Below are 72,089 nucleotides of genomic sequence, written 5' to 3'. Positions count from 1 at the left end.
TTGTGTTTTGATAATTGTTTTGGACACTGCTTTATCCGTCATTCATCCCCCTCTTATTATGGAAGAGCCGGTACATTTTAGAAAGAGATCTATGAACTCCTCCATAACAGATACAGCTAATTCATCTTACATCTTCCTAAGTATCTCAACATCGGTTTTGGAGTAGATATGGTAAAAACGTGAATGTGATTCAACATATCAGAACAGATATCTTCCATTCAACAGTCATATAGTAAACTGTCTGTGACTGTGAAACAGAGCTGAGTCATCTCCCCATATCGAGCTTTCATGAAATTATAATGGAAATCACACTAGTTTTGTACGGGTCCAAAATAAAATAGCCTGCATGTACGGGATGGTTAAGATAGATGGCAGCCCTTTTTAAGCAGCACTGTCACAAAGTGTGGATTAAAGATCTTGGTAGCCTCAAATGTAGGTTTAGCACAGATCTTCTTTAGTTTTCTTTTTAAGTTGACCAATTCTACATCATACTTCGAACAACATCTAAACTATATCAAATGTCCAATTTGTTAGGGATGGTTACAACTTCTTAAGACTGGAACGTGCTTTGTCCATACCGATTATTGGTTAGAGTTATAATCTTTCAGTTTTGCATTATTGACTTGAGGAAACCTCTTTTCGAAAGTATGGATACCCCACGTCTCAGACCTTTCGCTGTCACCAAGTGCATATCAAAGTCAGTGATGAGTTTCATGTTTACATTACCTATCTTCAGAATATGCAAACCTGGAAACGTATAATCTGATGGGTCTAAATGATAGTATTCTAGAGACATACTTGGAACATTTTCAAAGACATTGGCTAGAAGGAAAACATCTGTTTTCATATACAGATCATGATACTCCCCCATTGTGGTTAATTCATATGTTACCACACAGGTTTGGAATATTCATAGTCGCTGTTGGAGATGTGATTGTCAGTCTGTATGTTATAAAACTCATCCGAGGGATGTGGGATAGATCAAATGTAACCTCATCATCCGTAAAGTCGTATGGATACACTCTTTTTCTTAACAAACATTGAAGCTGGTCACAGTCAAACTCATGTTGGAGCTATTTGAATTTATCGCTGCCCACTGTTTTTTAAGTTTTCTACTAAAGTTTCGAGAGATGAATTGAAAAATTATCAACAGTCAATAAACCTGACACTACCAAAACTCAAAGAGATGAACTTCTCTATGCTGTTGGCAATACAGTTGATATGACATCTGTGCGCAATATCTAGCTAGTTCATGATATAGTGACTGCCATACGATTTTAGATTGTGGAATATTACTGGGATAAAGAAACTATTTTTTTAAAAGAATCCTTTCCTTTGAGAAAAATTGTAATCTTAAACTACATGCACGCGACCTATACGCACTACACGCACATCTCACACGTTTAACGGACGTCTTATAATCTCTATTACAAAGTCACAGACATAACACTTGTCTGGTGTTTTGCTTCAAAAATGAAAAGGCGAATTATTACATTTACATTAGGGGAGGTCATATCCTAGCTCGCACGGTCTCAATTATTTAACAATTATTTGCAATTAATAACACTTTCACAAACGTACAAACTGTACATTAGGGGAGGTCGAGGCATTGCTACTGCTAACGTATGTTTTGAAATACTCCACCACCCACCACCCACCATCCCACACTCCCCCCCAAAAAGACCACACCCACCAATTAATAACATTCCTTAATACGTCTCTTACAAGATCGAAATAATTTTGTACATCTAACTTTGAAAGGAAGAGAAGATGACAAATAGTAGTTGTGTCTTCATTTGGACCATCACAGTTACGGGAATCTGAATGTTTCAAAACGTTTCATTGTTTAGGTGAAATGTACCAATTTATTGTATTGAGAATATGTATCAACGGATTGTGAAGCAACTACTTTAGGACTGCCAACGCCAGTATTAACCGACTTATACAATTAAAGGGGCAGACCCTAGTTTCAACTCGTAAAAAACATTACATTAAGTTTAGTTAATCTACAAACCTGTAACACAGTTGGATAAAGTTACAACAGTGTGAACCAAGAGTCTTTGGTGTTAAACCGGAAACTATCCTTAAAAAATAGACTATAACTCAATTCAATAACCGCTACTTCTCAGACGTACGCGCGTTTTTAAATATATCAAAAATGCATTTTGTGGTATTAAAGACATCAGGGTGACCAAAAATACTTCGGTTCTACGAAAATAGATAATCTAAACAATAAAATATAAGTAAAGTTTGATTTCAGTGATCATAAACGGCTCTAAATAATAGTGGAAAATATAATGTAGTGTTTAAAAACTAGGGTCTGTCCCTTTAAAACAATATATGTGTCGACATAAGTAATACGATACATACTTAAGCAATCACTCTAGGACTACCAACGCCAGTACTAAAAAAAATTATACCATTAAAATAAAATACATACTCGGTTGATGCCAAGTGCTCTCACTTCCAAACGAGAGGAGGAGGCAGCAGAAGAAAACGAACATCAGCATGGCGGTAGGTCTTTAAGCAGAATGTGAGAGACAAGGCGAAGCTCAGTCAATATATAGCGTTTACTGTCATTTTGTTTTTACCATCTGGTGTTCGTGCTTCATCACCTGGGCGATGTGTTTTTAATTATTCGAAGTTGGCAAACAAACAAAAACAAAACTCAACAAAACCGCACCCGATAGATAGTGAGGATTTCAAATTGCATACTCATTAAAGTTTGTTCTGTCTCTCATCCTGTCATTTATGTTCGTGCTTATGACATAACCGTTCAGACAGCTTTCAGCAGTTCTCAGTCATTTACTTTGTACCATCTGGTGAATTATTCAAAGGATGCATAATGAGACTATCAAGTTGCATATTCACTGTAGTGATACAATTAGATAATATTGTCCTGTCTGTCATCCTGTAATTTATGTTCGTGCTTGTCATTGATGTCCAGGCAGCTTTCCACAGTTCTCAGTTATTTATGTTGTACAATCTGGTGAATTTTGTTAAACGATGCATAACGAGGCTATCAAATTGCATATTCAATGTAGTGATGACACCATTAGATAATTTTGCCCTGTCTCTCATCCTGTAATTTATGTTCGTGCTTGTCACTGATGTCCAGATAGCTTTCCACAGTTATGCCATGTTGTTGTACAATGTGGTGTTCATGCTTCATCACCAGCTGAAATGGACTGAATGGATGCACACTGAGGGTATCAAATTGCATACTCATTAAAGTGAGGTAATTTTGTCCCGTCTCTCATCCTGTGATTTATGTTCGTGCTTTTCATTGATGTCCAGGCAGCTTTCCGAAGTTCACAACGTCTGCAATGGATGATATCCAAACCGATTTTTTTTTACTAATTATACTATTTTTGTTTGTGTTTTGTTTGTTTGGGTGTTTTTTTTCTAACTCGTTTCTTTATTATTTTAATTTATCTGCACGACAAAACCGTTACCCCAATCAAAATCAATAAATCACATTAATATTTATCGGCCGCTTCCCAAGGTTTGTACGGTAATATGTTTGTGCCATCCCTCCCTCCCCCCCCCCTCTCTCTCTCTCTCTGTGTGTGTGTGTGTGTGAGAGAGAATGTCCTTGCTGCTTTTCGATGTCTCTGTGTGTGTGTGTGTGTGTGTGTGTGTGTATGTGTGTGTGTGTGTGTGTGTGTGTGTAATGGATCGACCCCGCTTTTGATCTTAACGTGAGGCGATCCACAATAACAGTGGTAAACCGCTCGTTCGATGCGCGGTTGGTTTGGAATCAATTCCCGCCGAAGGACTCATTAAAATATTTCTCGTTTCAACTAGTGCCCCACCTCTGGTGTAACAAAGGTTGTGGCATTTAATATCCTGTCTGTGGGGTGCTGTATATACTCGGAGAGTAGCCCACTGTGTGGCGGCAACATATTTGCTATTTTATTATCTCCGTGGTCCTTAACGAAAACTCTGACGCTATAAAATTACACTTAAATATTTTAGTGCGTTGTTCAATAAAACATTCCTGTTTTGGTGTACTGCTGCACAGTAGATTCATGCAAGTTATCGTCAGTTGAACACATAAAAAATCAAACGACAACAAACAAACACAACCGTTTCTTTTGAGGTGGAAGTATCTGTAATACACCATTCATTGGATATTGTTTTTGAATTGGAAACACAATTATTCGTTCTGCGATTTGTGTTCAATTAAAATAATGTTTGACTTGCATCGATCAGCATTGGTCGGCGATGTGTTACTGATTTGAGGAAAACTAGACTCAAGGTGCCGACAACGATTGTTTTCTCTTGGTATTTGGGGTGTCGTTAAACATCAATTCTATTCTATTCTATTGTCTTGGTAATTTTACCAGTGCCGCCATTATATAATGGTTTCCTTTACTTTTAGAATAATGAGCGGAAGGTAGCTCAGTTGTAAAGCACTCGACTGATATGCGGTCGGTCTAAGATCGATCCCAATCAGCTCTTATATGTGTTTGCAAGAGAGCATTTCACAGTGCCTCGAATGCAACTGGTGACATATGTGAGAGGACTTGTTGTCATAAAGTATTGTTTTATATGACCAATACATTCTTGTAATTTTATTCAAGCCAATGTTTGCTACCAAGTATTATCATGCTTGAAATGTATGTGAGGATGACAATATAAATACACTTACCAATTATGCGATTCTGGAGTTGTCAAGGATGCTGTCACGGGGATCCTATAATACCCGTAACTGGATGAAACACGATTATCCAAATATCTCTCCTAACTGTATATCTATTAGATCTCTCTGTATCGAGCAGTATTTACCCGAGTGGCTCGTCTAGGTATGATCAGAGATACGATCTTATATAAAGTATATATTATTATAGCACGTTAAGCTCACTAGAAAACACAACAAAAACACAATACACTTTGGAATCTGTATTAACCTACGCAGACCAATGTACTGTCGCAGTAGTTAATTAACAACAACAAATAATAACAACCCAGAACTGATCACTTAATTAGTTAATCTCTAGGTATCTAGTTTACACAATATGCTAATCACTTCACCATGACACAACACCCGCATGTGTGATAATTGAGAAACGCTTCCAGGAGAACTTAATTAATAAAGGAATTACAACTCCATTTCTAACTGGTTAATTTTTAATTAACCCTTACTACTCGTTCAGTAACGTGTGATAATTGAGAAACGCTGCCAGGGGAACTTAATTAATAAAGGAATTACAACTCCATTCCTAACTGGTTAATTTTTAATTAACCCTAACTACTCATTCAATAATCTTGTAATACAGACTTAATACTGGTACCTATCACAATAAAGACAATAACCTACAGTTTACCTAGGTCCTCTAGGATGACTGGATAAGCTTTATATATATATATAAATATATATATATATAAATATATAATATAAATATAAATATAAATATAAATATAAATATATATATATATATATCAGAAAGGTAAGACTACAGTATACTGCGTCAGATGACCGGCAGCACCGTCTAAATAATATTGGTATAATACAGTATTAAAATATTTAAAGTCACATCAATCACATCAAGGTTATACACAGAGCAGAAAATATATATTTACCAAAGTCCCGTCTGAACTAATATAGGTCGTTCAGTGGACGACGACCATTCCCCTGGATACTTCCAAATGTTCCTCCTCGATATATCTAAAATCCTAGCTACTTATTCAAAACTCTCAGAGACAGCGAATATCGCCTGGGGGCACAAGGCAGTACCTCACCTATCATCTGAATTTCCACAGCGACCAAGACGGCATATCTTTCTCTTAGATCGCCAGACTCAATGACGCCAAGTCGCCAAATCACGGTTGTAAAAACCGCACTCGCGGAGGTATTACGTAACTACTGGCCACATGGCTCCGCATCTGGGCTGGGTGTATATTAGAAGTACAGCTCGACGACCGTCGCGCAAAGGTATCACGTAACAAGTTTCCCACCTGGGCTAAGTGCATTTGGAACTGCACACGGCCTTCTAAAACAATATGTATCGCCACAGGCGAAAAGAAATTAAGAGCATGTACCGTCACAGATGCGAAGACTAACAGCTTGATCTCCACCTACCCGTGCCTGTGATTTATTTCAAGGGAAAGACCATGTAGTATGTAAATATGTGGTGTGTATATATGTTCACTGAGGCGTTACATGGGATATTATTTGATGTCATACACCCTAGAACTACGAAGACGAATATAGAAGGAAGGTTTTGTTCTATTGTATCTTTACTCAGGTATGATAGGGCCAAGATATTAACACAGCGTATTTTTTTCTCAGTTTTGTTTTACCAGAATGTAAATGAAGGAAGAGAAGTCTCAAGTTGATCTTGTAAGTTCTTGTATTTTACTTTCCAAACATAAAACATTATTAACAAATTAACAACATGGTCATACAGATAAAATACATATGTCAGAGCTCTTGGGTGAATGACACACAGGTCTCCCGATAGAGTTGACATTGCGACTGAGACCGCAAGGGTCTCCCCTTGGATCCCACATTCCCGGTCTATCTCCGGGTATCTATATTTTTCTGTCTCTTTCAGTTTTTTCTATTATAAGACTCGTCTAAAATGGTTACGTCTTAATGTTCCTTGGGTATTTATTTACCGTCAATAGCATTTCCCTAGGCAAGTACCCAAAGTAAGACCTCTTTGTGAATTGTGTCACATGATAAATTATAATAGTTAACTGCCGACATAAGAAGTAATACTTAATTGTTGGCAGACCGGGTATTAGCAGGAGGCAAGATGGGCGTCTTGAGTTCGAATCCAATCGCAGTCGGTGATGGTGTTGTCGTCTGTATAAACGCATACATGGTTTTTAGCTACATGAATGTCAAGCTTACATTTTAAATTTAATTTACTTGTTATTGATAATTAATAATAACAATTGATAGGTATTGAAATAAGTACATGTACATTTGAGTTATGGCCCTGTCACATTGTAGCGTATCGTACTAGCGTATGTCAGCGTATGAAAAATATCACTCATACGCTGGTATACGCTGACATACGCTAGGGGTACGTTAGGCATAGGTTGTATATGTTTGAAGCACGGTGGCATACGCTGGCATATGCTAGCATACGGCGAGTTAGAACATTACTTTTAAGCATGTTTAAAAAATATGTGCGTACTCCGACGTATGGTTTATACGCTAAACATACGTTAGACAGACGCTGAATACGCTAGAGGTGCGTGACTCCAAGGTCGAGTACGCTGATGGGACGCTGACATGACGCTGACATACGCTGGCATGAAGGTGTACTGTATAGCTAGCGTATTGATAGCGCATTGATAGCGCATGAGTAACGTACTTCTAACGTATGTCTGACGTATCAGCAACGTATATAGACATTTTGGCGTATGCCTGACGATTGAGTAACGTAATTAACGTACAACTAGCGTATGATTGGCGTCTGGCCAGCGTATACCCAGCGTATTGCCAGCGTTTTGAGAAAATGTATATATAGGTTCCCATTTCTAGTTCTTCTTCACTTCTTAGTGGACCTCGGACGAGAGATGATGGAGGTAGATCTTCTCCAACACCAGCATGATCTGATGAATTTGGCAGTTCACCACATCCAGATAACAGAAAAAGGAGGAGAAGAAGAAGAAGAAGACGTGAAGTCTGGGTGAGACCATGGATCGGCAGTCGACGGCAGTTTGGCCTCTTCGACCAGCTTCTGGTGGCGCTCCGAAACAAGGACCAAAGATCCTTCAAGAACTTCATGCGGATGCCCCCCGAGATGTTCGATGAGCTGCTAGCCAGAGTGGGTCCCAGGATCACCAAACAACACACTTGGTACAGGGAGCCCCTGGAGCCTGGACTGAAGCTTGCACTGACTTTACGCCACCTTGTCTCTGGGAGCAAATATTCAACCATGAAGTACGGATGGAGGGTCCCCCACAACACCCAGTCACTCATCGTCAGAGAGGTCTGCCAAGCCATCATCGATGAGTACATCCACGAGGTGATGAACTGCCCCACCACTCCTGAGGGATGGCGTACTATGTCTGACAAGTTCCTCCAGAAGTGGAACTTCCCCCATACATGTGGAGCACTAGATGGGAAGCACATTGCCTGCAAGTGTCCTCCAAAGAGTGGTTCCCAATGCAGGATCATGGGCATCACATGTAAAGTTTATCTAAAGTTGATCTTAGGAATGTTTTAAACAGCTGCTTGCAATAGCATATACCCTGGGTTTCCTTTTTTTTTTTTATTTTTATTTTTTTTTTTTTTTATTTTTTTATTACCCCATATCAAACAGACAATGTCAAGGTTGATATACCGTTTCACTTTTTTGTTCTCAAACCAGATTTGCAAAAAAAAAAAAAACAAAAACGCGTGAAGGTAAAAAACAACAACAACATTTTCACAATTTATGAATTTAAAAATTAAAAAAAAAAAAAATAATAATAATAATAATATATATATATATATATATATATATATATATATATATATATATATATATATATATATATATATATTTAAATCAACCAAACAAAAACTCATTGTTATAATTTATGAAACAACTTCTATAATCATCGATACACGTCCACATGAATTATGTTAATTATCAACTATTTCCGGATAAAATTATTAATATACACACATATTTTAACACACAATCTAGGTATCGTGTTTCCCTTGTGAACTTGTTTTTCCAAGTCTGCATATTAGATGCCATATTTGATAACATTTCTCTGTTTTTGACAGCTAGTTTGTATTATTTTCCATCTGATTATCAATCTGCTACAATAATGTGGCAGTACATATACAAGACAAAAAACATTAAGGGGACTTGACATGTACTTGGCGAACCCTTTAGACAAGGTCAACATTTTGGGGGCCAATTTGAATGGTGAGCAATATCATGGCCATCTTGGATTTTGAACATTATTTGATCGCTGTAGCCATCCTTAAATTGATGTAAATTGACACATATTTAAAAAAAAGTCTTCCAACATTTACATATGTAAGTGAGTGTTCGCATTTGAGCACATTAAAAAAAAAAATCTGTTTACACCATCAGATTCCTTGGGGAAAAAATCATTCTGAATAAACTTAAAACATAAAGTGAACACTTACATGTACCATAAAGAGACAAAATCTGAGACCTACTTCTGGGCAAGTGGAAAACACTGCACGATTATTAGAGAGGGACATCATATTTCCAGAAGCATGCTGGCATGATGGTCCACCTATGGTGTGATTCTGGATACGTGAAAATCTAATATTTAGTGGCAAATCTTTTATACCAAGCCGTTTTTCCCTAATGATGTTCTACCCATTAGCAGGGTAAGCATAAACACGTAATGAATGAAGTAATTGTTTTTAATTACCGAGTTGCAAGATATTGAAAATGGATACTATGATGATTTTCTGCGGGTTTTTGAAAGAACAAGCAAGATATTGAAAATGGATACTATGATGATTTTCTGCGGGTTTTTGAAAGAACATATTTAAATTAGAAACAGTCGCATTAATGTTTTAATTGATTTTTGTTTTTAGGATTGTATTTACTTACTATGTCAAACATTAAGATTTAAAAATAATGAAACAAACATTTCCTTTTTTCTTCAAAATTAAGATATATACCTATTTATTTGTAGCTATGCATTTTAAAGTAATGGGGTCCTCTCACGTGATATTTTTAAACATTGTATCCATCTTTAGCCATTTCACAATAGTGTTTAATAAGATACATGTAATAAGCTTTAAAATGAGCTATGGCATGGCCATGCTACCCTTAGGAGCAGCTGTTAGAAAAGAAAATTATATAAAAAAGTGTATATGTTTTTGGTTTTAACATGATTTTGTTTTCTTCTTTAGTATAAAAAATATTTTCATGATTCATTAAATTAAAACAATAGTTGCCATAAATTTAGAACGTTATTTAATCTTTAAAAAAAAGAGAAAAAAATATGAGTGTTTGTTTGGAACTATGGTTTTCGCACCAATTGTTTTTATTCAAGTCACATGGCATCATTTCCCTAACATTATGGCCACTTTGGGCCACCACACCAAGGTTTACAATAAACCACATAAAATAAGCTTTGAAATGAGCAACGAAGTGTTCATTGTGACTTTTTGGAGAAGTCAGAAAAGAAAATGAAAAAAGGTCAGACGTTTTTAAAATCTGTTTGGGTTTTTTGTTTTTGTTTTATCAATATACATACGTATATACATTTTAAAAATCCTAATTCAAATAATAGTGAATGAACATTTCCATTCTTACGCGTCATAAGTACCAATGGAGTTTATACAAACAATACTACAGGCGTATTAAAGCTAAACAAAATAAATTCAGTTATGTATTATTAAACTATGCATATAAATTTAATTATAAAAATTTACCGTGCTTACTTTTTGGTTCATGCAAGTATGAACCGAAAAAAAACGATGTGTACACTTTTGTATGAGAAATAAAAAGTGTATTATGCGAGCCTCTAGCGAGCATAATACATTATGTTTATTCCTAATATATGATACTGACGATGCCGAGACACACGAGGATAATAATATTGTTATCATATAATCTCAAACTTAATACAACATGTTTTTGTATACTGTATACCCAATTATAATTCCAGTCAGCCATTACCCGATATTCAAATGACGTAAAAATATGTGACGCGGTGTCTTTTTGAATGAAAATGACGTCAAGTAAAAATAAACTACTGCTTAACAGTTTTGTTGTTGTTGTTGGGTTTTTTTTCTGAACACTGGATGACTAAGAATGCAAACGTTAAATTGATTAAATTATGGAGTGTCACCCTATTACGTTTGCTTAAATATCAATAAACCTAGTGCCGTGACCTCGATTAATTTACAGCTAATTAAAAAAAAAAAAAAAAAAGTATGTGATCTAAAAAGATATCACATACTTTGATTGTACTGAAAATGTAAGATACATGTATTATATATGATATGATTATATGATATATGTATTATATATATATATATATATGTATTATATATATATATATCGAGGGGTTAGTGCCAGAACCACTTATCTCTTTCCACTTCAATCTGAGAAAACTGCACTGAAAACTTTGGAATGCACTTAAAAATCGGAAACTTAACTTTTGCTACTTATTTTGCTTTTAGATGCTAGCAGTTATTTGTTTTAGTATAAACCTTAAAAGTTTTGTCTGCTAATAATAATAAATCATGATGTAATTAGATGAAGAACTATTTAATTTATTCTGGTTCTTGGAACTTGAACACAAACAGCTCCAACCAGCATGCCAGAGCAAGCTATTTTATAAACAGTTTTTCTTACAGTCCAGCATATGTGACAACTTGTGTGAATCTCAAGTCAAGAATAATGTTATCTTGCAGTGAGTCCACGTGGCATACAGTCAACGTTTAATTTCGCAGCTCGGAGAGACCTAATTGGGTCGGTGTTGTTAATACTTTGAAAATGTACTGGCGGCAGGAAGTAATTGTAAACAATAACAAATTATCTTTGGATGGCAAACACTGGAAAGGGTCATGGGTGTTTCCGGATGTGTGCACAGTAACCTTATCCTACACTCAGATGGTAAATTGTACTCCCTGGTATTGTAGCAGGTTGTTAGAAGCTCTTAACAACTTTAGAAAAACAATTTGTCAAACAAAGCAAAGCCTTAAAACCAGTTATAACAGATATATTTGTTATACTAATTATTACATGAAATGTAAGCTATCATACCAGTTATAACAGATATATTTATTACACTAATTAAACACGAAATGTAAGCTATCAGAGTAAACTGCACCATATCTGTAGTGTTGAGGTACTGACTGAATTAAGTTAAGTTAATACGTTTAATGGATTTTGATACACAGTAATTTAACGATTCAAAATGAATACAGGGCCAGTAACTATATTCGGCATTTTTTTCTTAAAAGTTTCCATTCGTTGTAAAGTGTCTACGTTTTAACATGTTCTAAAACAAATGTTCTTTAACTTAATATTTAAACAGCAATTTAAGAGAATAAAATGACAAATATATTTACAATCAACGTGTAATGATTCCTAGCAGAATGCGCATTTTCGTAGGTTTTACAAAAATGCACAAAAAAACTCATTGTGTGTAAGATGTTTGCATGCAACATGGGTCAGATGTTACTGAAAACAATGTTTAGAAGTTATATGTGATTAAAACTTACTAAAATAATATGAGTATATTTTAAATATGCAAGTAATACCACAATTCTACTGTCAAACCGCAAGTAAGTTAATACGTAAAGGTTTTAATACCTGTAATTGAAAACCAAATGAATACCTGGGCCAATAATATATTCGGCATTTTCCTTTAAATTTTCACTCGTTCGTATCCGGGTAGTTTTGGATTGGGCAAAACAAAATTAGGACCTTCAACTTTTTGATTTAAACAGCAATTTTTATAATAAAATGACAAATATATTTACAATCAACGTGTAAAAGCAGCAGAATGCGCATTTTCGTAGGTTTTACCCAAATGCAAAAATCACCCCATAAAATGTGTAAAAGCAGTGTCCTCTATATCCACTACCCCCATATACAATCCTGGCTACCATAATATATATATATATATATATATATATATATATATATATATATATATATACACATATATGGCTAGTGAATTGTTAAAATCACCTATTCCATGTTCCATGTTTTTTTAAATCCTCAAACTCTAGGCGTTTGGTGCTTGTGGATAGTTGTGTATCAAGTTTTAACTGTTATTTTTGTTCCCCTAAGAATTCAATATGACGCAGGTGGGAATGTGTGTGTCCCGTGATGTGACTATGTGGATCTACAAAACAAAGCTGGATATGACACATCACAACTCGAAACGAATCCGGCAAGTGATATCTTGAAATCTGAGCTGGATTATTATCACATCCTAAGCCCGTGTCTTTCCGCAACGTTAATTTTCAATCTAGACCCTGGCAACCTGATCATATGTCCTCTCTGTGAGGTATTTCAACACTTGGTCTGTAAAATACCAAAGGAAAATTGTTACCGGCATAGTGGCTGCTCCAACAAAACAGCGACAATGTATCATTTATATGCATTTCCCCCATTGACCAGGTGTAAAACATATCTAAATACAATTTAATGCATTCGTCATCAGCACTGATCTAGTGCGTGATTAAGTATAATGTTTGTCTAATGCGCTCGTATAATGATATACATGTACACACACACACATTTTATTTAAACACACTATAGCAGTAACCACTTTGTTATAATGACCAGAGATATCTCACCATTGGAACATCTGAAATGCTACAATTATTCCAGTTAATGTAGTAATATCTAGATATTTTAGCCCAGAAAATATGAATGTGCATACATTTCAACTACTACAATGAACAATATTTATTATTAGTATGCATATTTTTTTTTATGCCATTTATATAAAGGGGGTCGCTTCTTCTAACCAATTAGTTATAATATGAACTACCATGAACGGACTCCGATTTACAGAAAAATACTTGACCTGTATCTACTAATTCATGTTCAACTATATGTCAAATATTATATAATGTCTATAAAATATACAATGACTAGAAAAGTTACAATCCTGTGATGACACCTTTGAAATAATATAAACTAATTTCCCTCTATGCTAAGTAAATTAAAATATTTTATTGCGTATGGTCATAAAACATTTATCATCTTTGGGCCGGCATCCTTTTTACAATAAACAATTCCCAGGCATTTTCATTTTAAATTGCAACTTAAATTTATTTTTTATATAATATTCAAATTGTCTACAAAATACAGACATAGCTAGATCATAATTTTTAACTAAGGTTGTTGCATATGGGAGCCATGTTTAAAAAAAGAAAGAAAGAAAGAAAGAAAGAAATTTTATATTTAATGACACACTCAACACAACTACAGGTATGTGGTGTCAGACATGTGGTTAGTGACCACAAATATATTTTAGAGAGGGAACTATGGGCAACTGGGTTTTTTTATTAGCACCAAGGGATCTTTAATATTTGCATCATCCCACAGACAGGATAGTACATATCATGGTCTGTAACACCAGTTGTGAAGCACTCGCTGGAACGAGAAATAGTCCAATGATTACACTAACAGGGATCGATCCTAGACTGACCGTACACCAGGCCAGCACTTTACTACTGGGCTACGTCCTGCCCCGGCAGACTAAAATAAGGGAAAACAACTTTCCTGTTTAACTAGGTTCTCCGTCTCTGTTCAGTTAATATTTTCTTAACTGCATGTTTCTTCTGTAGAACTAAATGCACTCTGCAATCACTTCTTATTAAACTATTTACATAACCAATATTTATTCAGCAACTAGTTAACAACACACATTTTACCATATTCCAGATGTCTAAGAACTAAACTCTTCCAGCCCCCCCCCCCCCCCCCCCCCCCCCCCCCCCCCCCCCCCCTGCAGTCCATCTCAGATTATCACATTATCACAAACGGACCGGTCATCGTGATGCGTAAACAGTCGATTCTAGCTACCTCAGCCAGAGTTGTTATTTCTTTGTAAGCCAAAACATCCAGCCAGAGATAGTTTATATAAAACACCTTCGCTGGATGTAAACACTTAGAGCTAGCATATGTCATTAGCCTGTCATGCGGTATGGCACCTAGGATTCAATCTTCTCAGACAGTTTACAGCCCACCACAATCCAGTGTTGTAAGCTAACGCGTTATGTCTATCAGCTATGGGTGATACTACAAAATTCTAGAGAGACAGAATAAGGTAGTGCTAAAAACATGGTTTTTGCCTTTTGTGGATATGGACATAAAAGATAATTGGTTTGGGTTCTGTTCTTTAAAAGCATAAATAAATGATTGGTTTGAATGAGACATTGTGAAATGATAGTACACCTTCCCATGATGCGAACATATCTCGCAGACCCCATTTTGTATAGTAAATTTTTGTTTATTATTTTACATGTCTAGTCCAAAATTATAAACTATGAGAACTTGGACTAAATAATATACAATCGTTTTTCTAACTATCATTAATATTCACACATACATGTATAACTTCGTGATAATAACAATTGTAAATAATGAATGAAAATTTCGATATGTATACCTAAATGATAATGTTTAATTTGGTAATGTAACTCTGTCACTTCATCCCTGTGGTTGGGACAGATAACAAATGTAAACAGGGGTTCTGTGAATAAATATTTAAAAAAAAAAAAAAAAAAGTTCTGGAAGAAGGCTTGTAGCAGTTGGTTCCATTCACGCACAATGACCGCCTCAAGGTCACGAATATTCTGGATTTGCGGTCTCAGATAAAGACGCCATCCCAGCTCATCCCAGACGTGTTCAATAGGTGTCATATCCGGGAAACGAGCATGGCATGGCATTGGTGTCGTTTGCAGCTAGGAACTCCATGCTCAAGCGTGCCATATGAGGATGAGCATTATCGTGCTGAAAAACATGCAGGTGAGGATGTGCTGGGAACATGGGTACAACGTTAGGCTGTAAAACTTCATCTCTGTAGTTTACCGCATTGATCCGTCCCCTGCAAATGTGCAGTGGGGTCCTGTGATCAAAAGTGAAAATACCCCCAAACCATCACACTTCCGCCTCCCCATCGATTGGTCTGGCGCACACAACAATCCGCATAACGTTCTCTGCGACGTCTCCACAGACGATGACAACCGTTTGCGTGATGCAAATGAAAGCGACTTTCATCACTGAATAGGACCTCTCTCCAATGATGTCTTCACCAAGTTTTAAGTTGTTGAGCCTATTGCAGTCGCTGCTGACGATGACCCCGTAGACCATGTGTTGCTGCAGCTGTTTGGGTAGCTGGGCGGAATCGATCACGCAAATGAAGGACCCGGTTGTATCCATATTGCGCTGGGGTTGTCTTGCGTAGTTGCCTAGGACGTTGACGATCACGAGTTGATCCTGTTTGTCTGAACCATCCATTTAACCGTGTTATTGTAGAGTGATGACAACTGAATAGTCTGGCAACAGCTCGAATGAAAAGTCCAACTTGTAGCAATCCTATAGCTTGATTACGTTGGTTTTCTGACAATCGCGGCATCATGTATACTATACACAGCGTCACTATTGAAAGGTCACTCACACTGTTACTACTACACATGTTAACGATGCCCGTCCAACACATTAATTATGAAAGAAGGAATGTATGGCCTTCGTGAATTAGGCCCAAAGTGTGGTTCTCTAAGTAGCATTTGTATTTTATTATGAGTAATGGTACTTCCGGTTAGAGGCCACAACATGGACCTAATATCAACCCAACAAATGGGTTGTCTCAACGCACCCATGTCTGAAATTCTGCATGTTGTGCCCGTGCAATGCGTTCTCACCGTGGGTATAAAATTGTGCATGGTTGCCATCCACATATTCACGCACGCTTCGGTTGAAAATGCGTCGTGTTTTGACTAATGTTGAGAAGGGCAGTGGAGTAGACGGGATACAGGTTTAACACAGTCAACGAGAAATCGCGAGGCACTTTAACGTCAGTCAGAGTGTGATTGGATGGATGAGGCAACGACTTCAAATGAAGTTTCCTATGTACAAAGACCAGGGCCAGTATTAAGCAAAGCAAAAACACGACGGATTTTGAACTGAAGTGTGCGTGAATATGTGGATGGCAATCATGCTATGCCCTCCACGGGCGGCGTCTAACTACACGAATCTCTCGTAAAAAGATGAATTATTATTATTTAGGCCTATTTAATTTTATTATTATTATTATTTATTAGTAGTAGTAGTAGTAGTATTTTATTTATTATTATTATTATTTTATTTTTATTTATTTATTTATTTATTTATTTATTTATTTATTTATTTATTTATTTATTTATTTATTTATTTATTATTATTATTTTATTTTTGTCTGTGTGTGTTGGGGGGAGTATAGGCTTACGACATGCATAATCAACTCGGGTGCTTAAACGACCTCCCCTTCTCAAAATCCGAGAGAAATGCGTAAGCCTTTAGATCTGCGCTTTCCCAAAATTATAGCAAGCATTACCTTAGAATGATAAAATTACACCCATCGTATGACTTGAGAATGGGGGAGCGGGGAGCGGGGAGGGGATAAGTGTTACGTAATATTTTGGGGGTGTATTGTCTAGCCATTAATATTTTATGCAGAAAAATATATTTGATATGTAATTACAATCATTAAAAAGTCTTTGTTAGTCGATGACATCTTAAAAATTGCAGTAAACTCAGGAATGTTCCTTTAATTGAATACCACAGAGAAGATTTACCCAACCCATCTGATGCATCAGTCATTGATGTTGAACTAGATTTATGGGAAAAACACTTAGTCCATGAGCCAGGACTCAAACTTTGATCTGGGGGAACGAATGCTCATAGACTACATTCCTAGGGATAGCAAATTTATGATAGCATTGCCGGACTCAGAACGTTCTACGTGTATCTTCCCGTTTTGTTACCCTAACCCCATTTTCACGACAGTTATATTTGTACAGAAGGGTGACTATTTTAAAAGCATTGTGCAATATGTGTCAGGGCATTTTGAAATACAAAACTTGGCCGATGGGGAGTTAATGGACTGGAGATTTTAGATATGTTACCAGTATTGAAATCCTTTGTTTTATTTTTCAGTAGACATTTAACATAAAATTTAGGCTCAGCACCTGAAATATTCTTTTTGAAGGATCTTATTGCAGCAGAAGCTTATTTTGACATGTAATTAATATTTACATCCTATAAATACAGTTTTCTTGGAAGTGTTTCTGCGTAAGCAATATTAACAAAACAACTAAATGAAAACATTATAAAATGTTTATTAAGATGTACATGGCAAAACTAAGGGTAGATGAAGTTAATACTGACTGGCCCCTCTGGTTCATGGACTAACTGGTCGAGAGTTCTACAATCAGACATGGTCTATACCATATTATATATAAAATTCACAAATGTTCCAAGCAGAACAACTAGCAAAACACTAAATTGCTCCGAAAACGTGCTTCTGAGCATCTATATTTAAACTGGGATCGATCCCCGTCGGTGGGCCCATTAGGCTATTTCTCGCTCTAGCCAGAGCACCACGACTGGTATATCAAAGGCCATGGTATGTGCTATCCTGTCTGTGGAATGGTGCATATGAAAAATCCCTTGCTGCTAATCGAAAAGAGTAGCCCATGATGTGGCGACAGCGGGTTTCCTGTCTCAAAATATGTGTGGTCCTTAACCATATGTCCATATAACCGTAAATAAAACGTGTTGAGTGCGTCGTTAAATGAAACATTTCCTTCCTTCCTTCTTATATGTAAAAAACCCCACAAAAAAAACATGCCCCCAGATCCTCCTACAGATATCGCTCCCTTTGGGAACTCTGGTCGTTTATCTTCGGCCCTTTTTATTATTTTGGGACCCCTTCCTAACGACATCCTGGATTCGCCCCTGGGTTTTATGACCACCAATGATCTTGAAGGACGATGGGGGTCAGAAGTGAAATTTCAAAGTCGACATTTTTTTATCAGTTGCATACGCCGCATCGCAAATTCAAACAATAAAAATGAATAAAAACAAAACAATAACTACGGAAGCCAGTTAGTGCCACTTGCAAGTAAAATTTGTATCTCGTAATTACGACATGCTATCTAGTAATTACGAGATACTATCTAGTAATTACAAGTTAACTAACTCGTAATTACGAGATAACTAATTCGTAATTACGAGATACTATCTAGTAATTACGTAATACGGAAGCCAGTTAGTGCCACTTGAAAGTCATTTTTTAAATACGAGTTAGTTATCTCGTAATTACTAGAAGGTATCTCGTAATTACGAATTAGTTATCTCGTAATTACGAGTTAGTTATCTTGTAATTACTAGACAGTATCTCGTAATTACTAGATAGCATCTCGTAATTACGAGATCTAAATTTTACTTGCAAGTGGCACTAACTGGCTTCCGTAAAAATCTTCTTTGTTATAAATTATTACAAGTACAATAAATAAGAATAATAATATTTAAAAAAAAAAAAAACCCCCCCCCCCCCCCCCACACACACACACACACACAAAAAAAACCCAACCACTTAAAACATTTGTATCGGAAAGTTCTGGCTGTAAGCTATATACCATCAAATGTTTCACTCACAGAAACAGGTCACATAGTTAACAATATTTACGGCTGAAACATGCTTCAGTTCTTGACGCCAGTAAAAAAAAAAAAAAACCCACAAAACAATCCAACAACCCACAAACAAACAAACAAACAAATTCTACATAGCAGTCATTTTGGTACTCATTTGAAGCGAATAAAATGTTATACTAATGAAAAGGTAGCTATTTGGATAACAACAGTGCCTGTTTATACATATTCATATATACGGTACTTTACAACCGAATCGGAATGCCTATGCTCACCGAAACTGGTCTCATTACGCTATATGTTTTGATCCCAACTGATCAGGATATTGCGTTATGGTGTTTTTGCGTCTCCTTGGCTATCTGAAACTTGGAAATCCCAAATAACGGTTTTGGGTGTAACGTCCCTCTCCGCTTCACCACACTGTTTTACAATGCTCTCGAACAGTAATTTGGTACACCCCAAAACTCAAGAATATGCTCCACAGGTCTCGTTCAAAGACAACCCGGAAGGCTATGTAGATCATGACGTAAAGACGGTGCCCGTATGACGTCAGCATTTTTAGCCGAGCAGTAGGAGCAATGTGCAGATAACTTGAATGGAATAATGATTACCATTTGACTTCGGGTTGTCTGTAATCTGGTGGCATTAAACAATAGTGTACCAGTGAATGACTTGTAAGTACCTAGAAACTTGTTAATTCTGATTGCATTGAGAAAACACAAAGCACCTCCGTTGTAGTGATGGCGGACATGTTTTTTGACACGTGGGAGGACATTACTGTAAGTGCGTTGTGTCCACAAACTATTTAGACGGTCCGGGATGTAGGGCATGGGGTTATTTTCCCCAGGCGTGTGTGCAGAAATTGTGCAAAGTGGTGTAGACTGTGGAGAGCAACATTTTAGGGGGTCGGGGTCGGGTCATGCTGCCTCCCCCGAAAAAAAAGAAGAAGACAATTCGCTTTGGAACGAAGACCACAACACTACCCTATGAACATGCGCCTGCCCCCCCCCCTCCCCCCCCTTCACATTTGAAAAATTAAGATGACCTAAAACGCGATTTTCTTCCGTGCGAATCACAATATTTTTCTTTGGTTAGTGTTGCAGTCCTACTTCTACTACTACTTCTACTACTACTACTACTACTACTACTACTGCTACTATATTACTACTACAAATTGTAGCTTGCAGCCCTGCTTCTACTATGAACGTAGCCCGAGTACTACTGTAAGAGAGCTAGACGGAGTTTTTAAAGTTCATATTGTTAAACGACACCGCTAGAGCACATTGATATATTAATCATCGGCTTGGATATCAAATATTTGGTAATTTTGACATAGTCTTAGAGAGAAACATTATTTTTATTAGTAGCAAGAGATATTTTATATGCACCAGTGACCATCCCAGATAGGATAGCACATAGTAGCCTACATACCACAGCCTTTGACATACAAGTCGTGGTGCCAGTCGGGGATCGATCCAAAAACGACCGTGCATCAAGCGGATGCTTTACCACTGTGCTACGTCCCGCCCCAGACGAACATTTGGACGGTTATTACCGTCCAAATGTCCGTCTAGCTCTCTTACAGTCAAGAGTACTCGGGCAACTAACTACAGTACTACTACTACCAGTACTACTAGTACTACTATTATTACTTTTAGTACTACTACTATTACATTTACTACTACTAACAGGGTTTCTGCCAATGGGTAAAACAAGTATGGTGCCATACCCAAATTGTTTGGCAGATTTTATTTTTTTAAATTAACTTTTTGACAAGAGTAATTACTCTTTTCATTACTGTATGATTTTCTCAACACTAACTCTAAACTTAGCCCATTGTTTTCTGGGGGAGGCCCCCATACCCCCTGTTATCTGTGGTTGCAATCAATTCCATAGCGCTATGCCCAAACATTTCCTTCTGGCAGGAACACTGACTAATACTAGTACCACTACTTAGTGACGGATCGAAGGGGCGCCTAGGGCCAAAATGTTTTGCAACAGTACACACACACACACACACACACACACACACACACACACACACACACACACACACACACACACATACATACATACATACATATATATATATATATATATATATATACTCTTCAAAAAGAAGAAACGCAAAAGGGTACAAATGGGTTATAACTCCGATTATATGTTTCCTACCGGTTCATGCTTTGTGAATATAAGGTCATTGCATGTCCCAAACACATTCCCACGGTTACATTCGATAAAACGCAGCTACTGTACAATAAAGTTCCAAAATGTGAATATTCGCAAAAACGCAGCCACGTGCAAACCATGTCACCACTGCACGTGCGTTGTCTGCACGTGCAACATGAACACCGACAGTATAAAAGTGCAGGGTGTTCGCTTGCCTGGCCTCTGTATCTGGCCGACAGTTGACAATCCAGGACATGCCACGTCTCAGTGAACCGCAGAGAAACAATGCCATCGGCCGACTAGACGCAGGCGAATCCAGAACGGCCGTTGCCAGGGCATTCCATGTGTCCCCAAGCACCATCTCCAGACTGTGGGACCGTTACCAGCAACATGGATCAACACGTGACCTCCCTAGATCCAGTCGACCACGGGTCACTACCCCCGGGGCAGGACCGCTACATCCGGGTACGCCACCTTCGGGAACGATTGACTACTGCCACCCTCCACAGCCGCAGCAATACCAGGTTTGCGCAGGATATCCGACCAGACCGTACGGAACCGCCTACGCGAGGTAGGAATTCGTGCCAGACGTCCAGTTCGAGGTGTCATCTTAACACCACAACACCGTCGACTCCGACTGCAGTGGTGCCAGATTCATCGACAATGGCCTCAACTGCGATGGAGACAGGTGTGGTTCAGTGACGAGTCCCGATTTCTGCTCCGACGTCATGATGGAAGATGTCGCGTGTATAGGCGTCGTGGTGAACGTTATGCGGCAAACTGCGTGCAGGAAGTGGACAGATTCGGTGGGGGTAGTGTCATGGTGTGGGCAGCCATCTCACACACTGGCAGAACTGACCTGGTCCACGTGCAGGGCAACCTGAATGCACAGGGCTACATTGACCAGATCCTCCGGCCACACATCGTTCCAGTTATGGCCAACGCCAACGCAATGTTCCAACATGACAACGCCAGGCCTCACACAGCACGTCTCACAACGGCTTTCCTACAGAACAACAACATTAATGTCCTTCCTTGGCCATCGATATCACCGGATTTGAACCCAATTGAGCATCTATGGGACGAGTTGGACCGACGCCTCCGACAGCGACAACCACAGCCCCAGACCCTGCCCGAGCTGGCAGCAGCCTTGCAGGCCGAGTGGGCCACCATCCCCCGGGACGTCATCCGTACTCTGGTTGCTTCAATGGGCAGGCGGTGCCAGGCAGTTGTCGACACACGCGGAGGCCACACCCGGTATTGACTCCAGATAACCTTGACCTTGGTGGTGTGTCCTATCACTTACTCACAATAGACTAGAGTGAATTGTGAACAATCTTGCAACATTTGGTCATTATCGGACTCACCATTCAATAATTAAATCAATTCTCCAAATGTTACGACAATGTGGTTTTGCGTTTCTTCTTTTGAAGAGTATATATACATGTGGGTATGGCGCTATGGAATTGAATGCAACCACAGGCCTCCCCCAGAAAAAAAATGGGTTAAGTTTAGGGTTAAGAAAATCATACAATAATGATAAGAGTAATTAATTTTGTCCAATGGTTAACTTAAAAACAAAAACAAATAAAAAATCTACAAATAAATTAGGGTATGGCACCCCTTTTACCCTCTGGCAGAAACCCTGACTACTACTACTACTACTACTACTACTACTACTACTACTACTACTACTACTATTTTATCATTATCATCATCAGGTGTATCTGCCGCTTTGAGGATTAATACATACTACATACTTGCAACTCGAGACAGCAAACTGAGCTGCGTCATTTTACCCTGCGTCATCGGCGTGCTGCCTCGTATGTATTCAGGTTGTATTCAAGTTGAAGTAGACTGTGCCCAGTTCCCGTACGCTGATCAGTGATGAATGCAAAGAACAGCTTCACGTTTATAGCAGTTCTTCTTTGGACAGTTGGTCCTGAGAAAGGTAGCTGATTGTATTGTTTCAGGGGGTGGGGTTGAGGTTGGGGGTGCGGTGGTGGGGGCGGTCGGCGTGGAATCGATCCACATCGGTGGGCCCATTGGGTTATTTCTTGTTCCAGCCAGTGCACCACGACTTGTATACCAAATGTGGTATGTACTACCCTGTCTGGGATGGTGCATATAAAAGATCCCTTGCTGCTATTCGAAAAGATTAGCCCATGAAGACAATTAAAATGTTATCTTCTGAAAGAAAAAAAAAACCTGGAGCTGACATGGTCATGTTTTTCATTGAAATTGTTTACTTGTAGTGCGCATAAGGTTTTCCTTACAAAGCAAAAGTTATTTTTATTTTTATTTTATTTTTATTTTTTTTGGGGGGGAGGGGGAACTGTTTTAACCCAAGAAAAAATTAAACAAAAAATGCCCAGGGTTTAGACTGTCGTTCAACAAATGCTACCTAAAGTTGAGTTTGGAATATATTTGATTATTAGTTAGCCAAAAGGTTAATTCGAGTCGCTTTCCCCAGTTTGAAGACCTAGCGCCAGTATTTGTGCCAGAAATGTTTTTTGGGTACGGTGCTATGATGGAATTGAATGCAATCACAGTCAACATGGTGTATGGGGGGCCTGCCCCAGAAAGAAAATGGGTTAAGTTTAGGATTGGGTTTAAGAAAATCACACAGTAAAACCAAAAACAACAACAACAAAAATCTGCCCAAAATGTGGGTATGGCGCCATACCCATATTACCCACTAGCAGAAACCCTGACCGCTATTTTGACTCTTTGGCCAACAGAAATATGAATTTGGCTACATATTTTGTGCCTAAAGTGACAACATTGCTAATATGGTTTAGGATGTCATTATGTTTATATTAAAACAGTTGTTAGTTTTTCCTGTTCACCTAACAGTGTATTAATCCTGTAAGTACCAATTGTTTTGTACACGTTTTACTTGTATTGAAAATATTTGTGCACAAAACTGGGTATCGGATCCATGTATAGCACTAAATACAGCAGAATCCGTAAAGTCGACTAATAGGATTACGGTTTACTACTGTTGAAAAAATTGTGTCATAATTGTGCACATGGATCATTGTTCAATTATAGACTTCGATCTGCTTCTAGTGGGGGACAATTCATTTTAGTAACTGTGAACTGGTGTAAATTCTGCCGGTGTTGTATTTGCGGCGCAGTGTCTTGTATCGATATACTGGTATATCACACGTCAGCAGCAATATGTGTACAATACGTATCCATTTATGATATATATTGTGCAGATATTATTACTGAAGTGCCGAAAAGATAGCCAAAAGCCACACTAAATATTTAAATTTACATTAAAAAAAGACGCTTGTGCAGGAAGGGCCGATTTGGGGGTCGAAACCCATGCCTTACTCAACCAAACGTTCTTTCAATTATATGTTTCGCATGAACATGACTCGATCCCCTATAAACTTCGATAGCCACAGTTTAGACCATCCCACGTCCTTATAAATGTCTGCACTCGCGCCTGCATTAAAATTACCGTACATATTTATCTGACGTCCAGAATTTTGTTTATAAACAAAATTTACGGTACGCTTACGAAGGAAGGAAATGTTTTTTTAACGACGCGCTCAACACAATTTATTTACGGTTATATGGCGTCGGACATATGGTTAAGGACCACACAGATATTGAGGGAGGAAACCCGCTGTCACCACTTGATTAGCAGCAAGGTATCTTTTATATGCACCATCCCATCGACAGGATAACACATACCAGGGATAGAAGCTAACGCTCGCCCCCTCGCCCCGGGCGAGTAGAAATCCCTGGAGGCGAGTACAATTTAAATGGCGCTAGTCCCCCGGGCGAGTAATACTGGGCAGTTGTGACCCAGATTCATGATGCGGACAGTCAGACTATTTTGCCAATGAAACCTGTTAAATATACAAACTGTAGATGTATTTCATCAAAATTTGCCATGACATTGACAAAGTCAAAAATATCGCAGTTTCGTTTGGTTTAGCTAAATCCGGATATCCGGAACTTTCCGGCTTTTGTTTCCGAATTCCGAAAATTGCCGTAATGTTCTGATTACAGATGAGGCATGTTCGTGTTGGTGTTGGTGTTTTGTGTTCGTTTCGTCGTTAATAAATACAGTCTTTAATTAAACGCATTGTAATAGATCATGTTGGCATCGATCGATTTTAACCAGCTGATTCCAAACGTCTCGAGTGGAGAGTTCCGAGTTTACCAGTGGACATCCGAGTGTATTAGGACAGAATAAAATAATTCAGTAACAGTAAAGATAATTCCTGAATTTTATGACTTAAATTAATTTAATATTATAATTGCTATTATTTTTTGTAAACACCCCAACCTTTGCTGCCACCTTGGGGGGGGGGGGGGGGGGGGGGGGGGGGGGACACGGGGGGGGGGGGGGGGGGGGGACTGCCAAAAAAAAACAAAAAAAACAACATTTACTCAATCTTCACTTTTATTCATTTTATTATGGATGTCCATTATATTTCCACCATTAAAGCTAAAGTACAAGCAACATATGAACAACTTGCTGGATTCCATATTGGGGGCTAATGATTTTTCCTGGGGACTAGTAACTTTCCTCAGCTACTAGTCCCCAGTGAAGATATTTCCTAATTTCTACCACTGATCATACCACGGCCTTTGATGTACCAGTCGTGGTGCACTGGCGTACGTGTACGAATGCAAAATACACACTTTATTTATCACATCATTATGTGACATCTAAGATTTTACAACAGATCCAGCTAGACAGACCCGTTCTCACAAATGTGTTTAATTTTGACAAGTTTGTTAAATTGTTTAACGATACCATTAGATGATTTGTGTACCAGTGATACCAATACAATCGGAATATCTTTTCTATAGGGTCTGCAATACAGTGCTATGTATGCAACTCCCATCTCAACGGAACGGCCTGTTACAACATTGACAGTCAAAGTGAAGAAAAGAGAAAAAGCTATGCCTTCGACTGTGACAAGCTGGGTTTGAACCCACCGCCTACAATGTGCAGAAAATTACGACAGGAGTGTAAGTATGCAACATGTAATAAATAGAGCCTATTGATTTATTACGCTGTCAAACATTTGGTAATTTTGATATATAGTCTTAGAGAGGAAACCCGCTACATTTTTCCTTTGGTAGCAAGGGATCCTTTATATCCACCAATGACAGGATTCCACAGACAGTATAACACATACCACGTCCTTTGATATACCAGTCGTGGTGAACTGGCTGGAACGAGAAATAGCCCGGTGGGCCCACCGACAGGGATTGATCCGAAACCGACCGCGCTATCAGGAGAGCGCTTTATCCCTGGGCTACGTCCTGCCACCGGCTGATTGCAAGATTCCTCCTTCATGATCACCTACCTTTGCTCACCTGTACTCAACCGTGGAGCCTCCAGTCGACTTCGCCTACCCACACCAACAATCGCCCCAGGTGTACCCGTCTCCTTTCTCATCCTCCATGAATTGTCTCACCGTAAACCACCGCCGAGTTTCAAGGGTACACATTCCCAATATCGTCCGCAATGGTTTGGGTGTATGTTTTGGGTGACGGTCAAAAGAGAACGCGACATAACAGACATGCATTTTGCGAAGGTCAGCTCGGTCATACATACGGGGCCCCTGCCATTGGTATTCCTAAACCAAATAACATCAGAGGAGGTGGGAGGAGGGGGGGGGATAGAGAGAGATAGAGAGGAAGAGAGACAGAGGGGGAGGGAGGGGGGGAAGAAGAAAGAGGGAGGTAAGGAGAGAGAGAGAGAGAGAGAGGAAGAGAGGGAGGAAGAGAGACAGAGGGGGAGGGAGGAAGAAAGAGGGAGGTAGAGATGGAGAGAGAGAGAGAGAGAGAGAGGAAGAGAAGAGAAGAGAGCAGAGGGGGAGGAAGGGAGAGGGAGGAAGAAAGTGAGAGGAGGGGAGAAGAGAGGGGAAGAGAGGGGAGGAAGAGAGAGAGAGGGGGAGGTAGGGAGAAAGAGAGAGGGAGAGAGAGGAGGAAGAGAGGGAGGAAGAGAGACAGAGGGAGAGGGAGGGGAAGAAAGAGGGAGGAGGGAGAGAGAGAGAGAGAGATAGAGAGGAGAGAGGAGAGAGGAAGAGAGACAGAGGGAGGGAGGAAGAAGAAGAGGGAGGTAGAGAGAGAGAGGGAGAGAGAGAGAGAGAGGAGAAGAGGAGAGGGAGGAGGAAGAGAGACAGAGGAAGAGGAGAGAGAGGAGGAGAGAGAGGAGAGAGGAGAAAGAGAGAGGTAGAGAGAGAGGAGAGAGGAGAGAGAGAGGAGACGAGGAGAGGGAGAGAGGAGAGGAAGAAAGAGGGGGAGGAGAGAGAGAGAGAGAGAGAGAGGGAGAGAAGAGAGAGAGGGGGAGAGGAAGAGAGGAGAGGAGGAAGAGAGAGAGAGAGAGGTAGGAAAAAGAGAGAGAGAGGAAGAGAGAGGAGAGAGAGAGGAGAGAGGAAGAGAGAGAGAGAGAGAGAGAGAGAGAGAGAGAGAGAGAGAGAGAGAGAGAGAGAGATTCTTTTAATTGTATAACCTTTTATTTGACATAACCTTCTATCTGACCAATCAAAACACCGCTTGTATACATTTGACAGCAGTAAATATGTAGATGATTTTCTCAGTAAGGGAACAACATGGTTGATGGGGAAATTAATGCCAGTAACACTTTTTTTTTTTCTTCTTTTTTTTTTTTTAAATCAAGATCAGGCGTACGTACAACCAACAATGGAGCGTCCTTAAATTACTCCAAATGTTGTAATGATCAAGAATCTTAATTTTCCTAACCCTGACCTCTAGGAAGGATTTCTCATGATAATCCACACAAATACACACAGTTTGACATTTTAACCCAGATACTACATTAATGGTAGACACTTTGTCCATTGAATTTTTTCCATTGACATTTTGACCTCTGACATTTTATCCGTTGACATCCTGTCCATTGACATTCTGTCTGCACATCTGTAAGACTAAGTACTATAATGTTGTACAAAACTAGGAGTGTTGTAAAAATATATATGGTTACATATTATAGAAAATGAGCCATGTAAGGTTCCACTTTAGGGGAGGGTTTGGAATATTCACATTTATGGGTCATAGTTTGGTTTTATAGCCACATTTGTTAACATTGTCGCCTGTGGAATTTTAAGTGTCATAGTGCAACCTATTGTACATTTTCTTCGTAATTTAAGACAATAGTATAAATCTGCATCGTAGTTAAGATCACAATTGTCACGGTACCCACGCCCTCACATATATATGGAATAATATGCCATGGCTCGTTTCTCCATCTTGGAGTTTACCAGCTGCTTTTGTGGCATTATAACAGTGATAAAAAGGTCTCAATAAACAAATGATCTCCTGTAGTCCAGGTACTAATTTCATCCACTAGATAAATAAAACACCAACAACTAATCATGTCTCACTTATTTATTTAGGCTACATATCCATATAACAGAAGCTAAAAATTCGATATATCAGACATAATAATGACTATCGTTTATAGTTAAATTGTGAAGGACATGGTCTATCACGAGGATCACTATATAGAAATATAACTATGTAATGGATTAGAAAGAAAGAAATGTTTTATTTAACGACGCACTCAACACATTTTATTTACGGTTATATGGCGTCAGACACATATTTTGAGAGGAAACCCGCTGTCGCCACTTCATGGGCTACTCTTTCCGATTATCAGCAAGGGATATTTTATTTGCGCTTCCCACAGGCAGGATAGCACAAACCATGGCCTTCGTTGAACCAGTTATGGATCACTGGTCGGTGCAAGTGGTTTACACCTACCCACTGAGCCTTGCGGAGCACTCACTCAGGGTTTGGAGTCGGTATCTGGATTAAAAATCCCATGCCTCGACTGGGATCCGAACCCAGTACCCACCAGCCTGTTGACCGATGGCCTAACAACGACGCCACCGAGGCCGGTCAACTTGGATTATGTCAATAATAATAATAATCATCTTCACCTTAAGTCTAAGGCCGAATCTCGACTATCACCAGGTGAATTATTACACGAGAGTAGATATCCCCTAACAGTTAGTTCTACAATTATAATAAATGTAGTATCATTAAATATTTTAAAGTGATACTTAGCCCCTAGCAAAAGAAAGCTTACACCACACAAACACCATCTCTGAGCAAAAAGAAAAAAAAATCTTAACATGCCCCACTGTCAAACTATCTCCATCTCCATCTCCCACACAACACAACACAAAACTATCCAAGGTGATATTCCCCACGTGACAAATATCGGTAACCGACACCAATGGTGCCAAGACACTTACATCTTGTCACGATAATTACATTGACTGGACTCCTCGATTTCAGGTCAGGTCGGTTCATAAGGTTTAACGTGCACATTCAGAGCAAACTGTTTTAGCCCAAAGACAAGAAAGGGTTCGGTTGGGTGGGAGAGGGGACCGCCTGTACTCGGTAGCAGATGGGTGGTGGTGTGTGTGTGTGTGTGTGTGTGTGTGTGTGTGTGTGTGGGGGGGGGGGGGGGGGGGTGTTATGGAATTTGGAATGTCCCGTAGGACTAAGCCAAAGAGAAAAGGGTGCGCAATTTGAATGATAGAAATTTAGCGCATTTTTTAACGGTCCGTCTAAATAGAGAGGGGGAGATATATATTTTTTGGAACTTAGTATGCCAAGAGTAGCTCGTTACTCGATTTCAACCCCGTACTCCCTTTTATAGCCAGCCACCAGTCGTGGGCCTGATCGGCGGCACTTTTTTGAACAAAGATCAGACAAAGTAGCCCGGATGTCCTGGAAGCTAATAAAAGATCACTGGTCCCCAAACGGTTAACTTTCTTCCAAGGTGTGAAAGAGTGTTAGTATTTATAATACAGTGGTAGAAATTAGGAATTATTTTCACTGGCCCGGGGGACTAGTACCTGAGGAAAGTTATTAGTCCCCAGGAAAAATCACTAGCCCCCCACCCCCCACCCCCCACCCCCACTTCATTATTGAAACAGTTTGAGAAGACGGAACCTATACGGGATCTAGCAAGTTGTTCGATTCAACACACATTACTATGTTGTTTTTAATTTATCTTTAATGGTGCAAATATAATGGACATCCATAATAAAATGAAAAAAAGTGAAGTTTCAAATGTGTTGTCATTTGTGGTTAGTTTTCGTATTTGTTTAAAGCCGCACACCCTAGTTCCATCCAGCGAAAATAAATTACAATTTGGTTAATCTACAAACCTGTAACACACTTAGATCACGTTTTTATCAAATGGAGTGAAAACGCAGGTTTTATATCGATAAATACCATGGGAATCCCCATGTCCCAATTGTTTGAAATAATTTTGAAAGTTAGTATTCTGATGTCACCGGTAGATGTCGCTCGAAGCACAACAATGCCTACAGCACGACAAATTTCACAGACAAGGGGTGCGTTCCTTTCACCTCTCCTGGACATGTTCCAACTGTTCTGTCCTGGTTGTATCCCCTCTCCAGATCATGTAAGACTTAGCAAAATTATTGGTTTTAAGGGTTTGTAACATTTTGTATTGAGACACTTACTTGTCTGAACTTTATTGTTACTGAAAATTTTCACGAACTGTGAAGAAAAATCTCACAAATGAACAACAAGTAAACGACAACAAATCGGATGTTGATTGCGCGAACCGTGCACGAGAAAACAAACCGAACCAAAATGATAACGGTCACGTGGTATACCAACGTCTGTGACGTTTACACAGGAAGATTCCCTCTAAAAATAGATTGGACCTCGCTTGCTCAACGGTTTTTTCTCGAGTGCGCGAGGCATTTTAAGAAATACAAAAAATGCATTTCGTGGTTTTACAAACATCAGGATTACCAGGATTACCAAAAAGCACTTCAGGTGAATGGAAATGTGTATTCTAAATAATAAAATGTAAGTAAAGTGCAATTTTATTTGTGAAAAAATGGGTTTAATAGCGAAAAACAACGCAGTAATGGTTAACAACTAGCCGTAACTAGGGTGTGTCCCTTTAATAGAGATTCCTTATTTAGAAGCCATTGTCACAAGTGTTTGTCCAACAATACTTTTTAAAGTTACAGTCTCTGGTTACCATATTATAACATCATGTACAAATATGAAATACAAGCTCAAATGCACTTTTAAAAACTTGTGTGTGTTCGCTATCAACGGAGATCGTCAAAAATATACGCTCGATTGACCGCCTGTGCCGCCATTTCTCGGCAAAGCACAAACGACAGCTTGTTGTCAGTTTTAGTTAACACGTGCGTTTGCGAATTTGAAATTGTACGAAGAACGTTCGGTTGAGAATACGGTACTAGAGTATTTCGTTAAAACCGGTTTCGTCTTGCCAACGTATTATTGACAATCGTACCTTCCTATTTGAGAATTAATATTTTATAAAGTGTTAGTAAAACTTTCAAAGTTTAGTTTGTATACCACATTGAGCATGTATATATATTTTTTTATATAAAATATACTAAAGCAGACATTGGACGTTTTCACTTCTTAATTTTACGAGTGTTATAATCAACAAATTCAAATAAATATGATTTAGTATGGAAAGGGTAAAGTTAGTTTGTTTTGTTTAACGACATAAATGTTAGAGCATACTGATTTATTAATCATCGGCTATTGGATGTTAAACGTTTGGTAATTTTGACATAAAATCTTAAAGAGGAAACGGGTGAAGGGGGAGAGTATTGGGGGTCGAAACACTTACCTGCCCAAGCAATCTGATTAAAATTAGCTCTACTGGTCTCACCAGTAGATCTAACAGCATTGCCTGGACTCCTATGTCCAGGTGACATTTCATCTATAAATAACAATTTATAATATCGACCAGTTACACTTCGCCTTTTATAACGTTATTCGGGAGAATACAAATTCTAAAAAATTATATCGGTCAAGACTATTTATGCCAATAGGCGAACTTGTTGGTCTATTTCAACATTGAAAAAACAGGGGGAAAAGTGCAGTAATAAACTCTGGATTGTATACTAGTATAAACAGATTTTATGGCTATACCATCACGTGTTTCTTTTTTTCGTCTTGATGATGATGATAACTCGTTTAACTATCCATCTCTCTAACCAGGACCGCTTGTCGGTAGACTCCTTCTCGGCGCTGAGTTAGTACCAACACCGTCTTGCCGACTGTAGATTTGATGGTGTGTAGCTCGTGAGCGCTTCCACCAGGCAGTTGTTTTAGTTCTGGTTTCATTAGCCCGCTCATCAGTGATGCCGGATCCGAGGTGTCCCCCTGCACGAACTCCAGGAAGCCGGACCTGATTTTCCCTATCTGAACTTTCCAGACGGCTTCCGAGTCGGAGGGGGACGGTGCTTGTGAAGGTGGAGGCCGGGCCTAGTCAGGTTGGTCTATCGGCTGAGTGACGGCCTTCCTCTTTTCAACGGCGGCTGATCGGGCCGGTGGCTTGACGACTGGCAGTACCGGGGATACCGGCCAGTTTTGTCTGGGCCACGTAGTGGTCGGCGATGGAGGGTCTTTACGGGGCGTCTCACACACCGCGGTGTTGAGTCTGTCCCTCTCGGTGGTCGACGGTTCCGGCGTAGCAGGTTTCCTCGACTCGGGCTGGGCTGGGGGCGGCGTCGCAGAAGGGTTGAGCCGCCAGTTTTGGTTCTCGTATGACCCGTTTTGGAACCCGTATGACCCTCCCGTATGACCCTCCTCTGGATCCGCAAATGTAAACGGCAGCCCGAAGTACCCTTCTTGCCCTAAAATGTTCCGTGCCGGGAAGGAGTTAAATAAAATCTTTGCTATCATTGACCATTTTGAACATTTCCGATGTATGGGAGTAAACTTCGATAGTGTTGATTTTTTGAAGCGATAATGGCCGAGTTATGTCCCATATTTTCGTGCGAAGGTCACATGGCCTATATGAGATGAAACATTGAACGAGTTTAATAAAAAATCTGTTATGAATATACAGTCCAGGGGCATAATTCACTAAAGTCTCGCAACTTTGAGATCTCGCAGTGCAATGCTAAAATACTTGCGAAGTAGCCTTTTGTGAAGTAGGCCCCAGGGCTCGAAATAGGAAGTAAAATATGGTCTGCTGTTATATTTTTAGAATAGAAGAATGTCCTAAGAAAACAATATTGCCTTCTGGAAATAAGACAACATGGGGTTTGGAACAGTGTGTGAAAAAATGTATTTTAGAGCATTATGGCATTAAAATATGACAGAATCCCGAGATATAGGGCCTACCAGATGATATATACGCAGAACTTCACATACGTTGTTTTCGCTCCCTATTTATTGCACAAGTTTATTTTGCGCAATGATACCACGAGATCGTGTAGCATAGGAAGCGAGAACAACGTACGTGAAGCGCTGTATGTATTACGTACTTTCTTTTATTTTTTACAAAAACGGTTTTTAATTTAACATCATTGCTACACTTTCTTAAATCAGTTAATCAGTCCTCCTTTCATGGATTTACTTTACATTAAGAATCATACTCTGCGGCAGCCTTGTGTAATGTTTTAAATACGATGTGACGTAATTTGTAAATCTGGGCCCATATTTTTGAAGCCATCTTAGCCACGATATGTCGTAAATCCGTCGTAAGTGACTGCGGGAAAATGTTCATGTCGTAGCGTATTTTCGAAATTGTCGTAACTCCAAAATATCGTAAATACATCGTAAGTTCCTACCTGTCGTAGACTACAAACCAATATGGCGCCCTACTTCTTATTTCATGACGAAGATACAGCTCCCCAGTTTTGTAAACTTGAAGTATTTTGCCGTCAAAACTTTAAAACAGTGTATTGCAACGACGTTACGCACAATGTTCGTACCTCAAACGGTAACGTCAAAAAGGTCAAAATGACGCCATCTGTTTATAACGTTGTTAAAACCTGTATATTAAACTATTCACTTTAATTTGACAATAAACACAACTTCAGTTGTACTGTATACTTTATGTATTATAAATACTAGTATAATTATTCTCAATTTATTACACGTACACATATGCATTGCAAATACTTGTCTTAGCGAGCAAAGTGACAGATATCAACACACTGCAATACATCTTGGTGTTCATCTTCGCTTTCGGAAAACTGTCATTTTCACAGTTGATGTTGCTGCAAATGTACATGACAAACTGTACGTCAAACAGTTGGCTGTTTTCCACGTATTACTTTATACTTTAAGTCTCCCACCTTTGCAAAATACAGTCCCTTCAGCACCACACTCCCAGCTCTCTATGTAGCAGTTCACTCGTCAGTTTCAGTGCGAACTAAACTAGTTTTAGCCCTACATTTAAACATGTATTCTTCTGGTTCAGTTCTAGATAAAACAGTGATTGTTGATCAACGCTTGGTATGATCTGTTTCATTGTTCTCTTCACTTCCTTCAATTAAAGAATGATTCTCATTCTCAGCTTTCACTGTCGCATTCGTAACATGTCCAGCTTCTGATAAGTAGCTGCTTTGAATTCGTAGTTGCTCTAACTTGATGTATCTTCCGATTTTCACGAATAACCTTGTAGCCTAACTCTGAACTTTATTTCTCGGGATACTTTCAAGATATCTGAATATACGACGTCTGAATTTATGTGATTTTCCTTCCTAGAGATTGCTCAGGAAAACTGGTACAAGTCATATGCACACTGAATATTAGCTTCCCCACGAGTTACCGCGGCATCTGCCTGATTTATTATTAGCCCTCTCGCTGCATGTTGGGGTCCTTTGGCATGACTGCTTTCAAAGACATTTCTGTAAATAGCTGTGTACTACTTTAAATCGTTGACAGAATCCGTCAGATCGCCCAAGCAATGTCATCATGTATACTGGCACTGACATCTGTCACAAAACTCGTGCATTACAGTACATTCATAGCTTATAGACTTGAGATATCCTGTCATCTTGGTCTGAGCTGGGGTAGTTCAAAATGAATTCCTTGACCTTAAAACCCAGTCATAGGCGATAGTTTTGTCATAGGTGATTGTAAACCTGTATCAAATATATTGTCAGTTGTGTGATTTGGCGGCCATCGTGGACGCCATTTTGAATATTTCAAAATGCTAAAATGTGCCAAGTTTGTACTCACCAGGTCCCCAATCAGCACCTTCGACAGATGCAAAAACTACAAAGAACAATTGTTGGTATCGAACTGCAAGGTTCAGTGCCCTCGGCTGACTAACATTTTTCTTTGGACGACCATTTTGGGGGCCATCTTGGATTCAAATGATGGTTCTATGTCATGGTTAGCAAGAGGTTATTATTAATGAAATGCAATACCACTAAAGTCCAATCATGTTTTTGCTTAAGTGAGAAATAGCAATTTATATGTGTTGGCAACCAATGCGCTATAGTTTTAATTTGACATTGACCTTGAAACGACCTTGACCTTTAACAGTGGGCAGCCCCATCTCAGATATTCTGTATGATCTTAAAGTACAATTGTGCCCAGGTTAGTGCTTTAAACGTGTTTTTATTGACAATGTCTAAATTTGACTTTTGACCTTGACTTGACCGACCTTGACGTCTAAAATCGCGTAGCCCCTTCTCACAACAATTCTATGGTCCCAAGGTACAACTTTGCCAGCTTTGGTGCTTTGGGCCAACGTGTTACAATATCGCCAAAATTTGGACTTAAGCCACCACACTATATATTAATTTTGTGACATTTCCCTGGAAAAAAATCAATTTATCACCATGTTGTACTTTTTCTAAATTTTAAGAAAAATTATATTTAGAATAAAGAAATAGATATGACAAATAAAACATTAAATATTAAATATTTGAACTTAAGATATGCATATCTACGGCAAAGTGCATACTTTTCGATTTTGTGACATTTCATTGGACACAAGCATATGCAAATATTTCGAGATGTAGCAATGTTAAAGCAGTTTAATTTTTCATACAATTATTTTGCGCAAACAATATGTCAAATATGACTTTATTTAGAAAGAAATGCTAAAACAGTTAATTTGCTTACACTAATGCAGATTCACTCTCCTCAAATCTTGACACATTTTGCAGGCGTCTACATGTCTGTCTGAGCATCTTTTGCTTCCATAATTTGCTTAATTGTGTGCAAAGTCATCTACTTAGCAGTTACTTCAGTTACGTCATTTTTAGGTGATATCGTGGGCACATTTTTTTAGCATTTTCCCGCGTTCATAACGGAAATTTCAGCGCTTTTGTATAAAATGTCTTTTGCAAATGTTACCCGTTTACATAGCGTTTTTGACGTTTTGCAATGTTTTGTCTCGTGTAAATAATTAATGTGAATTAATTCATGTTATGTAGTTATAAATCCATGTAGGCAAATGTTTTGGAATTAATTTGAGGCATAAAACATAAATGTACGTTCCGAATTATGCTTATTACAGGAGATTTAATGGGACGCAAACATTGTTGTGTAAGAGCGAACATTGTGCGTAACGTCCGTGACCTTTGATTGTTACGCTACCTATTTCAGAAATCTTCTAATCGATATAATGGGGTCTGATCAGGGTTGTTGAAGAAGGCACAAGTGTGAAATGTGATATGCACCTAAATAATGTATCGGAAAGCCCAAATAAAAGAAATATTACTGAAGTTAACCCAAATGACAATTTTTAACTATTCACAGTAACAAAAAATAGACATGAAACTTTTCTAAAATTAATATTTGAAATGTCTTACTGGTAAATAAAAAATGTAAAGATTATTTTTTATAAATAAAATATTATTTTATTAAATAATATTTATACTGCATTATTAAGATAGTAAAATATGTTGTGTGAATGCTTGAGGGGGTGGGTGGATGTATGTACAAACGTTATGTAGCGTTACATGGGATGAGTGTACTGAACAACATTATGTAAACCACTTTTATATTACTAAAATATTTTGTTTGTTTGTTGTTTGTTGTTTTGTTTTTTTACCTTCTCATAAACACTGTCACGGCAACAGTGTTTAACGTAGACAGTTATAGCGATAGTTTTTTCCACAGGGAACGCCTTTTTCATACTATGAAATTTACTACAAGTTATTTATTTCAAAGCGATTGTTATCTAAACTGCACACAAAAATAGTAAAAAAAAGAATTTATTTCCAAAACACTTACTTTTCTTGTTAACTAAAACCAAAACTGAAATTAGTTACAAAAAAACATTTTTGTACGAGGATGGGACAAACTATATATATATAGATGTAAACACACAATGATGATTATAAATAGTTGAAATACATGCCCCCTCCCCCCCCCCCCCCCCTAAAATTCCTTGCTACGCCAGTGGCGCAGATATGCATGTCTTGTATATGGAGGTAACCCATATTATTGAGGAGGGAAATCCACACTATGTATGTATGTATGTATGATTTTATAAAATTTAATTGTTTAAAAAAAAAGAGGTTTGATTGAGGGGTGGGATGGCATGACCCCGTGCCCCCCCCCCCCCCCCCCCCCCCCGCCACTGTTCAGCGCTTTCCCAAATCGCAAAACAAACCAAATCAAATAAAATAAGTTTATTCATAAGTACATAAACAGCATCTTAAAATTATATTACACCCATAGCATGTCTTGTTTGGAAACGGGGGAGGTCTCCAAACTTAAAATAATTTTTGAAAAATTGCGGAGTGTATGGTTTAGCGTTACAGGGGTAGGGAGGGTGTCTAATTTTGACACAAATATTTGAACGGCCTCTTTCGCTGTATATTTTCCTTCTTGGATTTGTGATTTTTTGTTATTGAAGTATAAAATTACTAAGACGAGAAATAGCCCAATGAACCCACCGACGGCGATCGATCCCAGCGAGGGCTTTACCACTGGTCTAAAATATTCATAATCAAATACTTTTAAAAGTTGAATTATGTGTATAGTACTTTGTGTTCTGGGTCTAATGCAGCCTAATGCCCGGCGCAGACGAGCGTTTTTTAACGCATGCGTCTGCGTTAAAAAAACGCAGACTCCACGCAGACGGATGCGTCTCGTGCGCGCCTACCTGCGATGCGTTCCTGCGATCCACTGATGATTTCTTTTATTAATTAATTTATTTATACTTTACTCTAGAAAAAATAACAAAGATTAAATGTAACTTATTAATACATTTTAAAATATAATAAACTTTATTTAAAACATTATGTATAATATACTATTACGATAAAAATCTTTGTTATTTCACAATTGTTTGTTTTAATTATTATTATTAGGCATAGTACAATGAATGCAATCATTTATATTTTTTATTTTCATCTATTTAGAAATGTCATTAATTACACATGCCTAGTCTTTGTTTCAAATATGAGCAGTTGGAAATTATTTGTGTTGAAACATTTACATGTTAGTCATTTTTAATGGTCGGGTCTGTTTTCACAGTTCTATTCATCACTGAATCACTGCAAATTTGTAGACGTAGGCCTCAGAGATGTCACATGCGGCTGAAGAAAAGCTCATTTATCCAATATCCAACGTTTTTTAGGAGTGTTTTTTTCCCCTGTACTTCCACTTGGTGAAGGCTTTAACATTTTTACGTATCTATGACGCAATGATCTTATACGTGTTGTTATTTTTTTTCTCTAAAATAAAATTAAACATGATACTAGTATATATTTTTTTCATGTATTATTTGTTTTTAATATGTGTGTATTTTATAATGGTATAATTATTATAGATATACATATACACCCAATCCCACATAGGGCCCACACAGGTAAATAGCTGAGTGCAAACTGAGTTGATGGTGCAAAATAATAACCAAGTGATTTTTTAGGATATGTGCATAATAATATGAGTAAACATGTATTGATATATACAATAAACAAATCAATATAAAAATGTGAACGCAACGCAGACGCAAGTAGGCGCACACCTGCGTTTTTAGACGGATGCGACAGGAGACGGATGCGTTTGTGACTCTAACATCAAACATGTTTGATATTTGAAAAATCGACGCAACGCTAAAAAAAAACGCAACGCAGAGGGGGTCGCACACGATGCGTTTTTACTGCGTTCGTACGGATGCGTTTTTTAACGCAAGACGCATGCGTTAAAAAACGCTCGTCTGCGCCGGGCATTAAGAAGAGAACACAATATTGGACGTCTTCCCCACATCCGAAATTAAAATTTCCAATTCTGTGGAACCCAGGTTTCCTTACGGGGCCTCTTTGTCGGGGGTTCGGACGCTTGCATAATATCCATTCTGCCAAGTCAGCTGTACCGAGATGAAGTTTAGAGGGAATTTCCTTGATGACGTCACGCGGAAATACCTCATCTTTTCTATCCATTTAATGAGAGTTCCCATTTTTGTTTACGACAAATATCGTAAATCATGACACACTAAGAGAACTTTACGATACCATCGAAAATCTGTCGTATCTTAAATCTACGACATTCGTATTTTGCTCGTAACTAGCTACGATATGTCGTAGCTAAGCTCGCTTTGAAAATACGGGCCCAGAAATGACGTCAGTGTGACGGGACATGCTCTTATCTTTTCGCCTGTGGCGATGTTAATTGTTTTAGAGGGCCGTGTGCAGTTTGGTTACGTAACACCCTCGCGCGATGGTGGTAGTCCTGCGTCCCAATATGCACTTAGATCAGGTGGGCACAGTGGTTACGTAATACCTCCGGTAGTTCGATTTACGACCGGGGTATTTCTAGCGACCTGGCGACGGTCTGTCTGGCCATCTAAGAAAATATACCGTCTCTGGGAGTTATGGAACTATCACATGATAGGTGAGGTACCGCGTTGTGCCCCTAGGCGATATTCGCTGTCTCCGGACTAGTCTGAGATTTTTGAATAAATAGATAGGATTTTAGATATATCAGAGAAAAACATTGGAAGTATCCAGGGTAACGGACGTGGTCCAACTGAACGAAATATATTAGTTCAGACCGGACTTGGTAAATATATTTATTTCTGCTCTGTTGTATAACCTTGATGTGATTGATGTGACTTTAAATATTTTAATACTGTATTATACCAATATTCCTTAGACAGTGTCTCCGGTAATCTGACGAAGTAAATTGTCGGCTTCACAGTTCTAATATTTTTATACGAGTATTTGGTAAGATAAAGCTTAGCCGGTCATCCTAGAGGACCTAGGTAAACTGTAGGTTAATGTCTTTATTGTGATAGGTACCAGTATTAATTCTGTATTACAAGGTTACTGAATGAGTATTTAAGGGTTAATTAAAAATTAACCAGTTAGGAATAGAGTTGTAATTAGAGATAGAGATATTTGGATAATCGTGTTTTATTCAGTTACGGGTATTATAGGATCCCCGTGACAGTCAGTGATAACAAGGCGCTAACGCCAGTAAAAATAAAAAGGGAATTCCCCATTTACAAGTTGCGGTTCAGATCGCACATATGTGTGATACAAGATAAATTTACCACACGGTTTGAAAATGTCTTTATCACTATAGTAAGATTGAATAGGTATGTAATAAAATCGTTGTAGTTAAAGCAGGTGGATTTCTATTTAACTTGCTTGGTGTAAAAATGGGATTGCTTTTCACGCTTTATAGTCCGCAATTTCGATCCCTGATACACTTTGACCGTAGTTTGTACACTTCCTAGTAAGTCATCAACTCACTTAATTCACTTTCATTTGACATCTTTGTTAGTGGTTTACAAATGTTTCAGATGTAAATATACAGTCAAACCTGTCTTAAGTGGTCACACAAGGGAGTAGATAAAAGTGACCGCTTAAGACAGGTGGCCGCTGATTACAGGTGGACACATTTATAGTCTTTAAAACGTGTTGTTGTTTCTTGTTTTTACCGTTTGTACTGCTAATTAACGGATTTGTGCTTCACAGTTGACTACAAATCAACTTTTGACATATGCCGTCTCCTTCAGAAATAATTCAAATGGAATGTATTAAATTAACCGTTCTCAACACGCTGGTTTTCTTTTTCCATTTAATTATTTAATTCGTACTTCGTGCGGTGTATTGTCATAGTAAGTGGATCTACAAATGTCAAGCGTAGCCTGCTCAGAGGGAATTAGATGCTTTCCATAGTCATACTTCCTTAATTGATACACAGTAGAGATGTCGGGACTGAATGGGTACTAGTATTAACGTGTAAAGATCGGTTGTGTGCTGCACCTTATCGCTAAATTGTTAAAATGTCCCTTTTATATAATAGAAAACATTTACTGTGGCCGTTTAATACACGTATTTTAGCGATTTGGGATCAGCGGTTTATGTGGCCGCTGGCCGCGTTAGACAGGTGACCGCTTATTACGGGTGCATTTACATTATAAATCGTTTGGGAGGGAAACAGTGGCCGCCTAAGGCAGGTGACCGCTGATCACAGGTGGTTGCTAGGACAGGTTTGACTGTACTAAGTATTTACAACGATAATAATGTTAAACATGTGTGTGTGTGTGTGTGGGGGGGGGGGGGTCACATGGCAGTCTTCAACAAATCCGCTGGCTAGTGACAAGCTACTGTTAAGCAATGGTGGACCCATAGTGGGAGGGAGAGGGCAGAATTCAATAAATCCGTTAGCCCGACGCAAGTGGGTTTTGTTAACGCAATACTCGTGGCCCCCTCTTCCACCCATTTAAAGTGCCGTTTTAATCGCTAGCCTTATCAGTTTTCTTAAATTCATCATCCACAATATACAACACTAAATTGCCCTTAAAATGCGTCTCTGTGCAACTTTATTCCAGATGGGGGTTTTTCAGACCATGTTCCAGAACCCCTACTACCGTGATCGCTCCCTGTGGGTGCACGAGTCGGTTACCTTTGGCAAACTCAAATTGCCCTTTTTAGAATGTTATGAACCCCACCCCCTTAATACAAGCTTGGATCCGTCTCTGCTAATATCTTTTTGTTGAACGGTAATTGATGATATTCTGACCTTGTATTATGTAAACAAGTGGGAAAGATATCCGTCAGTTACACCCCATTATATTGATATAAGAAAGGAAATGTTTTATTTAACGATGCACTCAACAAATTCTGTTTACGGTTATATGTCGTCGGACATATGGTTAAGGACCACACAGATATTGAGATAGGAAACTCGCTGTCGCCACTTCATGGGCTACTCTTTTCGATTAGCAGCAATGGATCTTTTATATGCACCATCCCACAGACAGGATAGTACATACCACAGCCTTTGTTACACCAGTTGTGGAGCGCTGTCTGGAACGAGAAATAGCCCAATGTGCCCACCGAAGGGAATTGATCCTAGACCGATCGCGCATAAGGCGAGCGCTGTACCACTGAGCTACGTCCCAGCCCGTATTGATATAAAGAGGAAAATATCAGCCTAACCCTAACCTTAAAACTAACCCTTACCCCTAACCTTAAAACTAACCCTTACCCTAACCTTAAAACTAACCCTAACTCTAATCTTAAAAGTAACCCTTACCCTAATCTTAAAACTAACCCTAACCCTAACCTTAAAACTAACCCTTATCCTAACATTAAAACTAACCCTTACCCTAAACTTAAAACAAACCCTTACCCTAAGCTTAAAACTAACCCTTACCCTAACCCTAAACTTAAAACTAACCCTTACCCTATCTTAAATCTAACCCTTGCCCTAACCCAAATCTTAAAACTAACCCTTACCCTATCTTAAAAATAACCCTTACCCTAAACTTAAAACTAACCCTTACCCTATCTTAAAACTAACCCTTACCGTAATCTTAAAAATAACCCTTACCCTAACCCTAACCTTAAAACTAACCCTTACCCTATCTTAAAACTAATCCTTGCCCTAACCCTAAACTTTAAAACTAACCCTAAACTCTAAACCTAACCCTTACCCTAACTTTAACCCAAAAACTAAACTTAACCTATGGGGGAGTGGGATGTGTGGAGTGGGATGTGTCGGGTGGGGTGTTGGGGTAACGGTCGGGTATTTAGCTAGCAATTGTTCTCCCCCTCTTTTCCAGATGGTAAAGAAGAAGTCCGAATCATTCGGGGCTGTTCTGTCACCTACCCCAGCAAGTGTGTGCAAGGGAGCACTGCAGATAACAGTGGGCGCTACTTCAAATACTGCCATTGCAAAGACCCGTTGTGTAATTCCTCCAGCAGGAATGGCGGGACGATGTTAGCGATCCTCATCGCTCTTCTTCCAGTTATGAAATACTGCTGCCTTAATTTGTGAACTGGATAAGTGGGAGAAAAGTTATTAAAATATATTGGTCCAGATACATTTCATCCAGAAATGTGCATTTGAAAAAAAAAAAAAAAAAATCTTGAGGGTTGGGGGTGTTCTTACGGAGGGGTGTTTGATCCCCTGGATCTACCCCCGGACAGTATATAGCGGTAGTTCTTGTTTTTGTTTTTTTTGTTTTTTTTATTGTTTTCTTTTCCCAATTCTGATATATATTTTGTGTGGTGAATGATATTTAATTTTATTTTCTCGATGGATATTGAAAATTGCACACCTCATCAAATAATTTTTAATCAAATTTTGCAGTTCTATTCTGTTTTGGCAATGTTCAAATAAAACTATTTGTCCATCATGTGGCTTGTCAAATATTTTAAGGAAATAAATATCTGTAAATGGAATTATATGTAATAGTTGTTTATGTGTTGTTCTTGTTGTTGTTGGGTTTTTTGTTGTTGTTGTTTTGTTTTGTTGTTGTTTTTGGGGGGAAGGGGGTGGTGGTTGTGGTGCTGTATGTTGTTTTTTAAAAGACAGGTTGTAAATGAATTATGTTCGTGCTGATATCCAATTAATGTTCAAGCACGCTGACCTGGGCACATACCTCAGCTATCTGGGCTGTCTGTCCAGGACAGTGGGCTAGATGTTAATTGTTAGTGGTTAGTGATAGAGAGGAGGGTGTAGAGGTCTTACACCTATCCATTAACTCGTCAAAACTCGCTCTGGGTGGGAGCCGGTACCGGGCTGCGAACCCTGTACCTACCAGCCTTATGTCCGATGGCTTAACTACGACACTACGGAGGCCGAGGTTTTTAAGTCATCAACAGGTGCACATTAAACGGGCGAGGGTGGGGTCACAGAACCCGTATGACCTCCTCTGGATCCGCAAATGTAAACGGTAACCCGGTACATCCATGAATACAAAAGTGAAAAGGTTTTGCAGAAAGGAAGAACAGTATTTATTTATTTATTTATTTAAAGTAAAAACGGATTAATCATGAGTGTGTCTTTTGTCTTTTTAAGGAACACTAACATGCCCATATTTTCACAGGAAAGTGCAGTTCTCTGTGCTGTTACCACATCCCCAGCAGTGCTGAACACACGCTCGCTTGGCAGACTTGTTTCGGATAAGAGATGTTTAGGCTACAAGTAATAATTATACCCACACTTTACTGTGTGTGTGTGTGTGTGAGTGTGTGTGTGCGCGCGCGCGCGCGTGTATGTGTTACTTTTACGGCTAGTGGGTTTTATAAAAATCCCAGAAGCCCTGTAGGTGAAGAGCAGTCAACTGCGACAGACACGCATCAACATCAAGTCCAAATACCACACTGGGTTCCGTCAGCTGTTCAACAGCAACAGGGCTGCAAAAAAGGCCGCTGTTAGGGTGATTTGTTATGTTGTATGAAAAGAAGCAATCCCCCCGAACCCTCCTAGCCTACGCCCCTGAGTTGGGTATCTATTTTATAAGATGCGATATGTATGTAGGATGCATTTTCTTTTCATACTAAGCATATCTGAAATTACTGACAAAAACAATACCAATGGACGCTGTGATGGCGGTGCAAACAAATAATTAAAATGCTGAAATTAAAGTAATGGGTAGGAGTAGCCTGTGTAGTGGCCGTTGGTTTACCTTCTCAGACCAAGTGTCAAAATAACCTTGAGCCAAAATTATGAAGGCTGGGGTTGGGTTTTTTTCTTCTCAAACACAGGTGTTTAACATCAAATTTAAAATGTGCTGAGGTGTTGTTATGCAAACCGGAGACTTAAATCGTTTGTTTTAAACACTTTATAGGGTCTCAATACAAGAGGAAATACCAGTTTTTGTGAACATGACGGCGATTAAAGTCAGCATAGCGGATGTGCTTTGGAAATGATGAAGTTGGCGGGGACACACATAGGTACTTGATGTTAGGGTAATAAACAATTTCCCCAAAATACGGTTACAGTATATTTAGTGACTATTAACGCTGTAGACACGTGTATGGAAGTTAGTGCGCCACCAAATTCGCAAACGGTTTGTTCCAACAGCAGCATACGCTACGCGTTTTATCCCCGGTCAGGCCGAATTGAGAATTTTAGCGGGCCCATGTTGCAATTTTTTCGTATAAGTTGCATAATATGCTTCTTGAAAAAAATATCGTATGCAGTTGATATAATCAACAATACAAAATTCAATTGCTCAGATCCATAAGAAGCAATTATTATGAATCAGTCTGATCAGAAAGAAAGAAAGAAATGTTTTATTTAACGACGCACTCAACACATTTTATTTACGGTTATATGGCGTCAGACATATGGTTAAGGACCACACAGATTTTGAGAGGAAACCCGCTGTCGCCACTACATGGGCTACTCTTTCCGATTAGCAGCAAGGGATCTTTTATTTGCGCTTCCCACAGGCAGGATAGCACAAACCATTGCCTTTGTTGAACCAGTTATGGATCACTGGTCGGTGCAAGTGGTTTACACCTACCCATTGAGACTTGCGGAGCACTCACTCAGGGTTTGGAGTCGGTATCTGGATTAAAAATCCCATGCCTCGACTGGGATCCGAACCCAGTACCTACCAGCCTGTAGACCGATGGCCTACCACGACGCCACCGAGGCCGGTCAGTCTGATCAAGTAGGTAACTTTCTTATTGGATATAATAACTAGTTTACATTTTATTGCATTTACACAAAGCAAATTAGAGATTTCCTGGCTATTTTAAAAATATTTCAGGTCTTTTTTCACATTTACAAATTTGCGTTCAGATCGTTCTAATATTTGTACTAGAATAAATTTCATTTTATTTCCTAAAATATTATTTTTCGTACGTACGAAATTATTTGAAGACAAAGTCCAATTTGGGCTTCTTACGACTATTAAGACGACCAGAAACACATTGAATATACAGACACTGACATTCTAAACAACAAAATATATTTAATATGTAAGTTTAATTGTAGAAATATTTTATTAGTCGGAAACATTTTACAATGCAGCAAACTCAGGAATGTCCATTTAAAAGGACATCTTAATAAAAGTTTTAATATTTGCAGTTAATATGAATGCGTTTGTGTATATAACACAGTGTACGAACGAAAGTGTACACTGAATGACTAGCTGCGGTTTTCTGTAGCGCTAGCTGCACTAATAAAGATTATTATAATGAGCTTTAAGGCCCGTCGGAGCATTTTTATTTTTTAAGTAGGATGCGCTAATGATCAGGGTCGTTGTTAAGCATGTCTCGAGAGGTGTAGGGGGCATGCTCCCCCGGGGGAATTTTTAAAACTGGATGGTTTTAAACGCCTTTTCTTGGCATCTGAATCGAAACAAATTAGCCATTTTTAAACAATAATTTAAAAACTATTTTGAGCATTATTTTGCATAGTATTATAACCCAAGAATGTGTTTTTACTCCTTGCCAGCTTGATAGCAAGATTACCCATTTTCAGACAATGATCACTTCCTCTTTTGGAGTTTTATAACTCCCAAAAATATTATTTAGAAGAGTTGAAACTTGTTACTCTTAGATCTCAATCACTAAATGGTGAATTTAGCGTTGACCGGGGTCAGGAGAACGGGGAGGGGGACCCGGGAAGCCATAGAATCGACTTTGCTTCGTATATAAGTATGGCTATCATATATTTCATTGTAAGTTGACTTTGATAACATTTTTTTTTTAAAGGGCACTATTCCAGGGACGGATCTGTCTAGGTAGGGCAGATATAGCCTATAACACCCCCCCCCCACCCCCCACCCCACCCAAAACAAGAAGAAGAACTACACAGAAACAACAACAACAAACAACAACAACAAAAAAACAAACAAACAAACAACAACAACAACACCCCCCCCCCCACCCCCCAAAAAAACACAAAAAAATACACACACACCCAAACATACAAAGGGGCACTTGTAAATTAAAACTTTAAAGGGCACTATTCTAGGGACAGCTCGATCTAGGTAGAGCAGTTATACATAAAAAAACAATATAAAGGGGCATTTGTAAATTATAACTTTAACTGAAACTATTCTAGGGACGGCTCTGTCTAGGTAGGACAGTTATACATAAAAAAAACGATACAAAGAGGCATTTGTAAATTATAGCTGTAAAGGGCACTATTCTAGAGACAGCAGTCTAGGTAGGGCAGATATACTTAAAAACGACAGAGCCTATTGTTCATTAGTAATTTTGGAAATGTATACAATTTCAAAGCAAAAACTAGCAGGCTATCATTATGCAACTTTGATCACGCAACTTTAAGGCGCTCAGTACTCGCGTTAGATAATGTGGTGAACCCCATTGAGACTCAGTAACACATACACACATCTTCAAGCTTACGCATACACGCACAATTTAACTTCATGCAGCTAAAAATGCTTACCTGCAAAACAATTTTTAGACAAACAAAAAGGGCACTTGAACATTTTCAGGGCACTTGAAACATTTGAGGTGGGGGGGGGGGGGGGCGTCCCCCTGGTCCCCCTTCTGGATTTGCCTCTGGGATGCGAAACGGAACGGATTGAGATATGCAAATTACATTCTGATATAGCTGAGCAAATATATTCCTCTAGATTTTATTATTTTGAAGTCTGTCAATATTGTATTTTAATACGATGGACAAGGTAACCATTGTCCTATTTAATGGTCTAACAAAATATTACCTGAACAAAAACAATTTGATTTGTCCCTAAATGTACTTTATTCAACCATCTTCATAACCACCATACTCCATTTATTAATGACATTTTGTCAAAATAATTGAATTATGGCAATGGTCCATAATTCGAAAACTAAAATTGTCGAGAGGGATGACATGGATTTCACTCCATCATGGTTCAGTTAAGGTGATCCGATAGCTAGATTTGGTTTCCAACAATGAATGTAATTTTTATTTATTATCCATATTTTGAGAAATAAGGTCCTTAAATCTGTGACGGTATGCCTTTAAAGGGACATTCATGAGTTTGTTGCATTGTAAGATGTTTCCGACTAATAAAATATTTCTACGATTAAACTTGCATATTAAAACTACATTCCCTGGAATATTTTTATTATTTAAGCATATGGAACAGAAAATCCAATTACGTTTGGTGCATATATGACGCCACACTCCGCATTGGTTTCACTACGCTGGCTTATCCAGGTCAAATACAAAGCCATGATTTTGAAGGTGGAACACTTTTGACGGGCTCGTACCGATCTCGGTTTTCATTGGCTTATCACAAGTATAGAATTCCCCAACAAGAGATCACGTGAGATTTCGCAATTTTTGAACAAATTTAACTGTCTTGATTGAGGGGTCGTCTCATATCTCCAAAACATATTTATATCCATAGAGGTATGGTACAACGCCATTCCAGGGGTCGGTGGATGGGGAATTTGCCTTGACATTTGGACAGTGGCCAGCTGTTGGCATACACGTTACATGTAAGGGGGTGTTACTAATTACGTAACGCTCTAGGGGTAGAGGAAGAGGGTACTGTGTTCGATTTACCTAACATTTTTCAAGACTATATGTTATTTTTATTCATTACTTAGACCTAAAAAGGTGTTTTTTTGGGAAATGCACAGTCAGTCTAGGATCGATCTCCATCGGCGGGTATACAAAAAGACCATGGTATGTGATATCCTGTCTCTGGGATGGTACATATAAACAATACCTTGCTCAAACAAAATGTAGCGGGTTTCCAAGGCGCATGTGCAGAGAGTTCAGCGGGGTTGGGGTTATAGACTGTGTTAAACGAAGTTTATGTGGGGCCATGCATTTCAATTTTTTTTTAAGCTTGGGCAAGTAAGGGTTTCGACCTCCAATACCCTCCCCCTGCACATGCACCCGATTCCTCTCTAAGATTATATGTCAAAATTACCAAATGTCAAACATCCAACAGCAGATGGAAGAAAGGAAGGAAGGATAGGATATGTTTTATTTAACGACGCACTCAACACATTTTATTTACGGTTGTATGGGGTCGGATGATTATTAAATCAATATGCACCCCCCAACTTTACCCTTTCCAAACGAAATAATATTTATTTGAAACACGTAAAATTAAGAAGTGAAAACGTTCATTGTCTACTTTAGTATATTTTATTTTTAAAATATATACATGATTAATGTGTTACTAGTATACAAACTAAACTTTGAAAGTTCTACTAACACTTTATAAAATATCAATTCTGAAATAGGAAGGTACGACTGTCGATAATACGTTGTCAAGATCAAACTGGTTTTAACTACAGCTCAAGATTTCTCTTTTAATTTTTTGAGACGAACCCTACAATTTGAAATCGGCGAACGCACGTGTTAACTGAAACTGACAACAGGCTGTCGTTTGTGCTTTGCCGAGCTATGGCGGCACAGGCGACGAATCAAGCGTATACGTTTGACGATATCCGTTCATAGCGAACACACACGACTTTTTTAAAAGAGCATTTGAGCTTGTATTTCACATTTGTACATGATGTTATAATATGGTAACCAGATAACATTTATTAAAGGGACATTCCTGAGTTTGATGCATTGTACGATGTTTCCGACTAACAAAATACTTCTACGATTAAACATACATATTAAATATATTTTCTTATTTAGAGTATCAGTGTCTGTATATTCAATGTGTTTCTGGTCGTCTTAATATTTGTAAGAAGCCCAAACTGGATTTTGTCTTCAAATAATTTCGTACATACGAAAAAACTATATCTTAGGAAATAAGATGAAATTTAACCTAGTACAAATATTAGAACGATCAGAAACACCTTTAATATACAGCCACTAATATTTTATGCAGAAAAATGTAATATGTAATTAAAATCGTTAAAAAGTCGCTGTTAGTCGATAACATCTTAAAAACTGTAGCAAACTCAGGAATGTCCCTTTAAAAGGTCGCTGTTAGTCGATAACATCTTAAAAACTGCAGCAAACTCAGAAATATCCGTTTAAAAGGTCGTTGTTAGTCGATAACATCTTAAAAACTGCAGCAAACTCAGGAATGTCCCTTTAAGATATAGATCCCCTATATTTTTTTTAATCGAAAGGCTCATATAGACTGGATGCGACGCTGGCCCTAGTACACTGCCTTTCATGAGCTACACGAACATTTAGACGTTATCTTTTCTTTTAATTTTATTAACCTGCCTATATCCAAAAAGGGTTAACATTTGAACGTTATAGTCGTTGTCTGGGTCAGAGATAACTCTATAACGAAAACCCGGAATTTCTGCCTATCTCATATTTTCAATTTGATACACAGAGGATTCGTCACGAGTATTTTTTAATATGGAAAATATCAACTGAGTCTACATTAACTGGTATTTGTGGAGGCTCAGCCGAGACAAATACCGATTAACTAGACGAGGTTGATATTTTACATATTAAAACAAACACGAGTAGCAAAGTGTATTTATCCTATGACACTTCTAAAATGTCATTTTAATAAAGTGTTTAGTAAATAGAGGATTCGTCACAAGTATTTTTTAATATGAAAAATATCAACCGAGTCTATGTATTTGTCGAGACTCAATTTTTAGTAAATCACAGTAGGCCTACTAAAGTCGTCGTCATCGGTAATATGACGTCATCACGATTAGCACAAATATTTTGAAAACGTTACGCTCAGGTACACAGGTCTTGTTGGCTTGTAAGCAAATGACCCATCCACAGCAACACATTACCTAGAGACCTTGCACATTTGCATACTATTATTAACCGGGTTAATACACTAAAATTATCACATGGGTTTATGACATGGATATCATGGGTAAGTCAATCTGATTAAAATTAGCTCTACTGGTCTTAACCAGTAGATCTAACAGCATTGCATGGACTCCCATGTTATTGAGAAGTTATTGAAAATATTCTGTAATAAAAACGATGACCGACTGGCGCATCATCTTCGTCTACCACAACCCATAGTCTGGGTTTTTTAAAGTTTGTTTTGTTTAATGACACCACTAGAGCACACTATTTATTAATTATCGGCTATTGGATTCAAGCACATGGTCATTTTGACACAGTCATAGAGAGGAAACCCGCTACTTGTTTCCATTAGTAGCAAGGGATCTTTTATATGCACCATCCCACAGACAGGATAGCATATACCACGGCCTTTGATATACCAGTCGTGGTGCACTGGCTGGAACGAGAAATAGCTCAATGGGCCCACCGACGGGGATCGATCACAAACCTACCGCGCATCAAGCGAGCGCTTTACCACTGGGCTACGTCCCGCCCTCAGGATGAAATTCACTTCCTTACCTCTTCGAGTCTTTTTTTTCTTCTTACGAGTCATTATAGTAGTATATTTTAATGGTTGTTGCTTTTGTTTAACGACATCACTAGAGCACATTGATTTATTAATCATCGGCTATTGGATGTCAGACATTTGGTAATTTTTACATATAAATTCGAGAGGAAACCTGCTACACGTTTCCATTTGTGGCAAGGAATATTTCATATGCACCATCCCACAGACAGAATAGTACATACCACGGCCTTTGATATGCCAGTCGTGGTGCACTGGTTAAGAACCACACAGATATTGAGAGGAAACCCGCTGTCGCCACTTCATGGACTACTCTTTTCGATTAGCAGCAAGGGATCTTTTATATGCACCATCCCACAGACAGGGTTGTACATACCACGGCCTTTGATATGCCAGTCGTGGTGTACTGTCTGGTACGAGAAATAGCCCAATGGGCCCACCGACGGGGTTCAATCTCAGACCGACCGCACATCAAGCGAGCGCTATACCACCTGTCTACGTCCCGTTCTTATAGTAGTTTATGTGTGATAGAGAGTTTTATTAGGGGGATTATATATGTATATAGTTTTATCTTTACTATTTTAATACTTTGGCCGTGACTAAAGTCTACCATAAATTTGAAAAAGTAATATACTCTATCAAAAAAGAAACGCATAGGTGATAGGGAAAGAAGAAAAGTGTTTAATTTTACAAAATAGTTTTTTGGTACAATACTGCTGAATGACCATGTTTGTTAATGTTCCTGGAATGGGACAGCATGCCCAAATGCACCCTAAAAAACATCGAACTGCCACAGCAACGACCACGCTGGACGCATACCTTTTGAGATGTCTGCACAAACCATTCGGAACCGACTTCGAGTAGGAGACCGTATTTTGGCCCCGTCCTGACAGCATGACCCATGCACTGCTGGACGCATACGTGTTTTGACGGTTTACCGGTTGAACTTGGAAACTGGCGGCGAGTGCACCCTCTACGTTGTGGCAAGTTGACGTTGTGCGACAATTGCAGAAAATCGGCGTGAAATGGTCAGATTTTGGCGAATGCACGTGAAACTCGGGAAAAAGATTGGGGTAGTGATGGGTATTTAAAGCTGCAATGCTCGCAATGATGCCTCATTTCCATTTCGACGTAGACGAATTACAAGATGCCAAGACTAAGCCTGCAATAGGCCGCCTCCAGTTAGGTAAATGGCAGTCAGCAGTCGCACGCCACATGAACGCCCATCAGAGCACCATTTCACCAGGTAGTAGCAGCGACATCGAACTGCCACAGCAACGAACACTGCTGGACGCATACCTGGTTTGAGAAGGATGTCTGCACAAACCATTCGGAACCGACTTCACCCTATGTCTGACGCCATATAACCGTAAATAAAATGTGTTGAGTGCGTCGTTAAATAAAACATTTCTTTCTTTCTTTCTGTAACAGTGTTGATAACCGTCCAAATGTCCGCCTGTCTCTCTTACAGTCAGGAAGGAAGGAAATGTTTTAATTAACGACGCACTCAACACATTTTATTTACGGTTATATGGCGTCAGATATATGGTTAAGGACCACACATATATTGAGAGAGGAAACCCGCTGTCGCCACTTCATGGGCTACTCTTTTTGGATTAGCAGCGAGGTATCGTTTATATGCACCATCCCATAGACAGAATAGCACATACCACGGCCGTTGATGTACCAGTCATGGTGCACAGGCTGGAGCGAGAAAAAGCGCAATGGACCCACTGACATGGATCGATCCCAAACCGACTGCGCATCAAGCGAGCGCTTTACCAATGGGCTACGCTCGTACAGTCAGAGTACTCGGGCTAGTTTTATCCATGGCATCAGGTGAATAATTAGACGTGTACGCTGGGAAATATGGTCTACTGCTACTGGTTTTGCATTGTCGGGTAGTCGGGTTGTCGTTCAGGTTAGTTATTTATTTTAATAGATTTTATTACCAACTATAACTACGTATATTGTCTTGCAATGTTTGTGTATTTTGTAACACGTGGAATTTATTTATGACTATGTATTGATTTTTATTTTTTTATGGGGCTTTTTTAATGTGGAACCCAGAATAAACCGACATTTGACAACCCGTATTTGTTGTAGCTGTTACAAATGAATGTATGAATGAATGAATGAATGTTTAACGACACCCCAGCACGAAAAATACATCGACTATTGAGTGTTAAACTATGGTAAAAGAAGAAGAAAGATCTGTTACAAATGAGTGATAAGGATTTTAGCCCGGTGGTAAAGCGCTTGCTTGAATCATGCGATGTCGGTCCGAGATCGATCCCCGACGGTGGGCCCATTGCTTTTTTTCTCGTTCCAACCAGTGCACCACAACTGGTATGTGCGTTCCTGTTTGTGGGAATGTGCACATAAAAATGTAGCGGGTTTCATCTGATGGCTAATGTTTGATATCCAACAGCCGATAATTAATAAATCAATGTGCTCTAGTGGTGTTGTTAAACAAAACAACCCAACTTTTCTTGCTCCCGCCAGTGCACCACGACTAGTATACCAAAGGCCGCGGTGTGTACAATCCTGTGCGATAGTGCATGAAAAAGATCCCTTGCTAATGGAAAATGTATGGGGTTTATCAAATGTTTGACATCCAACAGTCGATGGATTAATAAAGCAATAAAGCGTTTTTACAAAATACTTCCCTTTACTGAGGGATTTATTTATTATGTTTGTTTGTTTGTTTTGTTTTTTCTTTGCTTATTATTATTATTATTATTATTTTTTTTTGCTTCTTTTTTTTTTTTTTGCTTCTTCTTTTTTTGCGTTGTTAGCGAAAGAACGTTTGCCTGACGTGCGATGGATTTTTCCCAATCCAATCAATATTCCAACCAATGTTACACAATTGATATATCAGTTTGTTTTCCTGCATGTGGGAAAGTTGAGATAAAATATTCCTTGCTGCTACACAATAGATTTGTTCATGTGGCTACAGCGGGTTTCTCCTCCTATTTCACCACATAGCCACCAAACAGACATATTTTAACACGGGGGGGGTTTGGGTTGGAGTTTCTAGATGCTTAATTAGTACTAGTCAGTGGAACACTCATTCGCGATACGCTGTATAGTATTTGTGTGTCCTAAAAAAAACCCCAAAACAAACAAAAAACCCCACAAAAACAACAACAACAAACAAACAAACAACCCACAACAAACAACAAACAAAAAACCTCTAATTGGGGCAAAAATTATACAGATATTCGGGCAAAATGTGCTAACCTAAGACCAGACCTAATTACTATGTATTTCCATCATTCTCCCCTCAGAATTAATTGTAATCCATGTAAAAATGCGTTGCGATTCGTTTGCAACCCCCCAAAACAGATGTTTGGTAGTAATGATAATATGAATAAATATTGTTATTCAGATTCGGGCATTTTTTATTTAATTCGGGAATAAACCCAGCATTAAAACAACTGTCATCATACTGCTACTTCGTAGACAGCCTCATTTGTCATCTTCATTTGACGGTAACAGTGGCACGAACCTTTCATGTGTAATTTACCATTCACATGGATAGGTTGTCGCCATTAAATTACTTAAGAAAATTACAATGATAACACATTAACACGGAGAAACGTTATTAATTTTTTTATGAAAAATACACCCCTCTCATCTAAAACTAATTTCGACATTGCACTGGAACACAACTAAAAATGAACTAAACTACGATATGGAAGTTTTTGTTTGAGGTGATAACAACATGACGATTCGGACTAACCTCCTGACAGCTTGTACGGATAGTTTTGGAGTAAACCTTTCTTTTGTGGTTACTGATCTGTGTTGCTTCAGTTAATTAAACATTTTCAGGTATCGATTACTTAAATAAAACCTGCCAATTCCTATATTTGCGTGGCCTGTAATAATGAAGCATTGAGACATAACAGTGACGTCACAGGTGTATTTTAAGTTGTTGGTACATGGTGATTTTACTTTACGTTACAGGGGCGGGACGTAGCCCAATGGTATAGCGCTCGCCTAATGCACGGTCGATCTAGGATCGATCCTCGTCTGTGGTCCCATTGCGCTAATTCGTGTTCCAGCCAATGCACAACGACTGGTACATCAAAGGCTGTGGTATGCGTTATTGTGTCTCTGGGATGGTGCATATAAAAGATCCCTTGCTACTAATGCGGGGGAGGGGGTGTAGCGGGTTTCCTCTCTAGACTATATGTCGAAATTACCGAATGTTTTGACATTCAATAGCCGATAATCATTAAATCAATGTGCTCTAAAACAAACTTTAACTTTTTGCTATAGGGGATCCATGAGACTAAAACAATGACTCGAGTACTCAAGGGTGAAACCCGACCCGTACCCGATACTTACACTAGATGAGGGGCGGGACGTAGTCCAATGGTAATGCGCTCGCTTGATGCGCGGTCGGTTTGGGATCGATACCTGTCGGTGAGCCATTGGGCTATTTCTCGCTCCAGCCAGTGCACCACGACTGGTACACCAAAGGCCGTGGTATGTGCTATCCTGTCTATCACATGGTGCATATGAAATATCCCTTGCTACTAATCGCAAAGAGTAGCCCATGAAATGGCGACAGCGGGTTTCCTCCCTCAATATCTGTGTGGTCCTTAAAGTTACAGTCTCTGGTTACCATAGTATAACATCATGTACAAATATGAAATACAAGCTCAAATGCACTTTTAAAAAACTCGTGTGTGTTCGCTATGAACGGAGATCGTCGAAAGTATACGCCCGATTCGTCGCCTGTGCCGCCATTGCTCTGCAAAGCACAAACGACAGCCTGTTGTCAGTTTCAGTTAACACGTGCGTTTGCCGATTTCAAATTGAAGGGTTGTCTCAAAAAAGGAAATGAGAAATCTTGCCCTGTACGAAGAACGTTCGGTTGCGGATACGGTACTTGAAGTTTTCGTTAAAACCGGTTTGATCTTGACAACGTATTATCGACAATCGTATCTTCCTATTTCAGAATTAATATTTTATAAAGTGTTAGTAGAACTTTTAAAGTTTAGTTTGTATACTAGTAACACACTGATTATGTATATATTTTAAAAATAAAATATACTAAAGTAGACAATGAACGTTTTCACTTCTTAATTTTACGTGTGTTAAAATCGACAAATTCAAATAAATATTCTTTCGTTTGGAAAGGGTAAAGTTAGTTGTTTTGTTTTTGTTTAACGAGATCAGTGTAAGAGCATATTGATTTAATAATCATCTGCTACTGGATGTCAAACATTTGGTAATTTAGATATATACTCTTAGAGAGGAATCGGGTGCATGTGCAGGGGGAGGGTATTGGAGGTCGAAACCCTTACCTGCCCATGCTAAAAAAAAAATTGAAATATATTTTCTAGGGGAGCATGCCCCATATAAACTTCGCTCAACACAGTTTATAACCCCAACCCCGCTGAAATCCCTGCACATGCGCCTTGGAAACCCGCTACATTTTGTTTAGCAAGGGATCGTTTATATGTACCATCCCACAGACAGGATATCACATGCCATGGCCTTTTATATACCTGCCGATGGGGATCGACCCTAGACTGACCGCGCATTTCCAAAATACCCCACCTTTTTAGGTCTAAGTAATGAATAAAAATAACATATAGTCTTGAAAAATGTTACGTAAATCGAACACAACACCCTCCTCCTCTACCCCTAGAGCGTTACGTAATTATTAACACACCCTTACATGTAACGCGTATGCCAACCGCTGGCCACTGTCAAAATTTCAAGGCAAATCCCCCACCGACTTCTGGAAAGGTGTTGTACCATACCTCTATGGAAATAAATATGCTTTGAAGATATGAGACGACCCCTCAATCAAGACAGTGAACTTTGTTCAAAATCACGTAAGAAGCTCAGCGTCTGCGCAAATCATGTAAAGTTCTAGTTCTACTGGCGTCCCGCTAAATGAAGAAAAACAAGCTGGCCATTGCGTTTGTAGTTGACCTAGATAATGTAGATAAGCGAGCATTGCGAAACTTTAGCGATGTGGTGGACCTTTTATGTACAAAACAGAACTGGATCATCTATTCTACATGCTTAAAAAATAAAAAAATATTCCAGGGACTGCAGCTTTAACCATATGTCCGACGCCATACTACCGTAAATAAAATGTGCTGAGTGCGTCGTTAAATAAAACATTTCCTTTCTTCTTACACTAGATGACGATAAGACTACGGAATAAGGTAAAATAGTATTATACATCTAATTCCAGCGCTGAACATGGCTGCCAAATCGTGTAATTATATTGCGTTTCACGCATTTTCACAGCCCTATAATGTAACCGGCTGCAAGCATATGGCAAAATGACGTTAAAAATATAATTAAATGAGTGCTCTTCCTTGCACGGGTACTCGAGTACTCGTGGAGACCCTAGTAGGCTACTATTGACTAGACAAAAGCAACCCAACTGGACGGTCGCGTCGTCAAGCACTACCTGTTTACACTACTCGACGGCTGTCGTCTGCGACCGAACATGTTCGTGTCATGTCCAAATTTAATGCCGTCGGGCCGACTAAAAATCGGTCGCGGGCGACTGAGTTTTTTGTTTGTTTTTTTCAAAAAGAAATTATACACGCTACCCGTCGAGTTGAGTCGCATCGCGTCGCGTCGTATAAGTGTGATCTAATCTATAAGCGTTGCTGGTGTTTACGAACGCCATTGGTCGGAAAACTGGTCCGACTGTTTTTCCCCCAAGAAGGAAACTCTCGTCTGCGTTATCAGTGTGATGTCATCGTTCGGACTCGAATGTATGTGTGTGTGTGTGTGTGTGTGTGTGTGTGTGTATAGATACCTATATATTTCCTTGAAGTGTGCTTATAGGTTTCCAGTGATCGTCACACCAACGATTGCCAGAGGCCTAAATTTTGTTTGTGTCCGATTCTCTCTGCTGGATTAGTATGGCAAGCTTCGTTCCCGAACCGTCTGATAAGTAATACTATGAACACATCACGAAAATAGAGATCAGCTATTACGTGTCAAACAAGGTTAAGTATATCAATATGATTATTTCCCTTAAAAATAAAAATTGTATAATTATGTAAAACACAGTTTCGAGAGCTGTGGGAAACGTACAGTAGAATACAATACAAATATCAAGGTAAGTATATTTTAAAGGGACATTCCTGAGTTTGCAGAAATGTTTACGATGTGATCGACTAACACAGACTTTTTAACGATTGTAATTACATATATATTTTTCTGCATAAAATATTAGTGGCTTTATATTAAACGTGTTTCTGGTCGTTAAATATTTCTACTAGGTTAAATTTCATTTTTATTTCCTAAAATACTTTTTGTTCGCACTTACGAAATTATTTGAAGACAAAATCCAGTTTCGGCTTCTTACAACCAGAAACACGTTGAATATACAGACACTGATATTCTAAACAAGAAAATATATTTATCACTTAAGTTCAATCGTAGAACTATTTTATTAGTCGGAAACATCTTACAATGCAGCGAACTCAGGAATATCCCTTTAAAGTGATGTACAAAACAAAACCAAGTTAAGTGTATTTTAAAAAAAAATCTTTTTATAACTTCAAAATTAATTCTAGGTGGAATTTGAAAGATTCCAATACATTTCTGTTGTCAAATACATCTTTTCTCGTGGGCTTCAAATAATTACACTCAGCCAAATTGGCAAAATGTGGCGCGCAGTGTACACCGACAATGTTCACACAGGTGGAAGATCTTTATTTAGTTATATAATTTTATACGTACGAAAATGGAAAAGAAATTTAACGATCAGAAACACTTTTAATATACAGCCGCTAATATTTTATGCAGAAAAATATATTTGATATGTAATTACAGTCGTCAAAAAGTCTCTGTTAGTCGATAACATCTTAAAAATTGCAGCAGGAACTCAAGAATGTTCCTTTAATTTACGAATTTGATTGAGCTCCTTTTCAGAGGCTACATGTACGTCTCACGATTACCGCAATGAACGACAAAGCAACTAGGAATTTAATTAATTTTTCCAATTGTTTGAACCCTTTTTTGTTGTTGTTGTTTTGTTTTTATCTTTGCAAAGTTTATTTAACAAAATAAAGAGTAACCAAGAGTAAAATTGTTTTGCTTGGTTTGGTGGAAAATTTGACAACAGTCAGTGTTTCATTTTAGTATCTACTTTGTGCATGTCGGAACGTCCAGCGAAACGCCGCCATGTTGAATTATCGATTGATGATAAACTTAAAATAATTCGAAAGTTCGAAAGTGTACCTAAACCGCCTTTGAAAGCACTGAGTGAAAGTTTTGGGATTGGTAAATCGACTGCTGAAGACATTATAAAGAAACGTGACTCTTTTAAGGCACAGCATGAAAAGAACGCTAGTGAAAATAAACGGTGGTTTAACAACGCATGCAAGTTTGACGAACTGGAGGGTGCGGCAGGGTTTATTTTTTTTTTTTTAATGTGTTTGTTGTTGCTGTTTTTTGTTGTTGTTTTGTTTTTTGTTGGTTATTTTTTCTTTTTACGGAGCTACCGTACAAAATAAAATGTATCGGAAAGATTTTTTTTTTTTTTTTTTTTATTATTATTTTTATTTTTTGTACGCGCCTGTACATCAGAACATTGTGGCGCAATCGTTTTTGCTTCATACACAATATGATGTCCTGTCTAGCGTTATTAGAAAATGAAGCCCTGTTCATTTGCTTACACGTAACATTGGTTACAATGTCGTGTCAATACAATTTAACTTATTGATGTCATTAAAGCCCCAGTTACATATAGCTAAAGACCATTTTACGACCACTTGCGACCAAAACCCCCTGCAAATATCGGCAAACTTCTTGCGACCAAAAGTAAAAAACGTGACCAAAAACAAAATGTTAGAAAATGGTGGGCAACGGATTGTCGATCAGTTGGGGGGGGGGGTCAGTTGGCGATCAGCAAATGAATGATCGCAGACTAGGTCAGGTCAGGTCAGGCCATAGGGTTTTACGTGCACATTCAGAACAAGCTGTTATAGCGCACGCCTGTCATGACCGGAAAGGTGTGGGGGGGGGGGGGGGGGGGGACCGCCTGCACTGCAAGGGAGCACCAGCAGTCCGACCAGGTCGGTTGCAGGCGGGGGATCGCAGACCTCTCAGCACAGGTATTTATATGGTGCTATCGCGTGGTCTGCGAGTGGTCGCAAACAGGTCGCAAGCGGTGGCTGATCGGTCACAGATTGGTCGCCGATTTGGTTACTGGTGTTTGTCACAGTGTGCCACGGTCGCCGACCAGTAGGCGATCAGTCTTCCATGGTCCCCAACTGATCGCAGGCTGGTCTGCGATCAAAATACCCCCCCCCCCCCACACCCCCACCCAAGAATATCACCTATAAAAAAAGCTTTGCGACCTTTTGGTGCAACACCTGCAACCTTCTTGCGACCAAAATGACGAAAAAGTGATCGGCGATCAGTGAAGACCACTTTAAGAACACTAAAGATCATCTGGAACCAACTTGCGACCACCCGATTTTTTTGTGGTCGCAAGTGGTCGTAAGAGGTCGCAAGCCTAGTGTGACTGGGATTTAACTAACATCTAATTTGCAGTTATGGCTTGTGCCCTCTCCCATATATATATATTCTTCAAAAACTCTAATAAGAATTTACAATTGCCAAAATTGTAAGGTATATATATTAGCTGTGGGGAATGGTTATATGATAATAGTGAATTAATTGGGCAAACATTACAACCGGTAGTTCAGTATTACAGTAAGTTTTATGACCATGTATTATATAAAACTATATTCTATTCCACAATGATTTTTTTTCGTCAAAACTCCGATTTATTATAATGATTTACATAAGGTTTTATAAATTTTAATTTTCGTAATCAAATGCGAATAAAAAAAGTTATAAACATTAAAATAACTGAACATCAACTGGTAACACAATTTTTTTATATATATTTTTTAAATGTCAAACGATAAATAATATACTTTTATGGCAGATTTGTTGTAAAGCGGTTAGAGTATGGATTTTGAACTAATTAACTAACGTAAGTGAGAGCATCAAAATATTTAGAAGATTTATCAATTACTATATTAAAATTGCAGTTGTCAAAAAGTTGAATTAGTGAAAAGTCAATGTGAAGACCGACTTTAAAAGGATAAAGTGGTTTCAGTGTTACTGTGTGTGTGGAACCGTGCGTGTGGACTTCAGAGGAAGTTTGTGATTGTGAGATATTATTCTCCGAAAGGACAGGTCGCGTAATTGTGCACGAAGGCGTATGTTTTTTTCGCGCGTATAAGTTGTCGATTTGGTGTTTTTGTCAAATGTGGCAGATCTTCGCTCCTGTCTTTCTTTTGATTTGTTGAGCATTCTCTGCTATAACTACTAATAGAAGCTTCGTTTTTGTGGCCTGTCATATACATTATGTGTCTCAGTTCAAAACCGGGGTAGTTGAAAGCCTGAATTGGGGTGGCTTAATGTAAAGTCTCCACCAAAACTTTCGTGTCTGTAATCCGACATTGTGATTGTCGTCTGTCAGTTTCTCACTGTTACTCACAGTACAGACGACATTGGGATAAAAATAAAAACGATGGAATCCTCGGGGATTCCATTGTTGACGTAACTGATAAAAAGTAGTCCGGTAATAACATTCTGTTTCTAGTTGTTTACCGAAAAAGTGCAGTTTTCACGTTCATGGAAGAATGAACGGTTTTGTTTGGGTTTTTTTAGATCACGTGATGGCATTTTAACCAATCCAGACGCCTATTACAAAAGGGCAATTCTACGAGTCGGGGTCATTATTTCATTATACAAAGGATCAAAATTAATTCACAAGACACCCAATTTACAGAAAAACTAAACATTATTGTTAATACGCATGTCTTTCCTAATGCTACTGACATCAACACGTTACATAATTTCAAAGCTAACTATAACTATAAAACAGGAACATTAAGCCACTCAAATGCCTTCCATCAAACTAGCTTCGATACTTTGTTACTCGGGTTATAATCTCAGTAGCATCACTTTAAAGAATATAGGCGTTTAAAATAGTTTATAAAAATAGGTCGCCAAAATATATGATTTGAAACAATGTGCTCGGTCAGTGTAACGTCCGTCACAAAAAAAAAAAAAAAAAAAAAAAAAAAAAAAAAAAAAAAAAAAAAAAGAATTGTTTATGTAAGAAGAAAACCTGAAGGTGTATAATCAAGTCCTTTGTAATTATCCTAGCATTAGTCAAGGTAAAGATAATAAATATGTCAATCAGTCCTGAAATTATGTGATTTGAATTCGAGATAAGAAGGGAAATTGTAAAATCCGTCACATGTAACGTCAGTCACAAGAAAAAGTGGAGTCAGTAATGTTTGACACAAGTCGGAAAAAGGCTTCATTTAGCATCTTTACAACAAAAGGCGGTTTCACTATTTTACTCACAATTATGTAGTACTATAAGGGACTACCTGAGGTTTCTGCCCTAGAAAGACTTTCATTTGTTCCCCCAATAAAATAAACACATCCTGCTTTTTTTTTTTTTTTTTTTTTTTTTTATTATTATTATCTTTTTTTTAAACGCTATGTTTCCATATCATGTTTTACATTTAAAGCTTTACATAGATAAACACATTTGGCATAGCCTTTGGCTGAAATATTTCATATTTCGTATAGTCTTTGCCAAAAATTATCAATTTGTATGTACAAAATAATATGAGACAAACATATATTGAGATACATGTACTACAAAACATTACGATATCCAGAAATACATTGATTTAAAGACATTTTATATTATTACGGTGGCTGGGAAAGGACATCAAATAAAATTATTTTTCTCCATCGATCGATTTAATATCTCGATCGATCGACTTACTGTCTCGATTGATCGACTTTCGAACTCGAGGCTTTTCGTCAAGATAGGCGACTGGAATACCGTTATAGGTTATACTATACCATATAAAATCCCATAGGCAACAACGTTAACGCCTGTGGTTAAAAACACAATATGCAATATATCAACAAAATTATGACATTCATCTAGGTAATCATTCAACACATAAATACAGGCCACGACATGTACAGTAAAAAAAATTCCTTTTCACAAATTGGAGAAGAACTAATCCCCATTCCCTTTACCCTATGAATTTGGTCGGGATAATGTGAGCAGGTATGTATACACTGTACTAAAAGCCACCCACTGTTCACATCTCTCAAGTGCATCCACTGATGCAATAGCTACGGCAACTACGTCAGTATCTGTAGCAGATAGCATGATCCATACATGTATCTTTGCTGATATTCATCGAATATGGAGGGGCATGTTGAAGCCCAAAATGTCCCAATTGGGACATCTTTGGCCGGTGCTCTAATTAATGTATTTAATTAATATCATTTATATATTAGGCCCTGGAAGAAGGTTTCGCAAACGGGTGGGCTTCGCGGACAGGTTGCTAACGTTCCAATACCAGAAAAGTACCCCAAATTGCTGGGCTGGATTTCCATGGGTAGGGCGCGCCGGGGGTGTGGGCGGGTGAGGCCTCCTACCAGGCAAACCTAACGGCCGAGATCACCTTCGCCCTAACGCCTCCTGACACGGAGTCACAGGTTATCCATACAACTGTTGTGGGCACACTATTTATAATGTATATGAAGGAAGGTTGTTGGGATAGGTATGGGAAGGAATGATGGGGTGAGGAAGGAGAGGAATGGTGATGTTTATGAACAGTCCGGCATTCGTCCACCCAAAGGAGCAGGTGGTTGAAACGCATGATGATCTCCAGATGTTGAAGTTGTTATATTGAAGATGTTGTTGTTGAACTTCCGAGGTGATCCATAAAGTTCCAAGAGCATTCGTTAGCTTACTATCTGTGGATGGGCCACCTATACGGATGACCTCTTAAGGTCATTGCTATATAAAAATACAGCAGTACACGAAGAACCACTAATCATTTGACGCGGTTACGGTTAAGGACCACACAGCTACTGAGATCTAAGAAACCCGCTGTCGCAACTTCATAGGCTATTATTTTTTGATCAGCAGCAGTGGATCATTTATATGCAACATTCCATAGACAGGATAGCACAAACCGCGGCTTTTGATGTACCAGTCGTGGCTGAAGCGAGAAATAATTAAGTTTCAAGCACGCTGTCCTGGATACACATCTCAGATATCTGGGCTGTCTGTCCAGGACAGTGGGGTAGTTGTTATTTGGTTTGTTAGTGGTTGGTGAGAGAGAAGAGGGTGTAGTGGCCTACCCATTGAGACCTTAAGAACTCGCTCTGGGTTGGAGCCGGTATCGGGCTGTGAATCCTGTACCTACCAGCCTGTAGTCCGATGGCTTAACCACTGCGCCTCTGATGCCGGTTGTTAGCAACTATCAGTTTATTCAACTTACATTTCCTGGCTATTTCTTTCCAGCCAGTGCTCCACAACTGGTGTGACAAAGGCCGTAGTATGTACTATCCTATATGTAAGATGTTGTCTGTATGAAAAGTCTGCTAATCGAAAAATAAATAGGTCATGGCGTGATGGCGTCGAGTTTTCTCTTTCATCATTTGTCGTTAAGCTCGCTTGGTTTCCTTTGGACAGTGGAGTCACCACATCCTGGTTTATACAAAGTAGTTATGTTAGGTTACCAGCACGCCTGTGACGAAGACAGACATTTGAAAAGGGGTGTGTGAACGGTTACTGGGCTAAGCCTTAAATGTCGACAGTGCATGACAAATATACTGTTGGAAAGAAATAAGGGAACACATCAAATTGTAGACAAATTTAATTCCCAACTAGCGTAGTAATGTCTGTATTTCATACCAAGTTGTAATGTGGGATTGAATGTCTGTAGTGTTGAATGTGCTGCCTATATGTTCCCAGTCAACTTCTGACAGTATGAATTTATTTTACTGCAGTCATTATTTCTTGTTGCTATCTGTGTGATACTTTTTCCTTTCCATCAGTATACTATTGGCACTATTTTGTACATCGTTTTAGATGAAGTGACGGTCTGTTTATCACGACTTATTTAGAACATAATCGAAGTACTGTATAGTATTAGTTATATCTATTTAGTACCTATAGAAAATGATATAATGGGAATATATACTGTAATGTTGTTGTGACCTCCCCCCAAAAATGTGTGGGGAAAAAATATATACACACAACACACACATGCACATACATACATGCATGCATGCATACATACATACATTGATGTCTGGATAGCTCAGAACGCATCGTGGTTAGTCTGCAATTAGCGGGTGATTCGGTGCCACAGGTTCGAGTCCCAGGAACGGCATGGGGCAATTTGTGAGGCCAGAAAGGATTTAATTACCCCTTGCGCCAGGGGTTAATATCTATGTATGTAACAGTCATGTAACTAAACGTGCTATGGCGACACTACAGAATTGACGTATGCATTCATAATCATAAAACAAAAAAATGCTTAATAGTGCAACTTTACATTGAAAACTATCCAGTGTTCTGGAGAAAAAAAAAGAGTCATGTACTAGTTAATTTTAATATAAGGATATTCCTTTTGAAAAGATACGGCACCATTCATTCATTTGAATATCGAGTAATGACTGACTGGAATTAAAGTTGTGTATGCAGTTTACAAAGACACTTTGAGATTATATAATAAAGAGATTATTACCTTTTTGTGTTTCGGTATCGTCGATATCATATATTAGGAGTAAAAATAATGTATTATGCCGGTGGCTCACATAATACAACTTAACCATAGTTTGTTAACCATAGTTTAAAAAAAAAATGTATGTGGCAATATCGAGTTTTATCTGTATATAATAGTATTTTATAATATTTGTAATGTTTTCTGTAACTAATTAAATTATTGTTATTTACAGGTAGTCATTGTATGTTATGTACTAGTTAATTTTAATATAAGGATATTCCTTTTGAAAAGATACGGCACCATTCATTCATTTGAATATCGAGTAATGGCTGACTGGAATTAAAGTTGTGTATGCAGTTTACAAAGACACTTTGAGATTATATAATAAAGAGATTATTACCTTTTTGTGTTTCGGTATCGTCGATATCATATATTAGGAGTAAAAATAATGTATTATGCCGGTGGCTCACATAATACAACTTAACCATAGTTTGTTAACCATAGTTTAAAAAAAAAATGTATGTGGCAATATCGAGTTTTATCTGTATATAATAGTATTTTATAATATTTGTAATGTTTTCTGTAACTAATTAAATTATTGTTATTTACAGGTAGTCATTGTATGTTATGTTTTTAATGTTTACTATACCTAATTAATCCAATGTCTCTTTGAGGTAATTCTGAAAAAGATAGTGCTCCTTTAATTTAATAATTTACTTTTAATACAGCTTCTTTATTCCAGGTGCTCTATTTCAGTCAGCTTGTTAACTGGTGATATGTTGATTAAAAACTCAGGCATGAATCTTGCACAAGCACCTACAAATAGCACTTACATTATTGAGCTGCGTCTGTCCTTTGTTCTAAACTTTCAAGCTTGGGTTTACTGTAAGCTGGTATTCTGTCTTCATGGGCGGATCCAAGGGGGGGGGGGGGGACCAGGGGGACGCGTCCCCCCAAAAAATTGTTCAAGTGCCCTCAAAATGTCCAAGTGCCCTTTTTGTTTGTAGAATTTTTTTTTTTTTAAGTAAACAATAATTATATTGTAGATAAATGAAATCAAGATTTTCGTGTACATGCGCAAGCTTGCAGATATGTGTCTGTGTTATTGAGTCTCAATGGGGCCCCATTGAGGTTCTAACGCGAGTGACGCCAATTTACTTCATTATTGCTAGTATATTATGACGTAGAACTGTAGGAATTCATATTAATTGTAAATATCAAAACTTGTAGTAAGGTGCCCTTTTGACGAGTCAATGTGCCCTTCTTTTTTGGTCCCCCCCTAAAAATATTTCCTGGATCCGCCCATGGTCTTGGTGTTTCTGTCCAGCTTCTAGTTATATAATCTTCAGCATAAATACTGAGAGCTCTTTTTCTCAGTGTGGAAATGATATTGTCACTATTGCTGTGATTTCGTATTCTTAGAGGATTTCTAAGGTTAGTTATTTGTATTGGTTATGTGTAGTAATCATGTTTCTTATCTAGTGCCTCCTGCCCCGGAGTTGGTCACTGGCGAAGTCAGAGGCTAAATCCGAGGTGGGCGTGCCTGAACCTCTGTGGATATGGGCACGTAAATAAAGTTCCCCTCCCATCCCATCTTATCTAGTGTATTTGTTTACAGGCAGGTACTAAATGTAAATTAATGTTTGTGGATTAAGTCGGTACATTATAATATAATGTATTAATACGTAAAATAACTCTTCTGCACATATATTTATCTAAAGTAATTAAATGACAGATGAAGTATATTAAATTAAGTTCTAATGTCTAAATGGTAATGTAATTAATATTATGATTTCTTATCACTAAATACTAATGGGTTTTAACGTTAAATTAATTATGGTGTGATAGTTAACTGAGAGTAAGATGTTTGCAGTTTGTGTATTATCTCAGAAGAGATAATTTATTTTATGCCATTACTATTATTGCTATTAATATAATTATGGACTTTGGATTATAGTGTTTGTACGATACTTAGTGCATTTTATTATTTTATTTAGATCGCTATTTCTGAATGCGTGTGCCACTTACCGGCCAGGTGTTACAACCTTAGTTACACACACTTGGTATGTACATGACTGTGTTGTTAGATGTGTATAATTTTATGACGTTGTAATGTACATGAATGTGTTAAACGTTAGTAGTGAATGTATTAGTAAAGTATAGATTGTATAATTGTATTAAGGATTAACATATGGTATTACGTCATGTGTATTCTGAATGTATAGTTTGGTAGGAACCATGTATTAGTGATATGTGATTCGATATGTATACGTTAACTATCTATGACAGTATAGGAAATGTCACGTGTCATATATATGTATTTCTTATTGTAATGTCCTGTACTCTATTCTTGTTGTATTTTAATTTATTGTTTTGATTGTTTCAGGGTTTTAAAAATACTTTATGTAGGATGTTGAATAAAATGCCATTGTCCTGAACCATACAGCTGTTTGTCGTCTATTTTGGAACAAATCAAATGCTGTTAGAATATATACCCCTATTAATTTTTAATGAATCCGTATTGTCTGACACAAGCAGCAGTTGTGGCATATAAGAAATATTTCCATACGATGATAATCTAAAAATACACTTGAATATGACATTGGTAATCTTGTAACTTATCATTATCGACATAGGTTCTTTTTTATTTGCAGATCCTTTTGAAACCATTTTAAGGGACAGTGTTTGTCTTCCACCTGACAGTGTTTTCATGAGCTTTACCGTTAAGATAAACGAAGGCCATTGCATGACAGAAATATTTAAAAGACTATGGATGTATTGATCAGTCCTCAGTGGCTTTGTGTTAAATTGACAGTATGTGCAAGTTTAATTAAAATTAATCAAAATCAGCATCATGATATTCACCATACATTAAAATGCTTTTATTATCACAGCAGTGAACAATGTACTGATCTTTTTTTTTTAAACGCAGAACTTCATCTTGTGTCAGTGGACAAAATGTAACGTCCGTCACACAAGTATGTTATAATTTTCCTTACACTTTTAGTTTAGAGCTACAGCCATGTTACCTTTACTTCAAGGGCAAACATTGATTTGTACAATTTAAGGGTTTAACACAATTTGGAAATGAAGTAAGTTGCTTTTTACCCATGTCCTTTGGAAGTAACGTCTGTCACGCACATATTTCGAATTACCCACCAAGTCATAAATATTTCTAAGCATTTTCCTCTATTGCACCAAATAGACATGAACATTGGTAAGTACCATACACAAGACCAATTTACTGAGGGTGCCACCGTTTGGAAATGGTACGCGGAAGCATGCCCCAAACATACTCTATTGGATTTAAGTCTGGAGAACGTGCGCCCTTGATCGACCTCCACCATAATGTCGGTTTATTCTCTCACTCGTTAGGTTCCGATTCCATAACCTGGATATCACGATTTGGGATACGTAAATATCTGCCACATGAGCTTGATTTGGCCCATTTGCAAGCATTCCAACACATCTATTCATGTCATCGTTGTTTAAACGTCGCCTTTGGTTGTTTGGCAGCATACGGTTGTATACAATATTGAAATGATGATCAAATCTGCTGAATTGTTTTACGATGCAATACCCTTGACTAACTTTGCTAACTTTCAAATGCATGGTCTCTGATTACACATGCAGTTCATGTTTTATGTTGACACTGCAGCCAAACATCATTACGGTTTGTTTTATGAACTGCAATATATATTATATATATTGCTTAAGGTCAATGCTGTATATATATAATCTGCAGTCATTTAACAATATTATAGACAGTGCACCACAACTGGTATGTCAAAGGCAGTGGTATGTGATATCATGTATGAGGGATGGTGCATGACAAATAACCCTTGCTACTAACGAAATGGTGTTGGAATACAGATAACACGTTTCCCAGCGTCGCCAATGTCGCCTAAGGCCGGCCAGTCGTTTTTCGCTAAACGTTTGCAAATTATTTTGATTGATTCGCAAAGTGGTCATTCAGTTTAATGTACAGCGCATTGAGCAGGTTTTGCCGTCCAAAGATTGGCTTAATTTTAACTTACCCCAATTGAATCGAGCTCTACTATACGTGCACACCCCCCCCCCCCCCCAAAAAAAAAAAAACCCCAAAAAACCAAGAAAAAAAAAAAAACCCACCCATATGTTCGTCTATTAACTTTTTTTCCGGACCATATTTTGCATACAGATTCATAAAGGACCATCAAACATCACGTGTACGAACAACTTGGGATGGCTCACCGGTACTTTTGTTATTTATTTATGTATTATTTAATTTTATTATTAGTATTAGTTGTTATTATTATTGTTATTTTGTTGTTGTTGTTGTTGTTGTTGTGGAGTACTGCAGAGACAATATTAATATACCGTAGGTGTCTGGAAGACGTACACGAAAAGGACCGCTAGATTCATATTAAATTGTCCATACACTGTTCAGACCACGCACTCTTCGTACTTATTATGCATACCTCCTGTTCCAGATAGTTCGATAATATGGTTTAATCAAATACTTATTTACCGCCTATATACATTTTTGCTGTGTATATAGCCAGCCTTTGTTAGCGGAGACTATATCCTATTCTAAGCCAGTTGTAATTGCCCGTGGGGTTATGGTATATTTTGCATAATAATAAATTTGACATCGTGGAAAATTAAGGTGTTTGATTCCGATGTTTAGATTTAGACCAAAACATAAAAAATAACAACACATCACACCTCTGTTCTCCAAACAGCCGTTATGTTTCCTTGAATTATGGACCGTCGACATAACTCAATTAATTTTACAAAATATCAAAAAGTGGGATACGGTGGTTATGTAGATGGTTAAATAAAGTAATTGTAGTGACAAATCAAATGTATATATTTTCAGATAATACTTTGTTTGGTCATTAATTAGACCAACCATCTGTGACTGAATGCCTATAACGATACCTCGGCATATTTGAAACTGCGGTCTATTATCATTTATGTCAGTAAACACACACACACACACACACACACACACACACAGAGAGAGAGAGAGACGCACACACACACAACACATATACACACACAACACACACGCACACATACACACACAACACACATATACGCACACACATAAACACACACACAAACACACATACGTGGAGGGAGAGGGAGAGTATTACCAGTATTTTTCGGTATTGTCAATATCTTATATTAGAAATAACAATTGTATTATTCCTAATATATGATATTAACGATACCGAAACACACGAGGGTAATAATGTCTTTATCATATAATGTGTGTGTGCGCGCGTGTGCGTGTGCGTGCGTGTGCGTGTGTGTGTGTGTGTGTGTGTGTCTGCCATGAAAATAATGCCGATTATTTTATGTTGAAGTCTACACTAATATCCAAATATAACTATGAACTTGTGTTTTGTAGAAGCCAACCAGCCGGCTGAAGTTAGGATCGTCGTATTCGGGAAACGAAGATCCGGAAAAAGTGCAACAGGCAATTAACTCTTGGAAACATACATATTTACAGAAAGTTGTACAACAGAAATCAAAGAATATAAAAAATATGATAGGGTTGTCAATGGGTATCGCATCTCCGTGCTTGATACTACAGGATTTTGTGAAATCAAAGAAAACGTACGCCGCTTACAACAAATGGTACAACCAGGCCCACACGTTTTTCTCTATGTATTTGCTGTGGATAACGTCACTGCAGAAGATACTGCTACATACGAAAGAGCTTGTAAAGGTTTTGGAAGGCGATTAGATGGCCACTGTATTCTAGTGTTCACGCACAGAAATAAACTTAAAGGAATGTCTGAACAAGAATATATCTCAAAATTACCCGGAAAGGTGATCGAGCTAATTAATCTCAACAAAGGGAAAACACTGTTCGTTGAACATGGGGACGACACTCAGAGGGACGAAGCAGTTGAAAAATTACTTGAAATGATTCAACGAATC

General features: G+C 38.4%; 1 protein-coding gene and 1 long non-coding RNA gene across 3 annotated transcripts in view; one reads left to right on the top strand and one right to left on the bottom strand.

The window, feature by feature from the left end:
• LOC121379251 overlaps positions 1-2,671 on the bottom strand; it is a 14,777-nt gene extending 12,106 nt beyond the window's left edge. Inside the window, exon 1 of the long non-coding RNA XR_005958817.1 lies at positions 2,441-2,671. This is a non-coding gene — a long non-coding RNA (uncharacterized LOC121379251). The remainder of the gene's footprint in view (positions 1-2,440) is intronic.
• Positions 2,672-19,649: 16,978 nt separating this feature from the next.
• LOC121379206 lies at positions 19,650-43,729 on the top strand. Of its 2 annotated transcripts, XM_041507706.1 has the most exons (4): positions 19,650-19,786; positions 23,003-23,232; positions 26,121-26,282; positions 43,108-43,729. In XM_041507706.1, exons 2-4 carry the CDS (start codon positions 23,169-23,171, stop codon positions 43,320-43,322), a joined length of 441 nt encoding a protein of 146 aa, XP_041363640.1. In that variant the 5' UTR covers positions 19,650-19,786; positions 23,003-23,168; the 3' UTR covers positions 43,323-43,729. The 2 variants fall into 2 exon arrangements, with proteins under 2 accessions (XP_041363640.1, XP_041363641.1); XM_041507707.1 differs by lacking the exon at positions 23,003-23,232 and having other exon boundaries at positions 19,663-19,786.
• The last annotated feature ends 28,360 nt before the right edge of the window (positions 43,730-72,089 follow it).

Source organism: Gigantopelta aegis, chromosome 8 (genome assembly GCF_016097555.1).
Source record: "Gigantopelta aegis isolate Gae_Host chromosome 8, Gae_host_genome, whole genome shotgun sequence".
NCBI lineage: Eukaryota > Metazoa > Mollusca > Gastropoda > Neomphalida > Peltospiridae > Gigantopelta > Gigantopelta aegis.
This window is presented reverse-complemented; position numbering and strand designations above follow the sequence as displayed.

Bases quoted from the DNA above. Each gene is read 5' to 3' on its own strand.
- LOC121379206 (XM_041507706.1), top strand. From the start codon at position 23,169: ATGAATGCAAAGAACAGCTTCACGTTTATAGCAGTTCTTCTTTGGACA. The intron at 23,233-26,120 runs GTAGCTGATTGT...TCTTTTCTATAG, and splicing joins GACAGTTGGTCCTGAGAAAG to GGTCTGCAATACAGTGCTAT. The intron at 26,283-43,107 runs GTAAGTATGCAA...CCTCTTTTCCAG, and splicing joins CAGAAAATTACGACAGGAGT to ATGGTAAAGAAGAAGTCCGA.